The sequence below is a fragment of the Saccopteryx leptura genome, chromosome 13, assembly GCF_036850995.1.
Source record: "Saccopteryx leptura isolate mSacLep1 chromosome 13, mSacLep1_pri_phased_curated, whole genome shotgun sequence".
Taxonomy (NCBI): Eukaryota; Metazoa; Chordata; class Mammalia; order Chiroptera; family Emballonuridae; genus Saccopteryx; species Saccopteryx leptura.
The window spans coordinates 2802623-2873464 of NC_089515.1; the positions used below are offsets into that span (position 1 = coordinate 2802623).

Genomic DNA, 70842 nt, shown 5'->3' on the forward strand with positions numbered 1-70842 from the left:
GATGGTGTCACAGTCATCTGGTTTCCTCTCAGAAGATAAAACAACTGGGGTGAACAGGTACCCCCGACCTAATCTAGTGTTGGGTTGAAGGTGTTGCGGTTGTACACACAGGAAAAAAAAAAATCTGCGACCACATCCCGTAAGGCGCTCTCTAGAAATATATTTCTAATAAATGTAGTTCACATACATGACTCCAATGGCTGCAAGCTCCAGAACATCTTCAGTCAAAATGATTCTTAAACGTGTTTCTAATTGTTTACAGTTCAGCGGGGGGCGGAGAGGATTTGACCTGGAGAGCAGACTGCCCCATTTTTCATCCCCTTCGCAAATTCCCATTTCCTCTCTCTCCCGGCCAGCCAGCCAGCCAGCCTGGGCGGCAGGTACGGCTGTAGAGCCGGATTCCGGCTGTAGGTGGCATCCGCCGCCTCCACAGGCTGGAAGGAGCGTCCTTTGTTGAGTGCTTCCTTTATTCAACCTGGAGGGGACACGGTTGAGACTATACACAGGCTGGTGCCGTCCCTACAGAGAGGCGCTGCTCAGCCGCGCAAGCCCGTGCTTTCTCCCGGACCTGCCAGCCTCTCGGCCCTTGCTCCCACCCTTCTCGCAGTGGTGCATGTGCCTTTGAAGTCCTGGACGGTTTCCCACGGTCTGGACGGTGCCTGAACATGCTGGCGCGGACGGGATGGGGGCGGGGCAGAGCAGGAGGGACTCCGCTTGTTGCCACCGGCGCACACACTTCCACGTGCGCCCTTGACCCCAAGGGCCAGTTCCCCAGCTCCCCGAGCGGTCCGCCCATGTGCAGACTCGGGGTCTCTGTGGATCGACAGCCTTCCCCACCACTCGGGGTGTCCACCTGCAGCTGCATGAACACCCTGGTGTGTGTGCCCCTGTGCACTCTGTCCCAGTCCACTTGGGAGTTAATTTTCTGCTCTTATTTGGAAATCTTGTTTCTCATTTGAGAAATGAAGGGCCCACATGAGCTTGCCTTGGTGGCACAAACAAGAATGCTTGTCAGGGTCAGAAGTAATTCTTAAGAAAGCGAAGAAATTGTCACCGGGTGAGCTCCGTGAGGCTGTGTGGCTCCAACAGCTCCCATCTCAACAAGGAAGCTTCCAGACACTGGTCCCAAGGCACGCTGCCTCGTTTGAGCCCCCGGGCCCTCTGTCCTGCCGACCTGGGCACTCGCAGGCTGCTTTTGCATGGAGACGTCACCTCATGGAGTGGGCATCTGTAGTGTCCAGTGAGCTGGATGAGCAGGGCTGGCCCTTCCGGCCTGTGGAAGGAATTCTGAGTACAGAGGTCTGGGACATCGAGAACACACACACACAGGCCCCTGAGAAACACAGCTCAGCGATAAACCACCGAGTCCCGGGGTCCAAGCTGTGGTCAAGGACAGAGTCAGGCCCTGGTCCTCTCTGACCTGGCAAACACCATCCCAACCCAGAAAGCTAATCGGCTCGACTAGTTAAATCAATGACCACAATATCTGTGCCTGCCACCTTGCTGGAAAAGTACCACCCCTTCACGTTCCTTCTCTGTCTCTGCCCTCTGACAGAAAGCAGTGACATGTCCCTCAGGTGCAGGACAAAGGGACACCCAGTACTTTCTGTAATCATCTGAAATCTGTACTGTTGAGCCACTTCCAGAGCTGCCCCGCCTGGGCTATGGGATGCTGGCCGTACCTGCCTAGTCAGCGGTGGGGCCCCTGTGTCTGGGGTCAGCCACTGCCCCCACTGCAGGAAGGGGGTGACCATAAAATAACCCAGAACAACGCAATGGGTTTAGATTGCTTCAAATCCTGGAAGGACTCCCAATTCAGAGGGTCTCCAAAGGGTCTGCCTCCCTCTGACTGGGATGGCTGGGGTATATCTTCTGTGGAATGATTGCTGACTCATTCCTTCCTGTAGAACCAAACAAAAGAGAGAGAGAAAATGCGAAGCGGTAATTTTTCAACGCTGTGGAGGCCCTGCTTCCCCGTAGGATGTATACAAAATAAACGGGCAGTATTTCACGTTCTCATGATAAAGTCACTAAAGTTTAAAACTCCATGGTTGTGTCCTCTTGTCGATAAAGCAACACTTGCTGGTGTCTCCATTAGTAGCCTGCGTTTAAGTTAGTATCTGTTCCTCACTCATTCCAGTGAAATACGTCCACTGTGATCAGAAGAAATAGCTCGATGCCAACATCACCTTTGGATTTTTCTAAGTGACATATGTTCCTTTTTCAGTTCTGATCTGAACTAAGACATGAATAACAGGTAATAGAGGGGAAAAGGAAAGCCTCCTTCCTATGATAAGGGACAGATGTGCGGGACACTAAAATGGTGGCCCTGAGGGAGGGGGGTTATACCACATCTGGCCCATCTGCAGACGGGACCCCATGGCTCTGTCCAGCACCAGGCTGTCAGTAGTCAGGTGCGGCTGCCCGGAGGAATGCAAATGCTCTCATCCACTTAGAAGAAATGTTTATTTTCTAGTTCCCTACACAAATGCCATCACTGTGTCACCGTGAGAAGTGGCTGGACCCCTCCCCTCAGGAGGCACTTGTCAGTGGACTCCAGCCACCGGGCTTCCTCTCTCCTGAGGCTTCCTCTCATTCCCTACCCAGAACTGAGTAATTATTAGCCATAAATGTATTTACCCTACAGAAATCTGTCCTTTTACGATGGGACATGAATATGAAAGAACGGGAATACCTGGTCACTAACACGCGAGGGAGAAAGCTGGATTGCAGACCAGTCCCAAGGCTCACTCCTATTCTTAAACGAAACATCCTATTTTAGGGCACGGCCATAAAAATCTTTTAACACTATTTAGCAGTCTCCTTGGAGGGGGTTTGTCTCTTACTTGCCAAGAGATATAATACGTGAGTTTGCTGTGTCTTCGCTTTTGTTTTATCATTTCAGATAGAAAATATTGCATTCAGTGGCAATCAATTTATTTTTGATTGATAAAAAAGGGGTTAATAAAACCCCCTTAGACATAAAAACCAGGTGAACAGTGATATATCTGTCACAGTACCTTCTTCGGGCTGTGCATAAAGACAGGAGGCTGTTTACCTTCATCCCAATACGTCTCCCCCATTTCCTATACCTAGTGAGTCATTTATAATCCTTATTATTTGTAACCCACACACTAATGCGACATCCGTCATATTTCCACTTGCAGGGGGTTTTACCGCACTGTGGTGTGAGAGCTGAGAGGCAAAACACCCTATAATTTACAAGAAAATACATGCCAAAAGTGGGTTATCAAACACAACCAATGTGACTTCATACACTTGCAAATAAAAAAATTTTAGGATGAAATATAAAACATGCTAAAATTTAATCTATTGTCGAAACAATGTAGCACAGAGAGTACAGTGTGTGTGACACTTAAACATGGCAGAGAGATAAGCAGGGGTGAGTTCAAATGAGGTGCAATTAATATTTTTATTTATTTACAGCGCCTCTTAAGATAATGCACAGGGACAGATGATAACATCCTTCCTCCATATGTAGTGAGCAAACGTTTACAGGTACATTATGGATAGAGAGGGGCACACACATTGCCCAGTCTCAGGTAAATCTCTCATTGGCATTGGTCAGCATCTGTTCATAGTAAATAATTATCTATTTTTGGTAATCCCTGAAAAGCACATTTACATCAGGAAGTAGTTTAGGGCAGTTGTCCCTAACCCCCGGGCCACGTACCAGTAGCGGTCCGTGGGCCATTTGGTACCGGTCCGCAGAGAAAGAATAAATAACTTACATTATTTCCGTTTTATTTATATTTAAGTCTGAACCATGTTTTATTTTTTAAAAATGACCAGATTCCCTCTGTTACATCCAAGACTCACTCTTGATGCTTGTCTCAGTCATGTGATACATTTATCAGTCCCACCCTAAAGGCCGGTCTGTGAAAATACCGTATTTTCTGACATTTAACCGGTCCGTGGCCCAAAAAAGGTTGGGGACCACTGGTTTAGGGCACTGGCTTAGATCACAAAGGTCTCCTCATAAAGATCATATTTAGAAAGTTCAAAAGCAGTGGTATTTTTTCTTTCTGTTTTTTTTTTTTTCCTTAATGAAGTACATCTAGATCATTATAAGGATGGCATCTAGGAAAATATTACAAAGTTGTACCAAAAAACAAAAAAAAACCTGATCTAAAATGATACTGGAATAAAACCATGACCCCCAGCAAACGAACACGTGCTGACTTTGCAGAGACAGAACATTGTCCAGATCCGGACCCTGCTGGGGTAGACAACCTGTCCCCAGTGAGTGGGCGCGGGCTGCGTCCTGGGCTCCACGCTCACCATTGCACAATCGCGCTGAAAACTGAGAGCGCCCCCTTGTGGCGGGCCCCTTAGCAGAATCCAATTTTATCCAAAAGGGGTGGGGACTATGAGGTGACACCAGCCCGTGGGGAACTGGACCTGGGCCACCTTCCTCCTGAGCCGCTTCAAGGTAGGGTGCAGGATGACAAGAAGTGGTGTATGGATAAACAACTGTTCTTTTAACAGTTAACATCTTTTTCTTTTTTTTTTTGTATTTTTCTGAAGTTGGAAACAGGGAGGCAGTCAGACAGACTCCCGCATGCGCCCGACCAGGATCCACCCGGCATGCCCATCAGGGGGCGATGCTCTGCCCATCTGGGGCGTCGCTCTGCCGCAACCAGAGCCATTCTAGCGCCTGGGGCAGAGGCCAAGGAACCATCCCCAGCGCCCAGGCCAACTTTGCTCCAATGGAGCCCTGGCTGCAGGAGGGGAAGAGAGAGACAGAGAGAAAGGAGAGGGGGAGGGGTGGAGAAGCAGATGGGCACTTCTCCTGTGTGTCCTGGCTGGGAATCGAACCCAGGACTCCCACACGCTCTACCACTGAGCAAACCGGCCAGGGCCCAGTTAACATCTTTACTGTGGTGAAACATACATAAAATAGACCATTTTAACCTTTTTTTTTTTTAGCATACAGCTCAATGGCATTAGCATTCTTTTTGTGTAACCATCACGCCCATATCCACAATTCTTTTCATCTACTAAACTGAAACCCTGTCCCAATTAAATAATAAATCCCCATGCCCTGCTTGTCAGCCCCCCGGAAACCAACATTCCCTCGTCTCCATGAATTTGACTCTTCTAGTACTTCAAATAGTGGAATTCCATTGCATCTGTTCTTTTGTGAGCAGCGTATTTTGTTTAGCACAATGTAGCAGGTGTCAGAATTTCCTTCCTTGTTCAGACTGAACAATGTTCCACTGCATGTATCAACCACGTTTTGGTTTTTTTTGTTTGTTTGTTTGTTTTTTCTGAAGCTGGAAACGGGGAGAGACAGTCATACAGACTCCCGCATGCGCCCGACCGGGATCCACCTGGCTCGCCCACCAGGGGCGAAGCTCTGCCCACCAGGGGGCGATGCTCTGCCCCTCCGGGGCGTCGCTCTGTTGCGACCAGAGCCACTCCAGCGCCTGGGGCAGAGGCCAAGGAGCCATCCCCAGCGCCGGGCCATCTTTGCTCCAATGGAGCCTTGGCTGCGGGAGGGGAAGAGAGAAACAGAGAGGAAGGGGGGGGGGTGGAGAAGCAAATGGGCGCTTCTCCTGTGTGCCCTGGCCGGGAATCAAACCCGGGTCCCCCGCACGCCAGGCTGACGCTCTACCGCTGAGCCAACCGGCCAGGGCCAACCACGTTTTGTTTTATCCATTTATCCATTTATGGACATCTAGCTCATTTCCACCTCTTGGCTATTGTGAATAGTACAGTTTTGAACATAGTACAGTTCAAATCCCTGCTTTCAATGACTGTATACTCAAAGTTGGAACTGCGAAACCACACTATTAATCTTTTGAGGAACAGTTATACTGTTTTTAGTAGTGACTGCACCATGTCACATTCCCACCTGTGGTGCACCAGGGTTCCGAGCCCTTCCCATCCTAACCAACGCTTTTTTGTTGTTAATACAGCCTTCTCATTGGGTACACAGTGGTATCTCGCTGTGGATTTAATTCGCATTTCCTTAAGATCCATGATGTTGAACATCTTCTTTTGTGTTTTATGGGTCATTGGCATATTATCGTTGATGAATCAAAGTTTTAAGTTTTTATATCATCTAACTTAGCTATTTTTCTCTTTTGTTGACTGTTTTGGGCATCATGTGCAAGAATCCGATGTCAGGAAAGTTTCCCGTTTTCTTCCAACGGTTAATCAGTTTAACGTTAAAGCAACAAGCACTTGAACTATCATTTTACAGATGTTTTGTATTACTTTCTAAAGCTTTTAAAAGCTGACGATATTAAGCATTTTAAGTAAACATACTAGGTAAACAGGCCATAGAGTCCCACCTGCCCTTGAAGTCAGAGTTGAGCCCAGTCTCTCTCCCTACTGCAAACTCGAACACCTGTCCTGATGGTCCCCCGAGTGAGGATGTCGGCCTTGCCATTTTTAACAAGTGTCACAAACACCTTTCCTCTAGCACGATGCACAGCAGGTGCATTTAGAGGGACAGTTGACTAACCTCAGTCGTCTGGGCACCTCTGCTCTCCAGGCGCACAGCCGGAGGCCCACTCGGCGAAGCCCGAGGGCCCTGGCAGCGCAGCCCTCAGCCTGCAGAGAAGTGGGGCGCCCCTGGGGCCTCCGGACCACCAGCCGTGCACCGGCCCAAACCAGCCTGGAGACAGCCGCCGAGTGGCCGCACAACCGTCCAGACCCGCTCCTGTCCGAAAGTGAGGCCGCCTCACGGAAACTACAACTCCCAGAGACGCCGCAGCCTCGCCCATGCTGATTGGCTCAAGGCGCCACCTATCAGCCAACCAGCCAGGAAAATGGCCAATGACCAGGGCGAGAAGGCGGGCGCTCCTCCAGCCGATCCGAGGTCGGCTGCCGAGGCGTGGCGGGACCCTTCAAGGGCAGGTCCTTTGAAGCCTGGCGGGCGGCCGCTTCAGCGAAGAGAGTCGCTGAGACAAGCGGGGAAGAGACAGGCGGCTCTCTTTGCAAGACAGCGACTCCTGTAGGACAGACGTGCCCCGCGGCCGGAGGGTTCCGGCGTCCGCTACTCCTGCCTGCGGCGCTCGCCCTGTAGGACTCGCGCGGTCCTGCGGAGCCCCGCCCCCCCTCCTATTGGCTCCCGGGGACACGTGGGGGTGGCCAGGGGCGTGCCCGAGGCGGCGGGGGCGGGGCGAGCGACCTCGGGTGGGGTTAAGCGTCCCCTGGACTCAGGCTTGTGGGTGGCATGGACAGCCTGGCAGCGGGCAGGTGGCGTCGGCGGAGGCCGGAGGAACTGCTGGTTCCGGGGAACGCGGTGAGACACCCGGGCCTGGGCGACAGGAGCGGGAAGGCGGCGTCCTCGGGTGGGTCCGCAGTGGGCTTCGCGTCTTTCGGTGGCCCTGCCCGTGGGGCGGCCTGGCGGGAGCTGCCCGCTCGCACCTATCGGGGCGGACCCGGGGTGGGTGGGGCTACTGGTGGGCGGGGTCTTCCTTCCCCGGCTGCGCCTGCGCAGAAGTGCGGGATTCGGGTGCCTCCAGATCCGTGCGCTCCTAGGTCCTGTAAGGGTGTGCGGGGGTCCCTCCCTGCAAGGCCGGGAGGACTCTATGTCTGGGCCGGGTGGTGGCGTGCCTGCGTCCCGCCTGCACGTGCCGGTGGGGCAGACGTCAGTCCTGCAAGGTGGAGTGCTGTGGCCGGGAGATAGGCGACAGCATGCGACACTGGGCGGGAACACACAGGAGGACGTGGGAAGGCAGCACCCCGTGCTCGTCCACCCCCGCCCACGATCGCGGGCCCCTCTCCACCGCGGTGGCACGCGCCTGCTCTCCCAGAGCAGCAGTCTAACTTTTGAAGAAGTATTCTGTAAATAAGGTGATCAACTAGCTTTTTTACAATGAAAGGAAGGACAAAAATGAATGGAAGAAAACAGTATCGTAAATAAAAGAAACATTTTATTCATTGCAACAATAATCCACTATAATATGATACATACATAATAAAAACATGTAATATTTTATATTGTCATTATGCTTACCTGCCTATTGACTTTTAATAATAATTGTAAGAAAAAAGTACTCATTTAGATACAAACAGGTCTCATCACACGCAGTGGATCGACTCTGAATCGATCAAATACGGACATTTACAGATTAGTCCAACAACATCAAAAAAGAGGACCTGTAGGAGGACACTTTTTGAGGGAGGACGGAACTTACAAAAGAAGACTATCCTCCGTAAAGGTCACCTTACTGTAAAGCAGGTAGCCCTTGTCAGCAAAGCCACTTAAACATACTGCTGGCTTTCACTCCATTTGAGGAACCCTAGGGGGTCTAACTGCTACAGTGAGAAACTCAGAATTCAAATTTCTTTCCCCTCCCTAGGATGTGGGTTTTGTCGCCCAGGATGTGGACCCCGGAGAGAGCCCCTGTTTTGTCTTTCCTGAGGTCGCTCTTCATCCTAAGTAATTGTAGCACACTTCTCAAGAAACCAGTTACTTCATTCTCTCACACATCTTTAATTTTAGAAATAATCTGTTGAGCTATTTTGTGCTGTCTGATCCACTCAGTTTGATTGTACTCAGCCATTCTCCCTTCAGGATAGAAGAAATTTATCAATAGGAAGGAATTCATCGTGGGTTAGAACTAGTCCACGTGTCCACACTGCCGGGTACACTTAGCCTTGACCCCTTCTAGCTTTTGGCTGATTTCTTTTTATATGACACAAAAAGGTCAAAATGAAGTCAATTAGGAGGTAGTTTCCCATGGTTGGGGACTCTTAGATGTGTGTCTCTGGGACTCAGCAGTAACTTAGAAGGACCATGACTTGTCATCTGCTTTTTAATTACCGGGCACCCAGACCCAGCGACGCACACAGTGGGTGTCCAGCAAATGCTTTTTGGTTGATTCATATATGAGGGTGTGCGTGCATACGTGTTTAACTGAAAAGAAGTGTTCTAATGCATAATGGTGGTATTTTCAGAGTACAGTGGCACTTATTCAGGAAAAGTTACCATTTGACCCATAAAGCCCCAGCAGTGTGCCCCTTTGTTACCCGTTAGGACCATGACTGTGGGTCATGTTCTAGAGCTCTCTCTTGCACTTGTCAGCAAAACTGCATCGGCTAGTGTTTTGTTAAGTGTGTGATGAAGTGATTTTTCATTTGTGTGCAGTTGTGCCGTCACCACACCCAGGATTAGAAGGGTTCCATCACCTCAAAAAGATTTCTCCTGCCCACTTGAAATCACTCATTCCCACCTGGTTGCGGGCAGTCACTGGATCTTCTTTCTGTCTCTCTGTGTCATGTACTTGTTGGCCTTTTCTATACATTTGTTGGAAACCCTTTGCCCGTTTAAAAATTATTTGTGTTCTTGTTGAATTGAAAGTCTTTTTTATATATTCTGGGTTCAAATCCTTTATCATATATGATGTGTAAACATTTTCTCCAAGAATGTGGCTTTACTTTTACTTTCTTAATGATTTTTTGAGCCCCCAAACTTTTGATTAAGTATAATTGATCAATTTGTTTCTTTTACAGATCTTGTTTTTGGTATGATATCTAAGAAATCTCTACTTAACCCAAGATCACAGAGATTTTTCTCTTATGTTCTCTACTAAAAAATGTATGCTTTAGCTCTTACATGAGACTTGTGATCCATTTTAAGTTAATTTTTGTTGATGGTGTGTGCTAAGGCCCTGAGGTCCTCCCTTGACATGCCAGTGTTGAACGCGACAGTGCCATTTCCTGTAAAGACTGTTTTTTCTCCATTGAATTGTCTTCATAGCCTTGTCAGAAGTCAGTTGACCATAACTGTAAGGGTTTGTTTCTGATGCTCAGTTCTATGCCATTGATCTGTATATATCCCTAAGCCAGTGCCATACTGGCTTGGTTACTAGAGACATACTAAGTTTATGTTATATTATGCTTTGAAATCTTTTCCCCACATTGTTTACTTTTTAGTGTTTCTCTGTATTGTATTTTTCAGTCCCGTTTCCTGAGTTAGACTGAGAGTACACTGGCCACCCAGCTCTGTCCTTTCAATAGATTACACATGTATGATACTTCAGGCAAGTTAGCTAAGGTTTTTAGATTTCATTTATTCATCTGCAAAATGGAAATAAAATTCCCTACCTTTCCCATGACACAATGCTATTGTGAGAATCAAAGGAGATAAAAATGCAGGTTTGTATGATAGGAAGACATGCTTATTAGCTTCCACCTGATGTAAGCAAATTTGTACACCCACCTCCCTTAGAAGCTTTGATTTTCATCAGGCAGTTAACTTATGGTAGGTTTATAGCAGGGGTCCCCAAACTTTTTACACAGGGGGCCAGTTCACTGTCCCTCAGACCATTGGAGGGCCGGACTATAAAAAAAAAAACTATGAACAAATCCCTATGCACACTGCACATATCTTATTTTAAAGTAAAAAAACAAAACGGGAACAAATACAATATTTAAAATAAAGAACAAGTAAATTTAAATCAACAAACTGACCAGTATTTCAATGGGAACTAGGCTCCTCTCACTGACCACCAATGAAAGAGGTGCCCCTTCCAGAAGTGCGGTGGGGGCCGGATAAATGGCCTCAGGGGGCCGCATGTGGCCTGCAGGCCGTAGTTTGGGGACCCCTGGTTTATAGTGTACTCGGTCAATATTGCAAGCCTAAAATTACTCCCCAATAAAATAAGTCTAGTGTGTGCATTTGTATTTTTTACTTTAATTAGAAGTAAAAGTGGCTATTCTCTGCTGTCTTCTTCTAGATAACCCACTCTCATAGAATTCAGTTGGCACTCAGACTTCTGACCACCTTGCTTGTCTCCTCAGAAGTTGTCTTCTCTTTGCCAAGCTAGACTGGTCAAGCATGAGGGCATGCACAGGAAGTTGAGTGTGGTGTGGACAGGAAGTCGAGGGGTCTTAAGGCGCAGCTGATAGAGCACAGCATGACCATGTTCAGATCCATTTTGGTAAAGACCTCTGTGCCCAGCATGGGAGCTGACAGCGGAGTCCAGCTTTCCACTCTTCTCTGCAGCTCACATGGTGCCAGGTTTCCCTGTGTTGCAGCGAGAACCTCCCAAGTGTGAGGTCATTTTCCAAATGAAAATGTCATCGAGGAGGACTCTTGGCTAGATGGAAACCGTGCTCTCCTTCTAAATGGCAGTCTGTCGGGCCTTATTAACCTTTCTTGTCAGCATTAACAGTTCTGTATTCAGGGCTGATGGATGTCAGCTACTCCATGTCAGCAAAAGTAAACTTTCCTTATAGGGTAGAATTAAAACCAAACTCGGCACTGTTTCTAATAACTAGGACTCAGTTAACCAGCATTACACATGTATAATGCAAATGATCTTAGAATAAAGGCCATTCATTAGTCAGTAAAAGTCCTCAAAATACCTTCAAAGTATAAGGTTAGGTGTGTGTGTGTGTGTGTGCGCACGCGCGCGCACACGTGTAGAGACTTACCATTAATCACATTACTGAGTTCTAATGACTTGTGTTGGTATTCTAATTCATGGTATATAGGCTTAACTCATGTATTAGCGATATACGTTTAATTCAAGGTGTTCGATTTTTAAGGATGTGGCATTTCCGTGGTGCTTTGACTGAAGAGAATACACAGTGCTTTTCTGTCAGTGTTCAAAGAAGTAGGGGTCTTTTTCTTTATTGTCCCCACTCCTCCCCAGTGGAGAGTGGAGAAAGGGAAGTGGTGATGTGCCCGAGGCCAGCCCACAGCACAGCTGGCACCATCTGCCTTACGTGTGTGCCCTGGTCCCTAGTCTGTTCCTTGGCTCCGCAGTGCCCCCAGGTTCATGGGGACAGCGTCCCCAGGCTGCGTGCTAAGGAGGCTCACTCTCAGCAGCCTGGAAGCCGAGGCTTTGAGTTTCATTTCTGCTGGATTGTGAAGCCTTTAACGCCCCTCCCTCTCCTGTGTCCCCCCATCCTGCTCACTGGGCCCCATCACTTCCAGTAAAGGAGCAGGTCCACAGCAACAGGGCACGACGGGCCCCTCTGTGAGGGCAGCCGGTCTCTCACTGAGGCAACAAGATGCACATTTCGTTTTATATTTTAATTTATGTGGCTTATCAGGTGTCTTCTCTTAATCATGCTCCTGTTTCAGTTGTACTCTGGCGAGGTTGCTGTTCGATTGATCTTCTTCAATTATTGTTAAGTGATGGAGTCTTAGTGTAGATGCAGGGTTTTAATTTTGTTTACACAGTGCGAGCATGTTTATAGTCAGGTGGTAAATCTCCATCTGCCTTACGGAGGCTGGCAGAGCCTCTAGCAGGGAGGGGAGGAGTGGGCCGTGGGACTCAGGCTCCCGTGCAATGCCTGTGCAGCCTCCAGTTCCCTTCGGTCCAGGACAACCCACGATCCCTGGACAGTTTGCTGAGCAAGGTGCAGGGCAGCAGTGTCACGCAGCCAGCTCTCAGTCATGCACCGTGAAGAGCAGACAACATGGAGACTTGAGCCCACTCCGCTGACGGAGGCCACCAAGCCAGCTCCCGCACATTCCCTGGGGGAGCCCAGCCTTCACCCAGCGTCTTGGTATCAGCGTGGGTCCTCCTTTAACCTGCCACAGGAAGTGAGGACCTGACCTCCCGGCCACCCAAGCCACTCAAAGAATGTCAGCTTGTCACTGTGGATAATCACAAGTCCGCTGACTCTAGTGTGCCAGTTGTTACGTGACCCCACACAGAGGTAGTTCAGAGTGTTGTTCCGGAGGGCCTTAGATGTCACCGAGCCAGCCGGGCCTGCCCCACACCACCTACCAGGGCCTGTGCTTTCCTTTTCACCAGTCTGGTGTTACTCAGGACCAGGAAGTAATGTGCCTGCTCATAGCCACCGATGTCACTGGTGGGGAAAGCTAGCCTCTGTATAAAATGACATGGGGAATATGCAGTATTTACAGTTTTTCCTTTAAAACAGATTATTGAGAGTGGACTGTAAACCAACTTTAACACAGCATGCCTCTTTTTAAAATTAAATTTATTGGGATAAAACTGACTAATAAATAACATTATATAAATTTCAGGCATACAACTTAATAATACGACGTCTGTATATACTCTATCATGTGCTCACCATCCGAAATCTAGTCGTCTTCCCCACCATGTAGTTGACCTTTTTGTGTCATTTTCACTCTCTTGGTTGTGTCCCTGTCTTTCCCCAGTGTCCCTTATGAACTTCCACTTGAATGCATTCTCCTTGGGCACTTGATAATTTATTCTTCATTTCTGACATCATTTCCTTTTCTCCTTCCATGCTTTCTTGAGTTCATTCAATTCTTTCTTTTTTTCTTCTCTTTCTTTCTTTCTCTCTCTCTCTCTCTCCCCCTCCCTCCCTCCCTCCCTTTTTGCTTTTAATTTTAATTCAAGGTGATTTTCATATCCTCAGATGTTTGCATATGTTTTGTTAGGTTTTTAGACTATCAAACTACAATTTTCTTTTGGTTCCGGGTGGTTTTTAGGAGGGAGTTTTTATGGTATTGGTGGTTCTAAAAGACTGCTCGCTTGATGGCAACTTCTCTGGTCATCGAGCCACGTCCAGGTGCTGCTGCCGCTCTGTGTGTATGCGCCGTGGTGGCCGACAGGAGGGTGTGAGCCTCCTGATATAGGGTCCTCTTGACTTGTAGGACCCCAGACCTTCCCCCTCTTTCTCATTTTCCTCTTGGCCACCCAGTTGCCAGAACGCACCCCACCCATCCTCCCCCTTCTTCCGTCCCCAGAGTGACGAGTTTGGCAGAATGCCTCTCTGGGGTCTGTTCCTTTGGGTTATGTGGACTTTGAAATCCCTTCCCTGAGCGGGGCTCCGGTCCACACAGGTACCATCACGGCTTTCCCGTGTTAGTGGCGGGCTTGCCAGGGGCCGTGTGGCTGGCTCTGTGTCCCTCCTCCGTCCGTCAGTGTCCCCTTCTGCCCTGCTCACCACAGAGCCCGTGTTGGTGGGTGTGGGCCCGGAGCTCAGGGACCCACAGTCGCATTTGGGGCGTTTCTCTTTTTACTAGCTTTATTTTCAGATTTTGGCCTCTCTCCAAATTTTGCTCAGAGTGCGGTTTGGTGTAGAATTTTCAGTTTCTGTGTCTTCAGTTGCCTGTCTTTGGGAAGAACTATAGGAGGTAGGTGACTGAATAGCCACCTTTGTCTTTTGCCACCCAGAGGTGAAGCGCTTACTCCAAGAAAGTTTTCTAAGTGGCTTATTAAGGGGCTCAGAGTTCAGCTTTCTTAAAATTTTAATCTTTAATAAGGTATCTGTTTTACAGCATGTTATAGAACAGTAGAACAAACAGCTTAAATCTATGCTACAAAGTTTCTATACTGAATAAATTCATGAAATAAAAAAGGTGTCAATTTAGAAAATGTTAAGTAACAGTACAGACAATAAATAATTTGTAACAAATCATGATGCTGGTTTGCAAGTGACTGAAGACGTTGCCCGTGTAGTTGCTGGTGTCACAGTGGTAGCTGTCTGGCAGCTGGCCTGCAGGCTGGCCCAGGGGTCAGAGGTGCCGTGGGGGCTGAGCACGCATGGGCATCGTGTGGCAGTGAGGATAGCGTGGCCCTCCGAACACGCAGTGGGCCCTTTCCTGTAGCTTGACAGGATTGCTTTGGGCATTGTCTTAGTTCAAGCAGAGCCCAAATGCTAACGTCCCCAAAGGTTACCAGTTACAGATTGTGCATGCAACTTTTGCAGTAAGATTAATTTGTGTTTATAAGAGAAAGAATTATTCACCTGTTGTGTTAAGTGACAAAGTGAGCTGAAGCAGAGAACTAGTTTCTTGAGTAAAATTTATAGGTTTTATACATTTTCAATATCAATAAACCAGTCACAATAGTTTACGACAAGAGTTTCTGCCCAAATTGTTAAAATGACTATTTTAAATCCATAAACCTAAGTAAATAGCAGACAATTCGGGAAATAATGAGGTTAAATGTAATTGATGATGTAATTCCTGAAGATAAAGTTGAAAGTCTTCTCCTCAAATGTCCTATAAACTTTCCCAGTTCCACAGGGGTCTGTGTCTGCGGCTGAAGTTTTTAGAAAGCAAATGTGATTAGAGTGTTGTGTGCTTTACGAAGGCCGTCTCCAGTGGAATTTCGTTTGTTTCAGAAGCGGGCATGCCGGAGCTCGGAAGCAGCGGGGCTGGAGCGGGGCTGCCCCCAGGGGACAGCCAGCGCCCTGGCTTCTTGGGGCGGCGCAGGGCTGGACACGCAGCCTGGGGGCCACCTCCCTGCACCGAGGGGAGATAGCGGCGAGGGGCTGCCAACTGCGGGGGTAGGTTCCTGTCCCTCCCCCCCCCCCCAGCTGAGAATCCTTTTAAATATTTTAATAAAAAGTGTAAATAGCGATTGTTCTGATAACATCTGTGGCTGTGATTTGTTAACTAGATCCCTCTGAACGGTGGAAGGAGCCCAGCCCAGCCCTGCCCGAGATGTATTGCAGGGGAGTCTGTAAGTGCATTAACCTTCTTGTGGCACATAAAGGATAGACTTGTTCTTAAATATTAGATCCATAAAACAAAGTTCATAAAAATGGCTATTACGGTTCTAAGGAATGAGGGGTGTAAATAATAAGGTGCAGATGGATTTAAGCTTTTCGCAGCGTTCTGCCCGGGTGCGATCTCACTTGTTTCCTGCTTCCGGTTGGAGATAGAAATTATAAATGCATTTAAAATTCTTTTTAAAAACAGGGTTCCGGGAAGGTAACAGGCCACCCGATAGGATGAACCCAGAGATCTTTTGAGGTTATCTGGGCGAAAAGACCTACTACCTTTACTTAGTTAACAAATAGGACCCAGTGCTGTGTTTTCTTATCTCTGTTTGAGTTCTTCTTTCATGTTTCCATAAGGTTTCCATAAACCACAGATTTCAGGAGAAATGCAGTATTCACACCATTAGTTCAAAGTAAAGGGAAGTGTAACACTGTAACACTGCTGGAGTCAGGTCCTTGGTCGCCTGTATCCAGCAGAGTATAGTAAAGCACACATTAGCATAATAATTCCTTTGTTATTAATTTTGAGCTTATTCTAAGAACAAGTTAATATATCTTTGATAACCTCTGTAATTCTTGGGGTTTTTCAATTTAAAATTTGGAATATTAATATTGCGATAAAATAGAATTGTGTTTAATTTCCACACAGAAACCAGGAAAGAGAGACTGTGTGTGTGTGTATGTAAGTGAGTGTGTGCGTGCATGCATGCGCCTGCGCCCACCTGTGCGTGTCCGTGTATTTCTGGTATTGCTCCCTAAAGATTTGCAGAGAAATGTATTGCTGTTTTTGATAAGCAAAAGATTGTATCAACAAATTAGATCTCCACTTGATACATGGCAAGCTACTATGTTTTACAATTGTAGGCAATGATTTAGTTTTAAACAAGAAGGAAACAGTGTCAAGTATTCTCAGCACCATGATCCTGAACCCTGATCATCTTCAGTCATTAGACAGGCAAGACGACAAAGCCTCCTGTCAGATGCACCCTGCCTGGAGGTGTGCTCTTCTTCCTCTCCTGCTCTGTCTTCAGGGCTCCCCGTGGCCGGCCCGTGGTCTGTGCAGCAGGGAGTTGGGGGTCCCGCACAGGACTCACTCTGCTTAGGTCGACTCACATGACTGCCAGACATCCCTGCAATGCAAAGAAGTAATATTTACCTTGAGAAATATGGCCCACCCTGGGCCCAGAGCGTTCCTGCTGCTGACCTTCTGCATTCCCGTCCCCTTGCGGGGGGGGGGGGGGTCCTCTCGTCCCCACCCCGGGCCCAGAGCATTCCTGCTGCTGACCTTCTGCATTCCCGTCCCCTTGCAGGAGGGGGTCCTCTCGTCCCCACCCCGGGCCCAGAGCGTTCCTGCTGCTGACCTTCTGCATTCTCGTCCCCTTGCGGGGGGGGGGGGGGTCCTCTCGTCCCCACACCGGGCCCAGAGCGTTCCTGCTGCTGACCTTCTGCATTCTCGTCCCCTTGCGGGGGGGGGGGGGGTCTCTCGTCCCCACACCGGGCCCAGAGCGTTCCTGCTGCTGACATTCTGCATTCCCGTCCCCTTGCGGGAGGGGGTCCTCTCGTCCCCACCCCGGGCCCAGAGCGTTCCTGCTGCTGACCTTCTGCATTCTTGTCCCCTTGCGGGGGCGGGGGGGGGGTCCTCTCGTCCCCACCCCGGGCCCAGAGCGTTCCTGCTGCTGACCTTCTGCATTCTCGTCCCCTTGCGGGGGCGGGGGGGGGGTCTCTCGTCCCCACCCCGGGCCCAGAGCGTTCCTGCTGCTGACCTTCTGCATTCCCGTCCCCTTGTGGGGGCGGGGGGGGTGTCTCTCGTCCCCACCCCGGGCCCAGAGCGTTCCTGCTGCTGACCTTCTGCATTCCCGTCCCCTTGCGGGGGGGGGGGGGTGTCTCTCGTCCCCACCCCGGGCCCAGAGCGTTCCTGCTGCTGACCTTCTGCATTCTCGTCCCCTTGCGGGGGGGGGGGGGGGTCCTCTCGTCCCCACACCGGGCCCAGAGCGTTCCTGCTGCTGACCTTCTGCATTCCCGTCCCCTTGCGGGGGGGGGGGGGTCCTCTCGTCCCCACCCCGGGCCCAGAGCGTTCCTGCTGCTGACCTTCTGCATTCCCGTCCCCTTGCGGGGGGGGGGGGGTCCTCTCGTCCCCACCCCGGGCCCAGAGCGTTCCTGCTGCTGACCTTCTGCATTCCCGTCCCCTTGCGGGGGGGGGGGGGGTCCTCTCGTCCCCACCCCGGGCCCAGAGCGTTCCTGCTGCTGACCTTCTGCATTCCCGTCCCCTTGCAGGAGGGGGGGGGGTCCTCTCGTCCCCACCCCGGGCCCAGAGCGTTCCTGCTGCTGACCTTCTGCATTCTCGTCCCCTTGCAGGAGGGGGGGGGGGTCCTCTCGTCCCCACCCCGGGCCCAGAGCGTTCCTGCTGCTGACCTTCTGCATTCTCGTCCCCTTGCGGGGGCGGGGGGGGGGTCTCTCGTCCCCACCCCGGGCCCAGAGCGTTCCTGCTGCTGACCTTCTGCATTCCCGTCCCCTTGCGGGGGCGGGGGGGGGTCCTCTCGTCCCCACCCCGGGCCCAGAGCGTTCTTGCTGCTGACCTTCTGCATTCCCGTCCCCTTGCGGGGGGGGGGGGGGTGTCTCTCGTCCCCACCCCGGGCCCAGAGCGTTCCTGCTGCTGACCTTCTGCATTCTCGTCCCCTTGCGGGGGGGGGGGGGTGTCTCTCGTCCCCACACCGGGCCCAGAGCGTTCCTGCTGCTGACCTTCTGCATTCCCGTCCCCTTGCGGGGGGGGGGGGGTCCTCTCGTCCCCACCCCGGGCCCAGAGCGTTCCTGCTGCTGACCTTCTGCATTCTCGTCCCCTTGCAGGAGGGGGGGGGGGTCCTCTCGTCCCCACCCCGGGCCCAGAGCGTTCCTGCTGCTGACCTTCTGCATTCTCGTCCCCTTGCAGGAGGGGGTCCTCTCGTCCCCACCCCGGGCCCAGAGCGTTCCTGCTGCTGACCTTCTGCATTCTCGTCCCCTTGCAGGAGGGGGTCCTCTCGTCCCCACCCCGGGCCCAGAGCGTTCCTGCTGCTGACCTTCTGCATTCCCGTCCCCTTGCAGGAGGGGGGGGGGTCCTCTCGTCCCCACCCCGGGCCCAGAGCGTTCCTGCTGCTGACCTTCTGCATTCTCGTCCCCTTGCAGGAGGGGGGGGGGGTCCTCTCGTCCCCACCCCGGGCCCAGAGCGTTCCTGCTGCTGACCTTCTGCATTCTCGTCCCCTTGCGGGAGGGGGTCCTCTCGTCCCCACCCCGGGCCCAGAGCGTTCCTGCTGCTGACCTTCTGCATTCCCGTCCCCTTGCGGGGGGGGGGGGGTCCTCTCGTCCCCACCCCGGGCCCAGAGCGTTCCTGCTGCTGACCTTCTGCATTCTCGTCCCCTTGCGGGAGGGGGTCCTCTCGTCCCCACCCCGGGCCCAGAGCGTTCCTGCTGCTGACCTTCTGCATTCCCGTCCCCTTGCAGGGGGGGGGGGGGGTCCTCTCGTCCCCACCCCGGGCCCAGAGCGTTCCTGCTGCTGACCTTCTGCATTCTCGTCCCCTTGCGGGGGGGGGGGGGGGTCCTCTCGTCCCCACCCCGGGCCCAGAGCGTTCCTGCTGCTGACCTTCTGCATTCCCGTCCCCTTGCGGGGGGGGGGGGGGGGGGTCCTCTCGTCCCCACCTACAGCGGCACACTCAGAGTGGGCCGTGGGCCAGCGTGCTCCCGGAGCTTGTGCTCTAGCAGGAGTGGCTTAAAGGGAAAATAAATTGGCTCTGGCAACTGATTGGATCATTTTGGCTAATATTCTGTTTAAGCAGCAGCACCTGTTTGATTAGGATTTTCCCTTCCTTTGTAATTCCCCAAGCTTCCCTCTGTACTGTTTCATAGGAAACGAGTCTATGAGCAGAAAACCTATATTGATATGTAAATATATCATTTTTTGTTAATGCTTGATATTCTTTTTCATCTAAATTTCAGAAACTGACTTTAAAAAATCAGTTTCTCTTTATTTGTAGTTATTTTCAATAAAATTTCACCCAGGCTTGGGTGATTTAATATTTACACCCACTATTTCTAAAAGTCTTATGTAAATAGAGATTGAAATGTGAATTTGAAAAGTCACACCTCTTGCTATTTGAACAGACTATCGCCTGCATACATCATACATCTTCTTTTTCTAATAATATGGCTAGTTTCCCTCTTAAGCTTTTAAAATAATAAGAATATTTTTGTATTCTAGAACCTTGAAAGTTCAGTGTTAAATAAAAAGCAAACAGTGTTTTTAGCGATGCGGGATCCCAGGGAGCAGTGCTTAACACAGATCACGGGCAGGCAGGCGCCCACACGCCAACGGCTTCATTAGACACGCGCGCGCGGCTCTGTGCGCAGGGGCCTCCCGCCCGGCCCGGCCCCAGAGCTGACCCGGGGTGGTTTGGGTAGAATTCCGACCAGGAATCCTGCGTGGGATTCTCAGCTTCCTTGGTGCTCTCCCTCTGGAACCCTTCACACCCCAACCCCGGGGCGGGCGTCCGACCCCAGCGGACCTGCAGGCGGTCTGATCAGTCATGCTGGGAATTCTCAGCTCAGTGGCCCAGTCCCGTCCACCCTCTGCTCTGAGCTTCTGGTTTTTATCAGGAGCCGTTCCTCATGCACACGTGGGTCTCTCCGTAGCTGTCCTCAGATTCGTCTGCCAAGTGGCCGTGTCGGTCCGTCTCTGTTCCCTTGCCACTCACTGTGACAGTGGTCACTGCTGCAGGCGTCACTGCTGCAGTTCCTCATCGTAGTCACTGTTCAGGGCCACTTCATAGTACAAGTTATCTGTCAATCAGAACCGTCTCTCAGGCCTGTCACTCTGCTCGTTGCCAACAGTGGGAATGAAACCGTCCTCAGCTCCCGCAGGGGACATGGTATGATGTCATTCGGGGTGTCTGCCCAACCCGGGCTGGGCTGCTGTCTGTGCTGGGTGGCAGCCTGGGGGCGGGGCAGGAGGCTGTGCTGCTGGCCACTGTCCCTGTCAGGCGTCCTTTCTCAGGCCAGCTCTGCCCACAGGTCCAAGGTGTGATGTGGAAATCCTGCCATTGTCCATAAATCCAGGCCTGTTAGATGAGACTTAACAAGGCTGCCAGAGCTCCCCCAAATCATCCAGAAAGGCACAGGCACGGAGGGTGGCAGTACAAGACAGAACTGTGGAGAGAGCCGACGTGGGTGCTGGTGGACGGGAGGTGGTGTGTTCCCAGCACCAGGTTCTCTGAGGGGGGCCTGGTCTCTGACTGTGGTCTCAGCACAGGCATCCCGCAGCGGGGGGCACCCCAGACTGCAGGGTCAGTGGACAGCTGGGCCTGCGTGCTCTCAGCCCCGCCTTCCCTGCGCTGCGGTGTGGTGACGGCCTTTTCAGACTCCCTCGCTCTGGTTTCTGATGCTGGATGCGAGCGTGGGCTGGGGAGGTACCCTGAGCGTCCTCCCTCCCCCTTCCCAGTGGCAGCCCCTCAGCGCCTCCTTCCGGAACCAGCCCTGGGGAGATATCCCCTTCGGTCCCACCTCTTGCTAGTCCTCCAGCCCGAGGGTGGAGCTTCCTGCAGGGGGGGTTGTTGTGTGGCCTCCCCCTCCCCCGTGTGGTTTTTCTCCATCATTTGTGTACTTGAACCCCGTTGAGTTCCCTGGGTTGGAAGCACCTAGACTGGCTTCTGGTTTCTGGTTGGGCCGGACCTGGGCCAGTCAGCTAAGGAATGGGCAGCTCCTCCTGGAGGGAAGAAAAGATTGTGGTCCCCGTGCCACCTCCAGTTAGGCCCTGGGGTCCTGCCCATCGCTGCTGCTCCTTTGCTTTCTTTTGTCTGCTGCCCCTGAGTGTCATCTGCTGCCCCTGGGCGTCGTTGAGCTGCCACCTGAAAACCAGTGTGGAAGCCACGGCTCTGGTGTCGTAGCCCTACACCCCACACCCCTACTTCCCCACAAGCTGACTTGGACAGTGGCCCATTCAGTAGTGTGGAGGCAGAGGGCAGTAGTCTGAGTAAGCCTCCGTGTTACTTTTCAGCATTTAGTTTTGGACAGTAACTCCGTTCCCTGGCAGTGAGGGCAGGGCTCCCGCTGGAGTAGAAACGGAGGGCAGCGGGAGGGGTGGTTTGGCTTGTTTTTGCCCCGTAGGGAGGGCAGGAGAAGCCCAAGTGGGATGGGTCCTCTGATTCTAAATGGACACACAGTTTTTTGCACTTCTTTTTATTTCAAAGGGTGACCCTGGAAATACTTGTTTGATTCGTTTGCCCGTCTGTCTCACTGGCCGCTGCTCCGCACATCTGTAGCACCTGGAAACTGCAGTGGAGCAGGACGGCCCAGGCCCGGGCTGGACCACCTTCCTCCTGTGCTCGATCCCGGAGGCCAGGTGTCCAGCTGGGACAAAGGCCAAGGAGGGAAGTGTGACGTTCTGGCATAGATGAAGGAAGATCGATGTGCAGTGGTTCGCTCGCTCTGTGGGTCTCGTTTCAGCAACAGCTCGTGCTCGTCCGTCCATCCTTCTTCTGTCCTGAGAGGAGGAAGCGCAGTCACAGAGGAGTCAGCGGGCCTCAGTGGTCACTCTGTGAGGATGGAGCTGTTGTCCCTGGGTTTTCCCCCATGGACTGTCAGGGTCCCTAGAGTTTGTGGGTCTGACTCCCGTCAGTGTAGAGCTCAGGGCAGTGAGGTCCGCAGGGGCTGAGTGGTGGGCCCACCACGCTCAGTGTCATGAGGAGGCTGGGCCCCTTGCTCCCCTCCAGGTCTTGGCCGGGGGTGTGTTTACAGCCCGTGCCCCAGCATCCCCCCCCACACACACAGGGCGCAGCGGCCCACTCGGACGCTCCCCGAGAAGTGCCGCAGGGAGACTGTGGGTCTGCGTGGGCCTCGTTCCCAGACACAGTGAGAGTTTCTTGGCTCTGACGCAGGGCTGAGTTATTCACACTGCGAGAGAGTAAGCTGGCCAGGGGAAGCTTTGGCCGCGTCAACATAGCCAGATGTGATCTCCAGACAGATGCACTGAAATGGACTCCGACCGGATGGATCCTCAGACAGCGCTTCTGCGAGCGAATGTTTCCTCTGGAACGTGGATACCAGAAAAGCAGAGTTACCAAGAAAACTAAACTTATTTAGATCATTTCTAGGCTCTGAAGGAAGAGAGCCATCAGGTGATGAGACGAACAAAACAAAACCTCTTGAGAAATAAAATACGTTCCTCTGTGATGGTGAAATGTAATGAAAGTTAACACTAAGAAACATGCAGCTTAGATTTGTTACAAGCATGTTAGACTAAGGTAATGCAAACGTGCCCCCCCCCCCCAGATGACAGCATTAAATATATCGTCCACAACGTCCATCCGTGGAGAGAAAACAAAAGCTGCGTGGTGGGTGCACATCCCTGTGGCTGTCCTTGCGTCTGGGCCTTTGTTAGGTTTGGCCCCGGATTGGGCCTAAGGGCTGGGGGCTGGAATTCTAATTTCCAGAGGTAGAGGTGACTTTGGCCAGTAGAGGTGTGGGAGTTAGAATTTGGACCCTCGCATAAAGTTCAGAGCCTAGAAGATCTGAGTGCACCTTACTCAAGGATTAGAGGTCACACCAGGCCACACATGGGTGTCCGCTCCAATTTCATTCTAGCTTGGCAGTAGGAGGACCAAAAGCCAAAGCATTAACATAAAAATAGATGCAACTGTTGATGTCCATAAGGTCTCTCATAGTGACGCATGCAGAATTATTCTGCAGGCTCCCGCCCCCCAGAGCTCACGGGGTTCAGAGATGAAACCATGGCACTGGGGAGAAGGTGGCAAGAAAAACACCCTACGAACAAATCTCCGTGGTTAGGGGCCGGGGGCCAGGAGAACACGAACCTCCAAGAATCTGAAAGAGTAACTGAAGTTCACTATAAAGGTGTTTTAATTCTTAAAAGTAATTAAAGAAGAAATAGACCTGTAATGAAAGAAGAGAACAGTGTAAAGAAAAAGTAATTGGAAGGTTAAAAAAAAATTCTAAAAATGAATGAATGAAAGTCAATTGGAGTTGAAAGAGAAAACAAACATCAGGTTAGACACAGCTGAAGACAGAATTTGTGAATTAGAAGATAGATCTGGGGAAATTACCCAAAATGTATCAAGAGAAAGAGATGGAAAGGGTGGAAGTGTGACTAGGATTCAGAGAGAAAAGATGGAGAAGGTCTATTAGGAAATCCAGAGTGAAGGAGTTTCAAATGGGAAAGGAAAAAGAAAATGGAAAGATGTGAAAAGAATATGACTTTTCAAAAGATAATGGCTGAGAAGTTCCTAGAATTGAAGAAAGCCAGCTTTGAAGCAGAACAAGGTGAGGGATGTCACCTGTCAGATACCCAGATGTGTGATGGTCAGGATGCTGGGTTATTGGCCCGGGAATCGACCCATGGACCAGAGAGTAAGCTCAAGGGCTGTACACACACACACACACGGCAGCTTGATGCGTTACAGAGAAGATACTACAAACCAGGTAGAAACACAGGGTGGTCTATGAATTTTGCTGGAAGGAAAAATAAAATTAGATCTCTTTCTCACACAGGTCTCACTAAAGACCTGTCTTACAAGCGGAAGCTGCTGCTGTGGGCCTTTGAGGACTTCTGTCAACGGAGCACAGGCCTTGTGGCAGCAAATCTCAGCCCAGAGGGTCACTGTTACAAGTCACACGGATGCTCAGCGAAAGACAGCTGGCCACATGGCAGCGTCCCACGCACTGGTGACCAGGGGTTTTAGCCAAAGGGAGATGGTATGTGGCAGGGCTCTCCCTCGCCCGGTGTGAGTGCATGGAGGTCTCAGCTGGTGTTGATGTGGTTCTGGGGTCGGGTCACTCGCTCCTGGTGTGAGATGAGTCTCTTCTGGCCTTGCCATTCCTGCCAGACCCCAGAGAGGGGAGAGAAGCCCAGGCAGGACGTTGTAAGTAAGATGGGGACTTTTGGAAGAGTTCCGGGCATGTGCCAGCACCCTGTGAGTAGCCATCCCTGTGGGAGGCTGTGCACACAGGGTGGCCATGAGGAAACAGGTGGAGGTCACGGGTCTCGGCAGTGAAAGCAGCTGGAGGCAGGGACCTGGGTCCCTTTTCATCCCAGTATGAGAAACAGAAACTTCCAAAAACACATTTTTCTTGCTTGGTGAAAAAAAAAAAAATTGGAATTGGGTTTTATCAAAAGTGGTATATTTCCCACTATTGAGTATACTTCAAGCCTGACCAGACACTCAGCAAGGCATTTTAATTGTCAGCAGTGAGGCTTACCGTCAAGGCACAACTCACCCTTTCTTCCCTTTTGACTCTCCAATCAGAGACTAGGTGCTAAGACATCTTCTCTCAGACGTGCCCCTGATGGCCGGTCCATGCTATTGGGCGGCTCAGTCCAAGGACTTGAACCCTCACTGCACCATCCTTCGTCTGGATCGGGCGGGCCAGGCTCCTCTTTGGGGGCCACTGTGGCTCTGTGCTTTGAGAGGGACATCGACAAATTGAACCCTCTTGAGAAGTGAACAGGACCACACGGGAATCTGAAGTCCAGTCAGGGGTGGGAGCATTGGGGGAAAGGTTTAATTGAGCAATTTCTGCAGGTTCTTTTGTGTTTAAAATTCCAGATTCTGATCCTCATATTGGTTTGGCTCTGTCTACCTAACTGTTCCCAAGTAGTATTCATCCTGCCTTTAACACGTCTTTAGCTATACCCCATCTATCAGAGGTAAGGGTGGGGCAGCAGTGAGAATCTCAGTAAAGACCTTTTTGAAAAACATTGTGCCCTGGCCAGTTGGCTTAGCAATAGAACGTTGGCCTGGCATGTGGAGGTCTCGGGTTTGATTACCAGTCAGGGCACACAGAAGTGACCATCTGCTTCTCCACCCCTCCCCCATCTCTCTCATTTCCCCTCCCACAGCCATGGCTTGAATGGTTCAAGCAGAGTTGGTCCTGGGCGCTGAAGAGGCTCCATGGCCTCTGTCTCAGGCACTAAAATAGTTCTATTGCTAAGCAACGGAACAATGGCCCAGGCAAGCAGAGCATCACCCCCTAGTGGGCTTTCCAGGTGGATCCCAGTCATGGAGCATGTGGGAGTCTGTCTCTGCCTCCCCACCTCTCACTTAAAAAAAGAATGTGTTATGTTTTGAGTCATGTGGTGGTGATGGTGACAGTGATAATGATAAAATTGATTTAAAAGCATTGTCTGGCCCCCCGCCCACCTCAGTCCCATTGGCTCCTGAAAGGCCCCGTTTTCTTGCCTCCTGACCCCGCCCAGCCCACTCCCTCGCCCCCAGCACCTTGGAGGGAGCTTCCGAGATGCGTGTCTGACCTCCCCTCTACCACTGTGACGCCCAGAGCGACTTCCCCACCGGGGGTCCTGCCGCTGAGGGTCTCCTGACGCGTTTCCTGGCCAGCGGAGTCTGCGAAATGCTGCATCCTTCTGGAGACTTGCTGCGTGTTGGACTTAGAGACATGGAGAGTCACCGTAAAGAAACCTGTTACAGAAGGTCCTGTCGCACAGGGACTTTGACCTCTGAGACTGTTTGTAGCCGGCCCATGAACGAGCTCCGTCCCTGTGTTCGTCCTGCTGTCCGGGGAGAAGCGGGCCCAGCGGGCTCCTCAGGCAGGTCTGTCGTGCCCACGTGTGCCCTTGCGACCAGCAGCTGCTCCAGCTCTGGCACATTCAGACCTCGGGCAGCTCTCGCCACCTCAGACACCCCCTCCTACTCGGACATCCTCTTGCATCTCTGTGTCCTGCCCAGGGCACTGTGTTTGTGTGAGGCCTGCCCCGACCCTCCTCAGGTAGAGTCAGTCTCACACATCTGTGGTGGTCACCAGAAGGGGCCGTCCTGTGAGACGACGGCTGCTGTCAATGAGGCCTGAGTCTCCCCTGCCGGGTCCCCTCCCCCCAGCTGTGGGCAGCACACCACTGTGGACCCAGCACCGGGCACAGCACACTGTCCCTGGCCTCCGCTGGCCCAGGGAGCCCCCGCCGTCACAGTGTGGTCTGCCAGTGGGCCACCAGTAGAGTGGCCACATGTGACAAAGGTTTCTATGTGCCAGAGGAGACCTCTCCATTCCCAGGGACAGTGTCTGTCCACCTGTCCACCACCTGCCAGCTGGCTCCCCTGGTTGTTGCTGCGGGTGAGGTGGAGGTGACGCGAGGCCACTCCCAGGGACAGGGCAGAGGCCCTTGCAAGGTGGTAACGAACCCAGGCCGCATCCATGTCCTGGTCCCTCGAGAGAAGCCGCTCTTGTGCTGAGACTTGATTCTATTTTCGACAACAGCATTTTCAACGTTCCGTGTTGTGAATCTGTAGATACTTTCATTCGCTTCTTTCCTCACAGAGCAGAGGGGAAGTGATGTTGATGGAGAACGTTCTGTGTACCAGGCTCTGCAGGAAGCGCTGTCTTGCCTGTGCCCTTACATGGGCGGGCACACCCGTTTTGTTACACTGGCTCCCCTGTGCGCCCAGTACTGAGTGTTCCACAGACACAGGGCCGGACCCTCCACCGCAGAAAGGTTCCCACCTGCAGAAGGCTCAGAGGATAGTGTTTTTGTCTATAAAGTATTTTTCAACCAAGACATATGCATGTTTCAGGCATAGTGCTATTATTGCACACGTACTAGACAGTAATATAGTGTAAATAACTCCTACACACCAGGAAAGCAACACATTCGAGTGACTCGTTCTGTCACAATAGTCGCTGTCTTGCGCTGTCTCTGAGACCCGCCCTGCGCACTCGGTCAGTACGCACCTGTCTCAGTGAGGGGACCTTGTTCCCGATGCCGCCGTCACTGCGAACTCACGCTGAGCGTCAGCGCACAGACAGCCACGGGAGACAGGTGCGCATGATGGAATGCATTCCCACACATGCTGTTTTATCATTTTAGGGACATTTTAACCATGCTGGGAATCATTAGAAGATGCAGGCCGTAACGGGAGCATTCCAGTTTGGGTTCTGAACCTCCGCGTGATGGTGACTGTAAATCTCTCACGGATGGACGTGGGCGCCCACCTGTCGTCTCAGCCAGGTAACCCGCTGTCCTTCACGACTGAGCCAGGAGGGTCCTGTCACTTCCCGAGCACCTGCTTCTGAAGCCTTCTTCCCATGTGTCTTGGTTGAAGAGATCAATCCCAGCATTTAAAAGTTTTTTAAAATTCAGTACCAAGTTTCCTGTGTGGTTTGAGAGCCCCGTGGCTGAGGAACCGCACGCAGACAGAGCCTCGCCTTCACACTTGCCCATGGCTTTGTGAGTGTGTCCAGGGATGCTTCTGTGTTCTTTTTTAATGAAAAGCTTTATTTTTATACCTAAATGCTCTATAATCTTAGACTGGGTTTTATTTAATGCCAGCATCCAAGCCGTTCTGTCATTTTGCAACTGAAGTTTATCAGGTGTCGGACCCCTTTAATATTAAATGGCGATTTCTCACTTTCTCGTGGGTTTTCAATGTGTCTTCTGGCTGTGGAGACTGGTGTCATCTTATCCGAGTCTGAGGCTCCCGAGGTGTCCCCGTCACTTCCCAGACAAGGTGCTGACAGGTGCACTGGGGTGGGGAGTCGCCCTCAGGCTCTCTGCCTTCCCACACCAGAGCGGGACAGCGCCCCTGGGCTCTGGTGATTTCAGTGTGTCACCCACCTGGGCAGTTCTCTGCCAGCCACTGGCCCTCAGCATTGGCGCCCCAATGGTCCCAACCCACACGCAGTCATGGAGTGTCGTCATGGAGGAAGTTTGTGTTGGAAAGACAGACGGAAGACAAGGAGCTGGGAGACACTGGTTGCTGCCGTCTGTGACATGGGCTGTCCTGAGCCACGGGGAAGAGCCAGTGCGCCTGCCCCGGCCTCTCTCGGGGCCACAGACAGTCAGCCCGGATGCGGTCACAGCTGTGACAGATGTGAGAATGCCTGTCCATGCCCGACGACCATGCCCGAGAGAAAGTGCAGAGCTCTGTGGCCCTCACACACGTTTTTTGTTTTGTTTTGTTTTTTTTGTATTTTTCTGAAGTTGTAAACAGGGAGGCAGTCAGACAGACTCCACATGAGTCCGACCGGGATCCACCTGGCATGCCCACCAGGGGGCGATGCTCTGCCCATCTGGGGCGTTGCTCTGTTGCAACCAGAGCCACTCTAGCGCCTGAGGCAGAGGCCACAGAGCCATCCTCAGCACCCGGGCCAACTTTGCTTCAATGGAGCCTTGGCTGAAGGAGGGGAAGAGAGAGACAGAGAGGAAGGAGAGGGGGATGGGTGGAGAAGCAGATGGGTGCTTCTCCTGTGTGCCCTGGCCGGGAATCGAACCCGGGACTCCTGCACGCCAGGCCGATGCTCTACCACTGAGCCAACCGGCCAGGGCTACCTCACACACGTTTTTAAAAAGAGCTTTAGGCCCTGGCTGGTCAGCTCAGTCAGTGGAGCGTTGTCCTGAAACACGGAGCTTCTATCCCCAGTCAGGGCTCGCGTGGAAGCGTTCAGTGGCACCACTAAGTGGGACAAATGAGGCCTTCCCCCTCCCCCATCTCTCTATCCCTTCTTCCCTCCCTCCCTCCCCTCCCTCCCCCTCCCTCTCTCTTTGTCTCTCTAAAATCAATCAATAAAAAATATTAATAGCTTTAGTTGGCTCCTCACTTTTCAAAATGAAATACACATCTTAATTTTTACAAGAAAAATGAAGCGTCCCATTTTCTCTCTGTGTGGAAGCGCCTCTCTCCCCTGTTCACGGGGAGAGGAGGTGCCCGCGGGTTCACAGCAGGTGCTGGGGCAAGGGCATAGGCACGGACCGGCCAGCTCCGTGTGGGACCTGGAGCTGGTGGGGGAACACGCCCCGTGCAGCCTCCCACCTGGTGGACACTGTCCTGCCGTAGAGCTGGACAGACAGTTGGGTTCAGGTCTCGGCTCCCCCATAGCCAGCGTCCAGCACATAGCTCGGGCATCCTTAGTGCCCTTGTGCATCATTCCCACCTGCGGGATGGGGGTGGTGCCCGCTCGGTGCCCAGCCTCACTGCACCACCCCTCAGGAACCGAAGAGAAGGGACCTGAGAGGTTGTTGCTGTGTGAAAAGGACAGAGCGGGTGGGAGCTGGCCGGAACCGGGGGACTGGCGGTCGTTCATGAATTCCAGTTCTCGGCCTGTGAAGAGAGGACTCCGCACTTGGAAGATGCGACCTCAGCCTTTCCTCGGCTTTTCCATCGGTTCAGCCCAGCTCGGGAAGTGGGTGCCCAGAGATAGGCTCCAGACCGCCTCTGAGCTGCGTGCGCACCTCGCCCGCACTCCCTGCCCCCCCCGCCCTGCCCTCACAGCCTCCACCCCACCTGCCTCCCACTCCCCCACCCACTGGCCTCCTTTTCGGCCCTGCAGCCTGAAACACAAGGGAAAGGAACATTTTGGTAAAAATTTTGTTTTAAGTGACTTTTCTTTTATGGTTACAAAAAGAATACCTGTGAATACCTGTTCATTATAGAAGGTAGAACGTGCAAGAAGGAAAACAGGTGCCACTCACCCCGATTGTCACCGTCGACCAGGTGGACCCTGCCCTCCAGGTGTGACTTGTTTTCGTGTCTCAGGGAGTGTGTCTGCTGGCGGTTTCCGAGTCCCTACAGGGAAACATCCTTTTCTCAGGCTAGTCCCTACTGGGACCGGCCCCTACGTGGACAGTCCTGAGGCTCAGACCCGCTTGGCTGGAAAACGTCAAGTCCGGAGGTGAGTGTGGGAAGTGTCTCTCCCTCTGCAAAGCGCAGGCCAGGCCGGTGTCACTGTGATGGGCAGGGGGAAGGACACGGCACAGACTGTCTGGGGGGACGCACCCAGCCAGCAGTGTTCCCGTCCCTGCCTGCAAACCATCTCTTGCCAGGTGCACCTGCGGCCTGCAGGTGCTACCAGAGACTTACTAGCTCATAGGCAAAACTTGCACAGATTTCACTAAACGGTGTGATGCACCCATGATGAGCATGAAATGGGATAAGCCTGTTAAAGTGTATTTGTTTTCCTGTCAAAAGAGGAGGAAAAGGCCCTGACCGGTTGGATCAGTGGTAGAGCGTTGGCCTGGCATGTGGATGTCCTGGGTTTGATTCCTGGCCAGGGTACACAGGAGAAGCAACCATTTGCTTCTCCACCCTTCCTCCTCCTCTCACTTCTTTCTCCCCCCCCCCCACAGCCATGGCTCAAGTGAGTTGGCCCTCGGCACTGAGAATGGCTCCATGGCCTCCACCTCAGGCACTAAGAAGAGCTTAGTTGCTGAGCAACGGAACAACACCCCAGATGGGCAGAACATCAACCCCTAGTGGACTTGCTGGGTGGATCCCAGTCAGGGCTCTTGTGAGAGTCTCTCTCTGCTCCCCTCCTCTCACTAAATAAATTAAAATTAACATTAAAAAAAGAAGAGAAAAAACATTTTCTTCCACCCAGCAGAAACAAGACTAGTATTTATAGTTCCATCAGAAAAATTTTCAGTTTGTTCTTTATGATCTGTCATTGTTTTTTGTGTAGGGACAGAAATATCAACACGTACCTGTTAGCATTTCACAAAAATAAGTTTATAATGGTTTCTAAACCAACAGATTATAAAACACTCAGAAAACTCACAATCATGGTAAATGGCTAATAAAGTGACATGAACATCACTCAAAATGTTTTGTCTTCTCTCAAAATATAGTTTATTTCCAAGAAGTTTTCAGCATGTTTAAAAATTAGACCTCGGAGAGAGAAGATGGCAGCGGAGTAGGTGGATGCACAGACGCCCAGCTCTCAACACCAAACTGGAATACAAATCAATTTAGAAAAAATCAGCATGAAAAACCAACACTGAACTGCAAGAACAGCTCTCAAAAACCAAGGAGCAAAGAGGAAGCCACAATAATCCTGGTAAGGAGTGCCTGAATCTCCTCTGCTTACAGGAACGGAAGGAGGGGGGTGAGGCTGAGAGCCCAGAGAGGATTTCACAGAGGAAAAAGAGCAGAAACTACTGCTCACAGCCACTCACCTGGCGACCAGGGAGCAAGGTGGGTTGAAAAGACCAACTTATCTCCCAAGTGGAAAAGACAGGGAGAGGGACAGACTGTGAGGGGCTAAGGTATGCAAGAAACGAAATAAAAAAGCTGACTCATTCGTGCTGGAGGCAGCCATAGCTGGGGGAGGGACTGAACCTTTCACAAAACAGAGCTGAAGTGCTTCCGGATCAGAGATCTCCGGACATCTATCCAGCTCCAATCAGCACAACAAGACACAGCTGAAAACAAGAAGTGGGGAGGAGGGGCAGTAACTCAGGTCTCCATGGAGATCTGAGATACACCTCCCCCTACTGAAGCTGAGAAAAAACCCTGCCCCCAGTGAGATTAGTTGGTGGAAGAGACCTTCAGCGTCTCAGGTTACACCCACAGCATTCCTGGATACAGTTTCAAGGAAGCCCCCTGCTGAGATCAGTTAACAAGACTATCACCTGTTAAGAAAACAAACAAATCAAGACTTCAAAGCTGCCCAAATCCGAAAGTGGATTACAAATAATAGCTGATACCAACCCATGAAGACCTAAAAATAACACAACTGAAAACTGGAGGCAGACAACACCAAGCCTAGCCTCAACCAACTCTACAAATAAAAAAAAAAAAAAAAAAAAAAAGATGAGAAGACAAAGGAGTGCAATCCAAGTGAAACCACAAGAGACACCTTCGAGAGATGAACTGAGTGATATGGAAATAATCAAACTTCCAGATGCGGAGTTCAAAATAATGATTGTAAGGATGCTTAGGGATCTTAGAACAACAATGGAGGGACAGTTTGAAAACCTAAATAAAGAAATAGCAAGTATAAAAAAGAATCAGTTGGAGACGACAAATACAATATCAGAAATAAAGACCACAATGGAAGGAATTAAAAACAGGATAGATAGAGCAGAGGATCGAATCAGCGAGTTAGAAGACAACTGGAATGAAGGCATGAAAGCAGAGAAGAAAAGAGAAAAAAGACTCAAAAAGTCAGAGGAAACTCTTAGAGAGCTCTGTGACAACATGAAGAGAAATAACATCCGCATCATAGGGGTTCCTGAAGAAGAAGAAAAAGAACAAGGGATAGAGACTTTGTTCAATCATATCATAGCTGAAAACTTCCCTAAATTAATGCAAGAGAAACTCTCACAAATCCAAGAAGCACAGAGGACTCCATTAAAGAGAAACCCAAAGAAACCTACACCAAGACACATCATAATTAAAATACCAAAGCTAAGCGATAAAGAGAAAATATTAAAAGCTGCAAGAGAAAAAAAAGTTATCACCTACAAAGGAGCCCCCATAAGGATGACATCTGACTTCTCAACAGAAACACTTGAGGCCAGAAGGGAATGGCAAGAAATATTCAAAGTAATGCAGAACAAGAACCTACAACCAAGACTACTTTATCCAGCAAGGCTATCGTTTAAAATTGAAGGAGAAATAAAAAGCTTCCCAGACAAAAAACAACTCAAGGAATTCATTACAACCAAACCAATGCTGCAGGAAATGTTAAGGGGCCTGGTGTAAACAGATAAAGTGGGAAAAGAATACAGAAAAAAAAAAAGAAAAGGAATACACCTTTAAAGAAGAAAATAGCAATAAACAACTACATATCAATAATAACCTTAAATGTAAATGGATTAAATGATCCAATCAAAAGACATAGGGTAGCTGCGTGGATAAGAAAACAGGACCCATACATATGTTGTCTACAAGAGACACACCTTAGAACAAAAGACACACACAGATTGAAGGTAAAAGGATGGAAAAAAACGTTTCATGCAAACGGAAATGAAAAAAAAGCTGGGGTAGCAATACTTATATCAGACAAATTGGACTTTAAAACAAAGGATATAGTAAGAGATAAAGAAGGCCACTACATAATGATAAAGGGAGTAATCCAACAGGAAGATATAACTATTATAAATATCTATGCACCTAATATAGGAGCACCCAAATATATAAAACAGACTTTGATGGATTTAAAGGGCGAGATCAACAGCAATACTATAATAGTAGGGGATTTCAATACCCCACTAACATCACTAGATAGATCCTCAAGAAAGAAAATTAACAAAGAAACAGCAGACTTATTGGAAACACTAGATCAACTCGATTTAATAGATATCTTCAGAACCTTTCACCCTAAAGCAGCAGAATATACATTCTTTTCAAGTGCTCATGGTACATTCTCTAGGATAGACCACATGTTAGGGCACAAAAGGGCTCTCAACAAATTTAAGAAGACTGAAATCATATCAAGCACTTTCTCCGATCACAACGGCATAAAACTAGAAATGAATCACAGCAGAAAAGCTCAAAAATTCTCAAACACATGGAAACTAAATAGCAGGGTGTTAAATAATGAATGGATTAAGAATGAGATCAAAGAAGAAATAAAGAAATTCTTAGAAACGAATGACAATGAGCATACAACAACTCAAAATTTATGGGACACAGCGAAAGCAGTGCTGAGAGGGAAGTTCATAGCACTACAGGCACACTTTCAGAAGCTAGAAAAAGCTCAAATAAACAACTTAACCCTGCATCTAAAAGAATTAGAAAAAGAACAGCAAGTAAAGCCCAAATGTAGTAGAAGGAAGGAAATAATAAAGATCAGAGCAGAAATAAATGACATAGAGGCTAAAGAAACAATACAGAGGATCAATGAAACTAGGAGCTGGTTCTTTGAAAAGGTAAACAAGATTGATGAACCTTTAAGTAGACTCACCAAGAAAAAGAGAGAGAGGACTCAAATAAATAAAATTAGAAATGAGAGAGGAGAAATAACAACTGACACAACAGAAATACAAAATATTGTAAGAAAATACTATGAAGAACTGTATGCCAAAAAACTAGACAACCTAGATGAAATGGACAAATTCCTTGAAACATACAATCTTCCAAAAATCAATCTGGAAGAATCAGAAAACTTAAACAGACCGATTACACCAAAGGAGATCGAAACAGTTATCAAAAAACTCCCAACAAAGAAAAGTCCGGGGCCCGATGGCTTCACAACGGGATTCTACCAAATATTCAAAGAAGAACTAACTCCTATCCTCCTCAAACTATTTCAAAAAATTCAAGAGGAAGGAAGACTTCCAAACTCCTTTTATGAGGCGAGCATAATTCTGATTCCAAAACCAGGCAAAGACAACACAAAGAAAGAAAATTATAGGCCAATATCTCTGATGAATATAGATGCTAAAATCCTCAACAAAATATTAGCAAACCGGATCCAACAATATATGGAAAAAATCATACACCATGATCAAGTGGGATTTATTCTGGGGAGGCAAGGCTGGTACAATATTCGTAAATCAATCAATGTGATTCATCACATAAACAAAAGAAAGGAGAAAAACCATATGATAATTTCAATAGATGCAGAAAAAGCATTTGATAAAATCCAGCACCCATTCATGATCAAAACTCTCAGCAAAGTGGGAATACAGGGAACATACCTCAACATGATAAAAGCCATCTATGAGAAACCCACAGCCAACATCATACTCAATGGGAAAAAATTAAAAGCAATACCCTTAAGATCAGGAACAAGGCAGGGGTGCCCCCTTTCACCACTCTTATTTAACATAGTCCTGGAAGTCCTAGCCACAGCAATCAGACAAGAAGAAGAAATAAAAGGCATTCAAGTTGGAAAAGAAGAAGTAAAACTATCATTATTTGCAGATGATATGATATTGTATATAGAAAACCCTAAAGTCTCAGTCAAAAAACTACTGGACCTGATAAATAAATTCAGCAAAGTGGCAGGATATAAAATCAATACTCAGAAATCAGAAGCATTTTTATACACCAACAATGAACAGTCAGAAAGAGAAATTAAGGAAACAATCCCCTTCACAATTACAACCAAAAAAATAAAGTACCTAGGAGTAAACTTAACCAAGGAGACTAAAGACTTGTACTCGGAAAATTACAAAACATTGATAAAAGAAATCAAGGAAGATACAAACAAGTGGAAGCATATACCATGCTCATGGTTAGGAAGAATAAACATCATTAAAATGTCTATATTACCCAAAGCAATTTATAAATTCAATGCAATACCAATTAAAATACCAATGACATACTTCAAAGATATAGAACACATATTCCAAAAATTTATATGGAACCAAAAAAGGACACGAATAGCCTCAGCAATCTTAAAAAAGAAAAATAAAGTGGGAGGTATCACACTTCCTGATATCAAGTTATACTACAAGGCCGTTGTACTCAAAACAGGCTGGTACTGGCATAAGAACAGACATATAGATCAATGGAATAGAACAGAGAACCCAGAAATAAACCCACAGTTCTATGGACAACTGATATTTGACAAAGGAGGTAAGGAAATACAATGGAGTAAAGACAGCCTCTTTAACAAATGGTGTTGGGAAAATTGGACAGCTACCTGCAAAAAAATGAAACTAGATCACCAGCTTACACCACTCACAAAAATAAACTCAAAATGGATAAAAGACTTGAATGTAGGCCGTGAAACCATAAGCATCTTAGAAGAAAACATAGGCAGTAAGCTCTCCGACATCTCTCGGAGCAATATATTTGCTGATTTATCTCCACGGGGAAGTGAAATAAAAGACAGGATAAACAAATGGGATTATATCAAACTAAAAAGCTTTTGCACAGCTAAAGACAACAAGAACAGAATAAAAAGACAAACTACACAATGGGAGAACATATTTGACAATACGTCTGATAAGGGGTTAATAACCAAAATTTATAAAGAACTTGTAAAACTCAACACCAGGAAGACAAACAACCCAATCCAAAAATGGGCAAAAGAGATGAATAGACACTTCTCCAAAGAGGACATACAGATGGCCAATAGGCATATGAAAAAATGCTCAACATCACTAATCATTAGAGAAATGCAAATTAAAACCACAATGAGATATCACCTTACACCAGTCAGAATGGCGCTTATCAACAAAACAACACAGAATAAGTGCTGGCGAGGATGTGGAGAAAAGGGAACCCTCCTGCACTGCTGGTGGGAATGCAGACTGGTGCAGCCACTGTGGAAAACAGTATGGAGATTCCTCAAAAAACTGAAAATCGAACTGCCTTTTGACCCAGCTATCCCACTTTTAGGAATATACCCCAAGGACACCATAGAACGGCTCGAAAAGGAGAAATGCACCCGCATGTTTGTGGCAGCATTGTTCACAATAGCGAAGATCTGGAAACAGCCCAAGTGTCCGTCAGAGGACGAGTGGATTAAAAAACTTTGGTACATATATACTATGGAATACTACTCAGCCATAAGAAATGATGACATCGGATCATTTACAATAACATGGATGGACCTTGATAACATTATACGGAGTGAAATAAGTAAATCAGAAAAAAAACTGAGATGAACCCATACATAGAAGGGACATAAAAATGAGACTCAGAGACATGAACAAGAAGGTGATGGCAACAGGGGCGGGGGGTTGGGGGAGGGGGGAGGGGGTGAAGAAGGAGAGAGGGGTTAGGGGAGGGGAGGGGCACAAAGAAAACCAGATAGAAGGTGACAGAAGACAATTTAACTTTGCGGGAGGGGTATACAGCACAATCAAATGTCAAAATAATCTAGAGATATTTTCTCTCAACATATGTACCCTGATTTATCAATGTCACTGCATTAAATTTAATAAAATAAAAAAAAAATTAGACCTGAAATCCATGCTTTTTAAAGAAAAACACTTTTAACCCTTTGAGTAGTACGAATGTTCATGGATGTCCTCGTGCCTCCTGACCATCCAGGGTACAATCGTACAAAAACTTTTATTTGAAAAATGTGTAAGGCAACATTAAAAAAGGCAAATGTATGTTCTTCTTGTTTCCATAAATTGGTTATCAAGCAAACGTGATTTTATGTTAATAAAACTGTCACTGGAACTAATTTGCTTTTTTGAAAAAAAAGAAAAAACTCACTCCTGGGGGTCAGCGAGCATGAAAAAAACTCACTACTCAAAGGGTTAATAGTAGATAATGAAGTAAAAATGAACGATAAATATCATTCATTATCCAAGGTAACGGACGTCCGCATTCCAGTGTGCACCGTGATAAAACCTGTGATCACACGCCCAGAAACGTGCACTTCGAGTGGCGGCATCATGTGCCTGTTTTCACGTCAGGAAAATGTACACAGACTATCGTCTTTGATGACGCACGGTGTCCCGCCAACGGGGTCCGCCCAGCTCGCTGTCCCGGCCTCACTGTGTGCTGTCCATCCATCTGTGCCGTTACACAAACTGCTGGATGAACATTCTCACACGTACATTTCTATAAAGTTTCCCACTTCACCAGAGGAAATTCTAGAAGTCCATTCCTGGGTCGAAGGGTATACTCTGGGGGTCCGCCCTCCAGAAAGGTCGTTGCCAAGAGCACACGTCTATTACATTTCACCAACGCTAGGAAGAGCCAGTTCTTTCTTATTTTTTTTTAAATTGTTTTTGCAAAAGCACAAAAGTTGGTAGAACAAAGTAGGAGCCCCATAGTCCTTATCCAGCCCCGACAATGGTCAGCCCTCATCCTGCCCGCCGTGTCCACTGACACCTTCTCCCCGGGCACGAGAAGCTGATCTCAAGCATAAAGTCAGTTCATCAACAATTATTTCGTGCGTTCCTCCCAGAGAGGCGTAAAAGCGTGATCCCAGTGCCTTAGTCACGCCTCAGACACAATTCCCTACAATCCCTTATGAAACCTCTCTAGTCTGATCAAATTTCTGCATGCTTCATCAGTTTCATACGTGGTTTATTTCGGTTGTTTTGTTATGACTTATTTGAATGGGGCCCAAGCCCCATTCAGCGGGCCCGTGTTGCTCGTCTGCAGAAGGAGCAGACGGGGCGCCCACCTCTGCGTACTGAGCAGCAGCGAGGGCAGGGTGGCCGCAGGGCCGCCCGGTGGCCGTTGCAGAGGCGCCCCGTGGGGAGGAGGGTTCCCACCGTCCATCTCACGTGTGGCCTGGGTGGACACGGCTCCCACGGGGTGGGGGGCTGGGTACTGGGACAGGGTTTCACTTGGGAAGGGCGGAAAGTTCTGGAGATGGATGGTGGTGATGGTCGCACAACAATGGGAGCGTGCTGATGCCTGTGAAATGCCCACTTAAAGCTGGTTGGAATACTAGATATTGTGTCATGTATTTACCACAATAAAAGTATCACGTCCAGACCACGGTGGTCACGTCCTTCCCTCTCTCTGAGAAATGGCCACGCTGCTCCTCATCTCCCGTGCGTCCCTGGCCGACTGGTTTTCCACCTCTCCCTCCAGCCACTGAAGACCCGGGCCATTGTGGGGGCTTGGGCAGCATCCCCTGCCCTGGGCCTGTGGACAAATGGTCATGGAGAGCCCACGCCTGGGGACACAGCCCTGGCAGCTGTTTGGGTGGGCTCCGTTCCTGCTGGCCACGCTGCGTTATGCTGGAGTGGACAGCGGTGCCCCTGGGCCTCCTTCCATAACCAGTGGAGGGCAGAGGCCTGGCAGCGATGCAGGTGACGGCTGCTCCTCTAACCAGGCAATGTTGCAGGGGGTGCAGGGGGGTCGTAGGAGCTCCGGCCGGGTGCATGGATGGCAACGCTGAGCAGGAAAATGAGGAACACAACACAATCGGCCATTCAGATGCTGTGAAGACGTTTACCTGAAACTATGGGGAAAATGGAAGAAAGAGATGTCTATTGTGTCAGGAGCACTGAGCTCTGCGGGACGTTCCTGCTCAGAGTCTTTCTCGGCCACCTGTGTCCTTGCACCTTGGACCAGCTGGACCATGCGGCTTCTATCTGGTATAAGTAATGGTCTGTCTCAGTTGGCAGTAATGCCCTCTAGGTGAGCACTGGGCAGGGGCTGGTCTGCATCAGTCACAACATCCAGGTCCTTCGCCTCTGGTCCCTCTGGACAAACAAACAGCCTGGGGTGGCCCCAGGGGGGCAGTGCGGTCTGATCGGTGCCAGCTCCATGCAGCTGGAACGCTGGTCCAGTTGGTTACAAAGAGGCTGCACTCATCCTGTAAGCTGATGACAAGTAACGGGTCAGGGACCGATGGGGACAGAATGCAGAGTGTGGGCTTGTGTCGCCTGGCAGCCCAGCCCTGACCCCTGTCACAGACAACACCACCAGGTCCAGAGAAGCCGTGTCATCAGAGGTCACACCACAGCAGGTCGGTGGCTGCTTCTGAAGCCCACCTGGATGTCAGCAGGGGTCTGGGTCACCGCGGAGCTGGACGTGACAAGGCAGGTGACCACCGTAAACACAGACACGTCCTCCTCACAAGCACCTGGGTGAGACTGTGCCTTCTTTGTCATCGCAACATGGCACTGGTTCCAGTGTGCAGAGCCTGGAAAACAAATGTGCACAGGTGGACACACACAGAGATGCATCTGAGAGGTGATAGTCACTGCCCAGCGCCCCACCCTGGACAGGTGAGGACCCTCCAGCGGGGAGACACAGTGGCCTCCCCAGGGAGGTGGGAAGCCCCACGTGGGCGGAGGGCCAGGATGGAATCTCCTCATGGTTCAAAGCCGGTGCCGGCGGGAAGTGAGTGAGCTGCTGGCCGCCTGGCCACTCCGGAAACACGCCCAGCCTGTCACGGGGCGGCTGCCACCGCGCCAGCGCCAGCACCGCTGTGACTTAGGCGGAGATGGCGGCTTTACATATTTAAAGGAGCATGGCCGGCTTCCTGTCTGAAGTATGTTTCCCCGGAGAGACCACCACCATTTGATCTATTTTTGATTAAAATGTAAAAATTAAAAATTAAATCAAATGGTAGCATATGTCCTTGGGGAAAACACACTTGGGTTATGAAGAATTCCCTGCAGTAACCTTGAGACTCTTACGGCAGCATTGCCTCATCCGTAGGTGGTCTTTTTATGTCACCCGTAATTAAAAAGAATTGCCTGCCTTCCCATGTACGGAGCGGGTCCTGGTGGGGGAGGTGCCAGGTGGAGGGGACAGGTGGGGCTGCCCAGCCCGCCCGGCCCCTTCCCTCTGCCGGGTCCCCTGGTGCGGTCCCCCCAACCCCCCGGCCAGCAGACCAAGGAGCTCACCTCTGCTGCTCAAACAGCCTTAAGTGCATTTCATGTCACGCCACCGAATGACAGATACTGCCCCGGAAACCAAAACAGGTACAATGGGCTTTCATGGAAAATGTGCTTTGTAGAATCTCATCTACAACGTCCGTATCAGACTAGATCAGTCGGCCTTCGGATGGGGGAGAGCGTGCGTTTCATGGGGTCAGAGGACAGCCGTCTCACAAAGGAGACACCAGCATCCGCACCCCACCCCCACCCCCACCCCTCATCCCCACCGACAGGTGCGTGCCACACGGCATGACGGGATGTGCCTTTCTGAGTCGTGACTTCATCTCCGTTCACGTGGAGTGCCATGACTGCCCAGTGACACTCCTGCAGTCACAAGGCCACCAGAAAATGACCGGATTCAAAGGCTTAACCTGGCCACCAGCATCACTGCATGGCATTTCCAAACGAGTGACTGTGTGTGTGGGCGCCAGGCCCAAGGGGCCCCAGCTCCGTCCCCAAGTGCACACACACGGGCCGTGCTGCCTTAGTCACCTGCTGGCACCAGACATCTGACCCGTGCTGTTTCCCTCTGACCCGGAAGGTCCAGGCCCAGGGTCTGGCTCTGGGGGTGGTGTGGGAAGGGAGGGCTGTGATGAGCAGGGCGGGAGCGGCCCCAGCAGAGCCCCAGGCTGTGGAGCACCAGTGCTGGCCCCCACAGCCTGCCCTGCGGGAATCGCAGACCTGGTCCTGCCCCCCGGGACACCCAGCCCCTGGGCAGGGTCCAGAATTTTTCTCAGGGGTGCATTTTGTTCCCTCCTGGAGTACGGGCATTGCTGGGACGCCCCCCCCCCCCCCAGCCCCTTACCCCACCCCCATGGTCCAGTGACTCCTGGAGCCAGTGAGCAGAGGCACTGGAGGGCTGGTGGCTGGGGCCGGCAGAGACAGCAGGCCCTGCCAGACCTCTGGGACTCAGCACTTCCAGCCAAAGCCGACGCCGTGACAGTGGTCGACAGACCTGAGCCGTACCCGGAATGCCCTGCACACAAGGCCCGCAGGGTGTTTCTTTTGCTAACAATTCAGCCTCTCTAGTCCCCCCACCCTTGTCCCATGTGCCACAGGAAGCCCTTCCTGGGGGACAGAGACCCTCTGCGGTGGCCGAGGGCACGTGCCCGGAGGCAGCTGTGACCGCACCAGGCCCACGCTGGTCGGCAGCCACGCTGGAGCCCACCTGGTTGTTGGGGTTGAGAGTTCCCTACTCGACCCGGCCGGCCCCCTGCGTGCACCTGCCACTCAAGCCAGACCAAGCTGTGAGATCCAAAGGCCCGGTCCCCTGAACCAGCCCCTCTGGTCCTGGGCACAGGGAGCCCTGAGCGACACCCTTCTGTGTCCTGACAGCAGTGAGGCCTCCTCCCCTTGGAGGCCACAGCCTGGTGAGGGCTCTCCCTGGCCGCAGGGGTGCAGTGGAGGAGAGGGGAGGGCATGCAGGCCAGGAGGGAGCACACAGCCCGAGCTGGGCAGAGGTGGGGGGCTGTACCTTCTCTCCAGCTCGGGGGGGTCCCCTCCACTCTCCTCCAGCTGCAGGCCCCCCACCCCGGGTTTCTCTATGGAAGCCTCACATCATAGGACCCTGCCTGAGCCCAAGTCCCAGCCTGGCCACCCCACCCAGGCCCAGACTGTCCTCCGGTGTCCTCCCAGCCTCTTTCCCCAGGAAGCTTCTCCTGTGACTGCAGCCTCTGGCTGTTCACCCACACCTGGTCCTCAGAGGGTCCCACAACCACCCCCACCCCCAGCAGTACCTTCCGTCCGGGTGTGGCTAGCGGGTCAGACTGTAGGAAAGCATCCGACCTGTGCCCAAGTCCTCTCTCTCCTGCCCCCGTCTCTCAGTGTGAACGGGGAAGCCGTTGCCCATGACCACTGTCCGCCATCCTGAAATCCTGGGGAACTCATCTGGGGAGGATCCTGACACAGGGCCACTGAGCAGGGATGGCGCCTTCGGTGACATTTGGAGCCACGGGACAAGCCAGCCCTGCAGCCAGCTCTGCCTCTGGCCTTCCTGTGAGATGAGACATTGAGTGGTCACACGTTGCTGTTTGAGTCGAGTATCTGTCACTTGTCACCAGAGCATCCTTACTGCGGCGGGTGTCCCTGAACCCGTGGGCTTCTTCTGCTCCCATGCTGGCCCTCAGACTGATGGCTCGGTGGGCACTCCCCTTGGCGCCAGCTGTCCCCAGTGCCCAGGGAGTGAGGAGCTTTGCTCAGGGCCACCTCCCTCCCACCTGCACCTGAGACCAGGCAGCGTCGTGCTAACAGGCACTTATTATAAAGAGCATTGCTTTTAAATGTGCTTTCCAGCGGTGGATTCCAGTGGTCAGTGTCTGGCAGGGGTTTGAGATTCTTATTCGCGTGTTTTGTATCTGACCAGCCTGATAAACCTTCCAATTAGTTGTTATATTAATAAACGAACTCTCTTGAATTTTCTAGAACTCCAACCTGTTTGTAAATAATGATAATCGATTTTGTTTTGTGTATATTGTCCTCTTGTCTTTCCAACTTATTTTTCACTCCTGGTAAGCATTTCAAAAACACTTACCATTATGGAAAAACTCAGAGCCACTCAGAAGTGGAGGGACTAGGGGTGGGGACTAGGGGTGGCTCCCGCACGCTGCCAGCCTCATTGGGCGCCAACGCTTCACCGGTCTTTCCGCACTCCCTCCTAGGACGTTTTTCCCGAACTGTATTAAGGAAAGCTAAGACTTCATCCTTAAATGCTCTGGTGCGTACCGTGACTCACACCGTATCACAGCGAACACAACGAACAGTGACTCCCCAGTGTCATCTGAGACCCACGTCCAAGTTCAGTGTCCTCCACGGGTGGCATCCCACCTGCCGCCCCAGAACTGCCTTCTGCCCTCTGTTCCCCCTTTCCTGCTCCCTCTCGTGCGCCTTCCGACCATAGCTGCAGGGGCGAAGGCATGCGTCTGAGAGCGCTTACGGCCCGAGGACTGAAGGGTCGTGCAGAATGAAGGGCAGAGAACGGGTGTCATCCGTCGGGGTGACGGGCTGAGGGCGGAGCGCGCGGGGCCTTGCGGGGGGGGCTGGTCCTGGTCAGGGAGGCAGCACCGATCTCCAGGGCTTCCTCCTGAGAGATGCTCTTCAGAGAGCGGAGCGTGAGGCAGGTCACACTGCTGCCTCTGGGAAAGCCCTGGAGTCACCGTGCTTCGTCCTCTGAGTCTGTGACTGTAGCCAGCATGGCTCCCAGGTTCCAGGCTCTTTCCTTGCTCGGTCCGCTTAGCGCCACTGCACCTGTGTCACGTGGGACCCTTCCCACCTGCCTGGGGTCCGGCACACTGTCTGATTTAGCCCGAGCCCTAGCCCAGGCACCCCGAAAATGTGACAGTCACCCTCACCCTGTCTGGCTCCATCTCGTGTCTCCACCAGATGCTAAACCTCTCAAGTTAAAACAATGTAAGTTGAGTCTACATCATGTAACGGTCAAGGTGGCAAGAATACTTTTTAAATGCCGACGCGTAGGCTGATGAGGAGGGTGGGAACGGCACGCGGCCTCTTGGGGGACCGTCGCAGGACTGTGTGGTCCTCGTGGAAGACAGTCTGGCAGGATCCGTGACCCTGTCCGCCGCCCCTGCCCCTTGCTCTGTTCGCCGCCCTCCTAAGAACTGGTTCTGTGCGTGGCTTTCTGACCACAGCTGCCTTCTGAGCCCTGTCCCCGAACCCACTGAAGGGGATGCCGTCTCCTTCCCTTCTGGGGTCGGCGCCGCGGTGGAAGCTGTGACACCCGGCAGCACCCTCGGGCTCCGGGGCTGCAGAGGCACCGGCACCAGGACCCAGGTCCCGGACAGCCAGGCTTGCTGCCGCGCAGACACGGGTGCGGGAGCCTTGTCTCCTGCAACGTGGAGCATGTGTCACAGGCTGTGCCCTTCAGTGGAGGGAAGGAGGCGGTCCCTTTCAGGACACCAGGACACCTGCCCCCACACTGTCACTGTTCCCCCAGCACCCAGAGGCAATGTCTGCAGGAATGCTAACACAGGCTAATGAAGACCCAACCGACACGTGGCTCTGGGGACCGCCCTGACGGGGCGGCAGGAGACACACCCCTGCCACCGCAAAGCAGAGGAGAGGGACAGGGCCAGGTCTCTCCTCCAAACGCACTTCCCCTCCAGGGAGTGCCGGGTGGCCGAAGACATCTTGCTCACAAACAGGTGAGAAGTTCTGAACTGGAAGCTTCAGTCAGAGCCTGGGGCACCCCCATCCTGTGGTCTGGACAGCTCGGCACCTTCACCCTCTCTCCACGCCTGTACCTGCCGGACACACCATCTCTGCGTGCTTCTGTCGAGGAAGAATTAAAGACAACATCGAGGGTAGGAAGCAATTGTGGAGGGTGGAAGTTTCTGGCCAGGCAAATAAATTGGATTTAAGTATATTACAGTCATAATCTTTTTCTGCCTCTCTCCAGACGGTCTCTGTACATGGAAAAAATGAGAATGTATTCACAGACAAAGCGTGACCTGAGGGAGAAGCCTGCCGGAATCTGGATTTTCAATAACATAAGACAATAAAGCTCAGACGTCTAACCTGCTGCAATATGGTCAAAGTATAAAGAGCTTAGCTGCTAATAAAAGGGAAGGGCTTCCCCTCCCACCTGACAATCCGGACCCCCCAGAAGGACACTTCATAAAGATCATAATAGGTTAGCTGGGATCACGCAGACATGAGGCCCCTTGTTGACCGATTGTCTGACACTTGTCACCTATGGATCTGATATTAATAAGTTCTGTGTTGATTTCCTTGGGGTATTTTTGTCCCTGTAATTACACACCTTCCTGTTGTGACCCTACACAGAGCGACGCGGGTGACAGTTACCTGGTGGCGAGATGCACACGCGTCACTCTTTGCCTTCTGGGCTGTGCCCACCGTGGGCCTGCACCTCCCTCCGCAGACAAAGGACAGAGCCAGCGGCCCCTCCCTGTAGGGCCAAGCACCCCGGGCTCCTCTGACAACAGAGGAGAGCTGATGAGATTCAGGGTCCTGAGTCATTTTTCTCTGAATGTGTTTGCTTTTCAAATACTTGGTCGGGGGATGAATGGTTGCCGGACAGTGTCATTGGGGCAGATTGCGTGAAGGTACCTCGGACTGCGCTCACACCAGTACAGCTGGAGAGAGGAGCAGTGTGAGAGTAACCACGGCCCCGGGTGTGTAACGTGCTCCGGGCCAGAGCCTCGCCATGGAGAGCTGATGCCCCGCCCCCGCCCCGTGTCCGCGCCCAGGCTGGGCCATGCTCTTCTCGGTCACCTGCACTTGGAGAGGACATGGAAGCCATGTTTTCTGGAACTTTCCAATTCTGTAATTCCAGTGGTGTTTCATCCCTGGAGCTGCACCACGGAAGAGCCAGGCCCGTTCGTTTCACAGGGACCCGTGTCTGTCACGGTCTGGGTGCTGGTGCCGTCCCCGCTGTGGGGAGGCGAGTGTGGGGCGGCGCGCACTGTGAGCTCTGCTGGACCCTGCATTCTCTGGGGACCCCCCCCCCCACCCAGGTCCACTTGGAGAGGGAGCCAGCTGGCACAGCGGGACATAGGGGAGCGGCCCCCTGCCTCGCAGCCACGTTCCGCTGTAGGGACTCGGAACACTTCCCACCGGGACTCACAACAGGTGCGGAGCCCTGTGCACCTCTCCCTGTGGTTGTCAAGTGCAGACCTTTGAAAGGTGGGTGCTCGCGGCAACCACACCACTGGGAGACAGCTGACGAGGGGGAGAGGGGGAGCCGCTCCTCTCAAGGGGGCGCCAGGCGGGGCTGCTGGAAACATCCAGGTCCTGGTGGTGTCAGGGGGCTTCAGAGCCTCTGAGTCAGGACACGGAGGCTTCCAGGGGTCAATGTGGAGCCATCGACAGCCCACGGAACCCTCCAGCCGAGGTGGAACCCATCCCAGCTGGTGCTTATGATCCTGTGACGGCAGGTCCTGGGGTCTGGGGGTGCGGTCCACACCGGTTGGGATCAGAAGACCAGAGCCCAGGACCAACATGGCTTCTCATCGGAAGGGCCAGTGTGGGAAGTGCCACTGAATGTGGCCGCCGTGTCCTCCACAGCTGCGTCCCCCCAAGCCTCAGCGACCTCCTCAGAATACAGGATGACATGGGTGTCACTGGGTTGACTGAATTAACTGCAGCCTTTTAGGGAAGACAGTTCTCAGCCTCTGAAGGAAAGAGGCATGAGATGACCTGTCCCTGCACCCCCCCCCCATTTTTATGTTACAGTCCCAGCCTCCTGTTCCTCAGAATGTGGTTGTGTTTATAGATACAGTCTTTAAAGGCCAATAAGGTTAAATGAGGTCATGGGTGGGCTCTAATCCCGTAGTGCAGCCATTATCCTAAGAAGAGGAGAATGGGACATGGACACACAGAGGTAACAGCACGTGAAGACAGAGAAGGAAGATGGTCCTCCACATGCCAAAGAGAGAGGCCTCAGAAGAAACCAGACCTGCCAACACTTTGATAGTGAGCTTCTAGCCTCCAGACCCATGAGAAAACAAGTCTCCATTGTTTAAACCACATACTCTGTGGTGTTTTGTTACACAGCCTATGCAGACTGACACAGGCAGGGGTGCCCACGGCTGCCTCTGCACTCATCCTAGAGGGGCAGCCCCTTATCCCTCAGTCTCTCTGAAGCCATTTTTCTCCCTATATTGCATGATCAGAGGCCTTCCCACTTTGTGGCAGGAGAATGAAACTCCTGTGTGGTAGAAACAAGCATAAGAATACAAGCATGAGCCAAGTAAATGCGTGCTGGACCTCTTGCAAATAACACTACAAACTCTGGACAGAAAGAAAAATAATAAACTCTACCCATGTCTCTAGTTGACCCTGAACCACACATGCTCTTACATGGACTTTAAGCAATCTAGCTAAAAGAAAAGATCTGTACAGTGATTTGAGCTGATACTAAGGAGACAGAGTTTCCACCTGAAGTCCAATCAAGTTAATTATCTAATAAAACAAAGAGTCCACACTCTCTGGGAGATTAGAACAGAATGCAAATCTCCACAATGTAACAGTCCCAATAATACATGATATTCCAGGATACAATCTAAATTTGCTTGACATAAGAAAAAAAAAGCAGGAAAATGTGAGCCAGTCTCAAGAAAAAAAAGTCACTCAATTGAGGACAATCCTTAGATGGAGCCCAAGGTATCAGAATTAGAAGATAAAGATTTTAAACATTGTAACTCTACTTGAGGAGGTAAAAGAAATGCTGGCAATGAATGAGGGGATAAAAAAAAATCTCAGTTAAGAAATAAAAATAATGAAAATAAAAACTAAGTGAAATTCTAGAACTAAAAAACATGCAATATCAGAAGTTGAAAATTCAGTGGGTTGACTTACTACCAGAGTGGAAATAATAGTTAAAAGAATCTATGAACAAAAATATAGATGACTTAATTTGAAAAAGAGAGAAAACATGGAAAATAATGGACAGAGCCTTGGGAACATGTGGAACAATATCAAATGGTCTAACATTTGTGCAGTTTGAGCCCCAAGAAGAGAGGAAACAGAGAATGTAACAGAAAAAAGTATTTGAAGATATTGTGATGAAGAAGTGTCCTAAATTTGACAGAACACATAAATGTGAGTTTCAGAAAGCTCAGCAGACCCCAAACAGGATAAGTAGAAATCAACCACAGCTGAACATCATAATCAAATTGCTGAAGATCAAAAGAAAGAGAAGTCTTTAAAACAACCAGAGAAAAATGGTACACATTGTACACAGCAGTATTCTTTGAATGACTTCTGATGTCTCATCAGAAACTATGGAGGCCAGAAGGCAGTGGAACAATGTCTTTAAAGTGTTGAAAGAAAAACCTCTCAACCTAGGATTCTATAATCCTTCAGAAGTGAAAGTATTTTCAGATTAGAGCAGATTTAGAGCATCTGTTGCTGTTTATGAGAAATGCTAAAAGAAGTTTTTTGAAGGGAAATAATACCAGTTGGAAATTTAGAACTCAGGGAAGTCGTGAAGAGTGTCAAGACTGGGAAACATGAGTAAATACAAAATACATAATTTTAAAATCTTAATCTCTTCAGAACACATAATACTGTTTAAAGCTAAACGTTCCAACATTGTCTTGTAGAGTTCATTGCATATGTGGACATAATACTCAGGATAATGACAACATAGAGGACTTGGCAGGAGAGGCACATGGGCCTTTACAGTGATGAGTTTTATACGTTTTTCATATGATGGTACAATATTAACTCTAACGAGAATGAGAAGGTAAGTGTGTGCATCATGTATATTTTGATCCCTAAGCAACCACCAATAGTGTCATGTAAAGGGATATAGTTACAGCTAAAACACAGTAAGTTAATTAAAACAGAACTTTAAGAAATATTCAGGTGATCCAGAAGAAGGCAGAAAAGGAGGAACGCAAAACAGGGACACAAAAAAAGGACACAAGACAGAGGGAACAAACCAAAAACAAATAATAAATTAGCACCCCCAAATCCAACCATCTCAAAAACTACATTCAATGTTCATGAACTGAGACCCTGGCCAGGAGGCTCAGTTGGTTATAGCATCATCTCAGTATGCCAAGGTTGAGGGTTCGATCCCCTGGTCAGGGCACATACAAGAATCAACCAATGAGTGCGTAATTAAGTGGAACAACAAATTGAGGCTTCTCTTTCTCCCTTCCTCTCTAAAATGAACGAATAAATAAATAAATAAATATGTTAAGGAACTGAGTATGCCAGTTAAAAGGCAGAGGTCTTCAGAATGGATTTTAAAAAAGCAAAACCCACACTTCACACTCACTACGATGCTACAATCAACCAACCAGGAGACGGCACGTGTCGGCAAGGATGTAGAGAAGTTGGAACTCTTGGGCGCGGTTGGTGGGAACGGAAAAGGTGTTGCTCCTATGTAGAACAGTGTGACAATGCCTCAAACATTACAATTAGAATTACCATGTGGCCCAGAAATTCCATTTCTGAGTATTGACCCAAAAGAACGGAAAGCAAGGACATGAACAGAGAATCTGTTCATCCGTGTGCAGTAACAGCACTATTCACAGTAGCCGAACTGTGGCAGCAGCCTACCATCCGTCAGCCGAAGAACGGATCAACACAATGTGCTAAATACATGCAATGAAATGTTATTCGGCCTTAGAAAGGAAGGAGAGTCTGACACAGGCTACAACACGGATGAACCTTGGAGACATGATACTGAGTGAAATAAGTCAGCCACAAACAACCAATACTAGAGGAGTCCACTCGTATGAGGCCTCCAGAGCCATCAAATTTAGATTAAATTAGAATGAGGGTTTCAAGGGCCGAAGGGGTGGTGGAAACTGGGGAGTTGTTTCGTGAGTCTCGAGTTTCAGTTTGGCAAGATGAGTAAGTTCTGGAGATGGTTGCACAACAAGGTGAGTGTGCTGGGCACTGCTGACCCGCACACTTGGCGTGGTGAATCACACTGAAGATGGTGATGGGCCTGACCAGGCGGTGGCGCAGTGCGTAGAGCATCAGCCCGGGACGCTGAGGACCCAGTTTGAAACCTCGAGGTCGCTGGCTTGAGCGCAGGGGTGCTGGCTTGAGCATGAGATCATAGACATGACCCCCTGGTCGCTGGCTTGAGCCCAAGGTCGCTGGCTTGAAGCTCAAGGTGACTGGCTTGAAGCTCAAGGTCGCTGGCTTACACAAGGGGTCACTGTCTGCTGTAGCCTCCCCGGTCAAGGCACGTATGAGGAAGCAATCAATGAACAACTAAGGTGCTGCAACTAGGAGTTGATGCTTCTCATCTCTCTTCCTTTCTTCCTGTCTGTCTTTCCCTTTCTCACTCTCCCTAAAATAAAATTAAATTAAAAAGATGGTAATGGTACACTCAAGGTGGTTGATTCTGTGCACTGAGCACTTTTCAAAATTAAAATTAAAAATAGCAAGACCTAGCTGCAATCGTTATTTTAAATATGTTCCTTTAAAATAGTTTATTTAAAAAAATAAAATAAATAAAATAGTTTATTTAAAGATGAGACGGAGAGATGCCGTGTAACAAGGCAGTGTGAGGAAGCTGAGTGGCTGAGTCAGCCCAGGGCAGATGGACCTCAGGACAGAGGCTGGCAGAGGGGGGAAGAGGGACATTTTGGAACAAAAGAGTCCATTCATCAGAAAAACTTAGTGACTGTAAATGCTTGCACACATAACAAGGGAAGAAATACATAACTTAGAGATTTTAACTGCCATCCCTCAGGGATTGATACAATAACTGGAGAGAAATCTAGTTAAAACCCTGGTGACAGGAAGCCGGGACCCACCCTCTCAACCTGACCGGTGCTTGCACAGTGCACACACCCCGTTCCGAGCACATGCTCTTTCCCAGCATGTGTGGGGCATTCTGCATGATGGTGACACCATGCTGGGCCCCATGACAAAGTTTGATCAGTTAAAGGATGGAATTCATGGGGAAGATGTAATCTGACAAGGACGAAATCAAGTTGGGAGTCAGGAACACAAAGATGCCTACGACAACCCCTGTGGTAGACAGGCTCAGGTATGAAGCCCACCCAGGGTGTCCCGTCCTCGTCCCTGGACCCTGAGGATACGTCAGGTTATGCGGCGGTGGGAGGAATTGCAGATGGAGCTACGGCCACTCTTCACTGACCTCGAGACAGGAAGACCGTCCTGCGTTATCCCAGCAGGCCCCGTGTCCTTGCAAGTGCGAGGGGGGGGGAGGGGCAAGAGGGGAGTCCAAGCGGGGTGAGTGGAAAGGACCGGCCCCGCCCGCTCTGAGCACGGAGGAAGCCACTGCCCAGGAGTGCGTCCTTCAGAAGCCTGGGAAGGCAAAAGCATGGGTTCTCCCCTTGGGCCTGCAGATGTGCCTCTGCCCTCCCCTCTGCGGCGAAGGCAAAAGCATGGGTTCTCCCCTTGGGCCTGCAGATGTGCCTCTGCCCTCCCCTCTGCGGCAAAGGCAAAAGCATGGGTTCTCCCCTTGGGCCTGCAGATGTGCCTCTGTCCTCCCCTCTGCGATCCCCGGGTCAGGCAGGGCCGAGGCCGCCCTTCCAGCATCCAGGGAGACATCCGTAGCTGACCCGACTCCGGCCGGGCAGTGGGCCTGGGAGGGGTGGGCGATGCTGCCAGTGAGACTGGGCCCTGCCCTTGGGCTCAGCTGACTAGCCTGCTGCCCGGGGTCCCAGGCTGCAATGCAGAGTGGAGGCCCGGGAGGGCCATGTGGCAGCTTCCCAGAGCCCTGGAGATAAGGGTCCGGGCCAGGTCCACTGAGAGGCAGGGCGGGGCAGGACGAAGCGAGAGCCCCAGGCCTCGGTCTGGGGTCATTGTTCTTTCTGGTTGTCGCCAGGCACACAACCCCACCTGAGAAGTGGACAGCGCCCGGCAGGTCTGGCCCTCGGGAGGCTGCAGCTGTTCCACATCGCAGAGGTACCTGCGCTCAGGACTCGGTCCACTCAGCCCTGCGGGCCACTCGCACCGTGGGGTGGCCTTGGTCTCCTCACCGCCTTCACTGTGACCCCTGATTGCTGAGGTCGGGCTGGGCTTCTCCAGGAGGACTTAACAGGAGGCGTTTGTTTGCAAGTGGCTGAGACCAAGGGGGTATGGGTTAGGCAGGAAGGGGCTTATTGAAAGAACCGGAGATGTCGCCAAGAGCCGGTAAACCACCGGAGAAGCAAGAACGAGCCAGACCCGGACAGGAGACCCGGCACCAGAGATGCCCGCGGGTCCCTTCCTGCTCCTCACTCGCGTCACTTGGCATTTCGGCCACCAGCTTCCTTCTCTCTCACTGTAAACCCGCTTTCTCCCTGAGGCCGCCAGCAGCCCCCAGGCAGGTCTGCCTCAGCCCACAGGGAGCTCCAACTCCCAGACCCTCAGGGCAGCCACTGGGTGGAGGCCAGTGGGGGTGCGGAATCGCCCGTGGAAGGCAAGTGGAAGGCGAGGGGCTGACGAGCAAACCCGGGGAGACTGGCTGCGATGCCGCGATGCTGCCGTTAGGTGAGGGTCTCTGGGCTCCAGCAACAGTGTTTGGAAGCCTCTGGGCTAATGTTTGTCGTTTGGAAATCATTTCCTTTGCAGGGCTGGGCAAGTGCCTCTTCTGGAGCTAAACTCAGATGGGGGATGCACCGTGCTGTGCTAGTGAGAGATGCTTGGGGTCTGGGTCCCCCAGCTCCTCCTGACGAGGCTCAGGGGCCAAGGAGATGGGGAGGGAGCGGATGCTCTTCTGCAGACCCTGAGAGCCTGTGCACTTGGACAGCCTGTGCACTCGCTTCCTTGAGCGAGCTTGAAAACTCATCTACTCCCCAGGTTGGGGGTCCAAGTACAGCAGTGGCCATGCTGGCTCTCACAGACGTCTCCCTCTCATTCCTGCCTGCTTCTCAGGCGCAGGAGAGCCCAGCCCACACCTCCGAGAAGAGACACAGAGAGAGCACAGGAGTGGGAGGGGCCAGAGCCGAGCTGCCCTGAGGACCACTGGACCACAGCACTCACGAGCAGCCTTCTCGGGAGGAACCGGACCTAGCGCCCTCCATGGGGCAGGAGCTCCAGACGGTAGCTTGTCTTAACCAGGAATGTTTGATGACTGCGTAGCAAACTGACACACGGGTTCGCTGGCTTGAACTGGGGAGTCTAGAGATTGTTGATGGCTTCAGGCACCGAATGACCAGGGTCAGGGCCTGGCAAACTCACTGTCATACGTGTTTGGGGAAACAGCTGCAGACGTGTGTGTCTGCTCCCATGTGACAGTGGCAGAGTTGGGTGCCAGTGCCCCAGACCATGGGCGGGCAAAGCCTATAATACGTCCTCTGCGGCCCTTGACAGAGGCTTGGCAACCCTGGCTCTAGGCTGTGCCATCCAGCACAGGGCCAGCAGCCCCATGGCCCATACCATGGGCCTAGTCAGAGTTAGGAAGGACGGGAAGGGTGAACTGCATACGATCTCAAAGACCTAGTGGGGAAAGAGGGCCAACAAGCCCTTTAGGGTGTGTGTGTGTGTGTGTGTGTGTGTGTGTGTGTGTGTGTGTGTGAGTGTGAGTGTGTATTGCATGTTAAGATGGTATTTTGAATGCGTTAGGTTAAATCAGTTACAGGATTAAAATTACTTTTCCTGCGTGTCCTCACACTTTTCACGTGGCTCCCTGGGCTGCTGCTGTGAGACCGACGGACAGCACTGACCTCCAGGCTTGAGCCCTCCCCCTCTGCTGCCTCTGGGGGCTCCCTGTCCCCACCTGGTGGTGCTCTCAAGCTGAAGGTCAAGAAAATGCTGACAGGGAGGTGCACACCTAGATGAGCATTGGTTTGCATAACCCGTTTCAGTTATGCATTTTTCATCTCCTCTGAGCGCCGTAAGCTGTAAGGTGTTCTGTGATTTTATGGACAACCAGGGAAGAGAATGCACAGCCACCTAAACCGTGATGTGGGGCATCCAATGACAGGCATCTGAACGGCCACAATCGCCTGACCTGGCGGTGGCACATTGGATGATAGAGCATTGACCTGGGACGCAGAAGACCCAGGTTTGAAACTCCGAGGTTACCGGCTTGAGTACAGAGTCACTGGCTTGAGCGTGGGATCATAGACATGACCCTATGGTTGGTTGCTGGCTTGAGCCCAAAGGTCGCTGGCTTGAGGAAGGAGTCACTGGCTTGACTGGAGCCCCCCAGTCAAGGCACATACAAGAAAGCAGTCAATGAACAACTAAGAAGCCGCAACAAAGAATTGATGTTTCTCATCTCTTTCCCTTCCTGTCTGTCTATCCCTGTCTCACATGCTCGCACGCTTAAAAAAACAACAACAAAAAAACAAAAAAAACCCAGCCTGACCAGGTGGTGGCACAGTGGATAGAGCGTCGCACTGGGATACAGAGGACCCAGGTTCGAGACCCCAAGGTCGCCAGCTTGAGTGCGGGCTCATCTGGTTTGAGCAAAAGCTCACCAGCTTGGACCCAAGGTCGCTGGGTCCAACAAGGGGTTACTCAGTCTGCTGAAGGCCTGCAGTCAAGGCACATATGAAAAAGCAATCAATGAACAACTAAGGTGTTGCAACATGCAATGAAAAATTAATGATTGATGCTTCTCATCCCTCTCCGTTCCTGTCTGTCTGTCCCTGTCTATGCCTCTCTCTGACTCACTCTCTGTCTCTGTAATAAATAAAAAAAATAAAAAAATAAAAAAACCCAAAAACAACAATAACAAAACAAAACAAAAAACTGGCCAGAACCGCCCGGCAGCCTCTTGGTGCCTTGTGTCCATCTGTTCCTGGCTGTGCCCACACCGCTGGGGGCACCACGGGTCTCCTTCACCAGACACGCCAGCTTCATCCGCTCTGGGCCCCCCCTTCCCAAGGCTCGCAAAGCACCAGGTGGCTGTTTGGAAAACCGCGTGACCTCGCGGTCATCCTCCCAGGGATGAGGGTTTGCCTCCTGACGTTGAATTCAGTATTTGGTGCCTCACCTGAGTTGGCTGCCCTGCTCTGGCTCCTTCCTGCACGCTCCCAATCCTTTTGTTCAAGGCTGAACCATGCCGGCTCTCTTTGAAGACATCTGGACTGACATGGATTTCAGCCCCGACGATACCTGTCAGATGGACAACTCCGGTGCCGTAAGGAGGGCCCGGGCAGCTCTCACCAGCTCGGTGGTGCCTTCGGTTGTCAGACAGGGCGCATTTCAGAGATGCGAAGGGGTGGAGAAGTGTGCGGGGGAGTCCGAGCCTTCTGCAGGGGCGCCAATGGGCAGCCATGGCCGGGAGCCGAGGCCACCTCCCCACACCACGCGGGTCCACACAGGGAAGGGGAAGGGCAGACAGGCAGCAGCTGGGGACACAGGGCCAGGTGGTCGGCCACCTGGATTTTGTCTCCGCTCCTTGCCCACCTGGGCCGGACCGTGGGTGGGACCCATGCGCCTACGTGAACTCACAGGCCGTGCGTGGGTGCGCATTTGTTCTTTTGGGGGTTCGGGGGAATATTTATCGAGCATCTACCACAAGCAAGGCACAGGCTCGCGCCAGAGGTGAGAAGGGCAGCTTTGGGCGTGGGGAAAGCCAGAACCCCAGAACAATTTATTTGAATGTCAATCCCTGTAACCGGAGACATCAGCCTGACTCGCCAACATCACTGAGGTCGAGTCGGGGAGAACGTTGCGTGTCGAGGCAACGGAGTCAGTAACAATCCCAGCATGTGATCCACGTGATGAAAGACACGCCGTGGCCCCAGGCCCTGGCTGAGCAGCCTCAGCCCACCGGGCACACAGACCCGGCCACTCCTGCCCCGGCCCACGGTGCTCCTCCGGCCCCTGCCCGGGGCACCTGATGAGTACGTGGAGGCTGGAGCCGGCCGCAGGCCTGGCCGCCTGCAGGACAGACCCGCCGTCCTGGTGCCCGCTGCTGGCCTCGCAGAGCAGCTGTGTGGCCGAGCAGCAGTGGAGGCAGAGGTCGGGTGAACGGCCACCTGCAGAGGTCAGGAGGCTCAGCGGGCGGCCTCCCTCGTGTCCTGTCGGTGCTGCTGACACTGAAGGGCCCAGCCCAGCCAATCTGGAGTCGCCGATGACCTCTCGCTTCCTAGCTGAGTGGCCTTGGGCAGATTTCTCAGGGACGCCATGCCTCAGTTTCCTCTTCCATAAAACTCGGATATCACGACGGGGACCGCTGTGGGGTCACGTGTGATAATGCGGGGGTTCTTCGAGGGCCACAAGCCACACGCGGGCACTTGCTGTAGTCACCAGCCTCATCCCGGGTGACCTGCCGTCTCCCCGGGCCTCTGCATCCTCAGAAAGAGGACAATGATGCTGATAAGACATTGTAAGGAGAAGTTCACACGCTGATGAACTGCAAGGTGGACACCTGCCCCCAGGTGACGTTTGGGGGGGCCAGGCCTGTCCGGGCGTCTGTGCTGGAGACCCTACCACCCTGCGGAAACCCTCCCCCGCAAACTCCCGCACCCCCACCCCCTCCCCTCGCTCACGGCCCAGCCTGTGGCTCCTTGGCCCGGAGAGAGGCTGTGGCCGCAGCCTGGGCGTCAAGGCTCGTTTGCACAATGGCAGTGCGTGTCCTAACCCCGTTTGTCATGAGAGGTGCTCACGGGACAGTGCGTGGCCTGGTCCAGAGGAGAGACTGAGACCGGACAGGGAGAAATCAGCTACACTGACCTACCCATCAGACGACGTCCGGGCCGAGGACGCATGGTGCTGAGAGCTGAGAGTGTCGGTGTGGCTTCCCAGGTGCCGCGGTACCAGCGCCTCGCACTCGCGACGGCCCATTGCTCTCTGTCCTGAGAACAGTCTTGTCCTGAATTCTGCCTGTCCCACCTTTGCGGAGCCTGCCCGGGAAGGAAAGCTACGGCCGGACCTCGACGGGCCGACTCGAGGCTCAGCCAGAGAGCGGCAGACGCGTGGGGAGGGGCCGGTGCCTTCAGACGGGGCCTCCTCACCGAAGCTGCTGACTGCGTCCCAGCCTCCGGTCCGGGGCGTGACACGGTCCCGGACACCAGCACCGGGCTGCAAGCCCACGTCTACCTGTCGGGCCTCTCGGGTCCATGACAGGCCGGTGTCCATGGCCTCCTCCTGCTCCCTCCACCCTCGTGCTGCTCTGGTGGCCGTTTCGTGGGGGACACTCACAGTGGTCACCAGAGCAGGGGCGACATGCCCATGGAGAGAGGGGCACAGGTGTCAGGCCGATGGGCCAGGTGTCCCACGTCCTCTGTGAGTGGGACGCTTGACCGAGGGTGCTGGAGGGGCAGAGGGGTGGCTGGGGGGGAACAACAGGAGCAGCCCCCAAACCCACCGGCCTCTCAGTGCCTGGCCAATGTCGCCGTGGTCCCGGCACACCCTGGAGAGTGCCCCAAACTGGGCACCTGGGCTAAAGAACTCCCCGAGGAAGGAACGCAGAGGTGCCCTGACGACCCCCTAAAGCCACGTCCTCATTCTCCTCTGAGGACACAGCACCTTACGGGGAAAGCATGAAACTGGGTATCAAACTGGGTATAAAATGTAAGCTTTCGATGAACCATTGAGTTTAAGTGCAGAATAATCATCCTTAGGGGAAGCAGCGCAGGACGGTGGCTGGAGTGTAGCTTCTCACTGCATGCTGGGCAGCGGCTTAGCCAGTGTGCATGTCGGTTCTTCACCTTTGAGACAGGGAAGACCCCCTCTGCCCCCACCCCACAGAGGGGTGCATTGCAGCCCCTGGCAGGGCCTGGCTCCGGGTCAGCGAGCCCTGGCCGTTATTTATGCAGTGATGTTTAACCCACATGGCAGGAGGGGACAGCATGACTGGCCAGCAGCCAGAGCCTTGTGGCAGCGGGGTGATGGATAGGACCACCACCACAGCTGGCACTGCCCAAACTCACTCCTGGACACTTCGTCTCCCCTTTTCAGAGGACATCGCCTGGAGCTGCAGCACAGACGGAGGGGCCTTGGAAGCCTGATTTCTGGGGTTCTGTCAGGCCGTGCCAGCTCACCCAAGTGAAATCTCAAGAAGAGAACAACAAAAAGATGTCAGCACAAAGAAGCCAGGCAGGGCCAGGGCACACAGGAGAAGTGCCCATCTGCTTCTCCACCCCTCCCCCTCTCCTTCCTCTCTGTCTCTCTCTTCCCCTCCTGCAGCCAAGGCTCCATTGGAGCAAAGTTGGCCTGGGTGCTGAGGATGGCTCCATGGCCTCTGCCTCAGGCGCTAGAGTGGCTCTGGTTGCAACAGAGCAACGCCCCAGATGGGCAGAGCACTGCCCCCTGGTGGGCGTGCCGGGTGGATCCCGGTCGGGCGCATGCGGGAGTCTGTCTCTCTGCTTCCTCGTTTCTTACTTTGAAAAAATATTTTCAAAAGCAAGCCTGGCAGCTTCGCTGTTCTTTCTGACTGTGTAGCTCCGGGCAGCGCCTTCCCCGTCTCCTCTAGCTGCCCAGTTTCAGGAATAACTACAAGGGACCACGGGCACAGAAGCAGCCCTCAGACGGTGGGCTGGGAGTGACTCCCCAGCCAGGAAGGCTCAGCAGGACCTGCGTGCGAGGTCCCGTCCCACCAGCGTCCAGCTTCACGTCCCCAGTGAGCTCCTCAGTGTTGGTGAGCCTGGCAACCTCCTCGTCACAGGGGCAGAGTGACACCCGCCCGTGTCTGCTCCCCATGTTCCCAGAAACAAGCCAGCACAGACCTCCTCTATGTCATTCTCTATTAGATCAGTAGGAACGTATTCTGTCGCAGTGCTGGAGGTTAGGGGCTCCAGGGCAAGGTTTCGCGGGCCCTGCTCCCTCTGGGACTCCAGGGGAGGGTCCTTCCTGAAGATTCTCCCACAGGTCCCGGGGGGCTGCAGGCTCCTGGGGTGGCCCTGGAGTGTGGCCGCCTCACTCTGGCCCCCGCCTCCTCCTTGCGCGTCCCTCTCTGCACACCTGTACCCGGTCTTCCCGGAGCCCACGTGGTGGCATGGAGGGCCCACCGCTGATCCAGAAGGAGCTCCTCCTCTCAAGAGCTGTCACGTAATGGCATCTTTTGCCAACAAAGTCATTGTCACTCATCTGCCATGAAAGACACGTTCACAGGATCTGGAGGTCAGGATGGGGACGTACTTTGGGGGCCACCAGTCTGCACTCTCCACTATCTATCTCTCACAGCCGAGTGGGGATTAAACGAGATGTCACCTGGTTACCATTCAGCCACCAGGAAGTAGCCACTCTGTGCGCCCTCAGCCCATGGTGTTGGGCACCAGGCAGCGGCTCTCAGGGTCCCCATCTGTCACCACAGGGGCTGCAGTCTCAGCCACGTCACCCGCCCACAGCAGCTGTGTGACAGACACATGGCTCAGAGGCACAGGGGTGCCATTGTGATTTGACTACTCCTCTCCTGGTCGGTGTTCAGATGGACTAAGTAATAACAAACCACTCCCAGTACCGAGTGACTAGGACAGCTCAGCTCCTGCCTGGGGCCCAGGCCGGCCGCCTCCTTCCAATGCTAGCTCCTTGGCCACACAAAGCTGGAAGCGAGTGGTACTTGATGTCAGACGGAGGCAGTGACGAGTGCCACAGGGGCCTCACACGGCTTGTCAGAGGGCAAAGGCAGGTGCCCACTACTGAGCCTGAAAGGTTGGCAGAGGGACGCCTGGGACTCCCCCTGGGGACCAGCAGGGCTGTGGTGACACCTGACATGTCATCCTCGGTGCCCCCGATTAGACAGCCAGGCTGCCCTTTGTTTTGTATTTCTTGCCAGAGCTGCGAGGAGTGTGCCACCTTCTACATGTGGCATCGGGCTCCTTTGTGGCCTGGTTCTGAAGGAGAAAACCGGAGTCAGGGTGTTTGCGGTGTGCTGCGCACCCTCGGGGCCTTGCTCTGTCTGCAACGATGATTCTATGCGCACTCGCGGCACTGAGCCAGGAAGCCTCGCCCTCCCAGGACCCAACACCTTGCTTGCCAGGTGCTGTCCACGGGCCACATCATTTCACAGCCCCCTCCCAGGCCGCAGTGGGGGAGGGGAGCTACTGCCGATCCTTCTCCCATCTCCCGACCTGGAAGAAACCCCGGTGAATTCCAGCAGGGAGGCAGCAGCCAGCAGAGGTGCCATCCACGGGCCTCTTGCCACCAGGGCGAAGAGGACGGAGCTGAGGGACCCGCACAAACATCGCAGAGCCGCCGCTGAGCAGACAGAGCAGCTGGCTCTCACCTCCCTCGGCCCACGGCCCTGAGACAGTGACATTGGCGGTGGCTGCTGCCTCAGACCCAGGATGGACCCCACACAGGAGGCGGTCTGACGGGCTGGGTGCTGGCCGCCCTGGTCTGGCCCGAGACTGTCAGTCCATCTTTGGGCTGTTGGCCAAGGACATTAGTTTCCTAGGACGCATCACCAGGCACCATAAGCAGGTGGCTTATAATAGCAATGAACTCTCTCACAGTCCTGGGGGCTAGGAGTCCAAAATCAAGGTGTTGACAAAGCCATACTCCCTCTGAAGGCTCTGGGGGAGGGTCCTTCTGGCCTCTCGCAGCTCCTGGTGGCCCCAGTGTCCCTGGTGGCCTTCGGCTCCTGGCCACATCACTCCAGTCTCTGCCTCCGAAACACGGCTTCTTCCTCCCCTTGTGTGTGCTATGCCTCCGTTTTCTCCTTGCACTGGATTTGGATACATCTTCACACATGTAACCAGTTATTTGCTCAGCCTAAATATGTAAGTGAGACCGATCATGTTCAACTTTTTTTGTTGTTGTTGTTTTCTGAAGTGAGAAGCGGGGAAACAGACAGACAGACTCCCACATGCGCCCGACCGGGATCCACCCGGCATGCCCACCAGGGGGCGATGCTCTGCCCATCTGGGGCGTGGCTCTGTTGCAACCGGAGCCGTTCTAGCGCCTGAGGCAGAGGCCATGGAGCCACCCTCAGTGCCCGGGGCCAACTTTGCTCCAATGGAGCCTTGGCTAAGGGAGGAGAAGAGAGAGACAGAGAGGAAGGAGAGGGGGAGGGGTGGAGAAGCAGATGGGCGCTTCTCCTGTGTGCCCTGGCCAGGAATTGAACCCAGGACTTCCACATGCCGGGCTGACGCTCTACTGGTGAACCAGCTGGCCAGGGCCCATGTTCAGCTTTTGATCATGTTGTCCAGTCAGCCCGTGGAAGCTCCGGGCCAGGCTCCCTGGGCCCCCACCCCGTCATGATGAGCTGTCCCTCCCCTCCACATCCTCCCTTCCTCCTCCCCCTCCATCAGCTTCCCCAGGCAGAGAGGTAAAAATGTTAATTTGCTATTTTATTTTACTGCTCTTTATTTCTTCTTTGGTGAGATACTTTTTTAGCCTTTATCCTTTTTTTTTCCTTTCTATTCAGGCATTTAGGAATTTTTTCTTTGTAATTTGAGAAAGTTTTTCTATTTAAGAATGTCAACCGCTTTTGTCCTTTATATCTGTTGGAGATATATTTTTCCCCAGTTGAGACAAACCTTTTGTCAAGTAAGAAATTCTAGGAGACATAATGAACACGAATGTGTTTTATCGCAGTTTTCATACAATATAGACATATTCTTCAGATGGCCATTTCTTGTATTGACCCTCTATAAAGTCTGGTGGCAAAAGGCTAAATCATATATAAGTGGGGACATTTTTACACGAAACAAAGACATTGAAGTCTGTGGACATGGCTTTTTCTCCACATTTTTTAAACTTATAAAAGTAATACACACAAAGTAAAAAATATTAAAGCAGGGTAGATTGACATGAAATGAAAAGTAAAAGTTTCCAGCCCCCTTCTCACGCTCAAGACAGAACCGGTCTCACAGTTTATGGTTTCAGATCTTGGGGTCACCACCATAATTCCAGATAAAATGTTCTCCCTTCTGTTTCTGCATTTGTCAATTTTAAGCGATTTTTATGGGACTTCTCAGTATGAAGGAGAAGTTTCCGTCATTCCCACTCCCTCCATTCGCTCCCTGGTTTCACGATATTATTTTTAGTGCTGCCATTTTTCATGAACAGCTTGGAGTCACGTGCACAGATGCCCATTTCTGTGACCAGTCTTGGAGGCAATCCCACTACTCCCATCTGGTGTCAGGAAAGGAAGGGAGGGCACCTCTGCTCTGTGCTGTCCCCTCCACACCATCCAGTGTCGGGGACACTCTTCCATTTACATCTTTCCCTTCTCCACAAAAAAAGGAGTGAGTACCTGCCAAAATGTTGATACTGCTGTGGGCAGCAAACAATCACCTCAGAGAGCTCACTATGGAGTTTGAGGGAGCCTGCCAACAAGCAAAATCAGTAAGGAAAATCTACATTGTATCATCAGGTGGTAATAAGAACCACAGAGAAAACTAAAGCAAGGAAAAAAATGAAAAGCGTTGGAAGGGTTACAGTGTTGTTGAATGGCCAGGGAAGAAGGGATAACATTTATTGTCTGTTTTGAATCTGTGACTATGTCTCCCTTATAATCACGCCAATATGTTGTGTCTATAATTCTAGAGTTACTCAACACATACAATGATTCCATAAAGATTATAAACTGCTTCTATGCTCAACCCTGGAGCAGTGGCCCCTGAGCTTCACTCCAGAGCAGGCTGCCGGGCACTAACCACTAGCCAGCAGCCCAGAGCTCTCCTGGGCAGAGCTGGCTTGGGCCTTAGCCTGACCCTGGCAGCCGGCCGCTAAGACCTGGGATTTCGCTTTTGCTGCTCTCTGTCTTCTGCCATTGCTCCCTCCATCTGGGGGACAGGGCAGTGCCTGGCTGCTTGCTCCCAGGATCAAGGTGCCGGCCGGACACATGGCCTCATCATGGAAAGCCTACGCTCCCAGCTTGGCAGAAAGGCAGATGAGGAAATTCTTGCACACTTTAGTGCAGGGAGGACCGTGCCCGGACCCATCTTCCAGGCAGCTGGGCCGACTGGCTCAGGGCTGCCCACTGCAGGTGTCTGGAGGCCAAACTGGCCTCAGAATGCAGCCTGGGCAAGAGAGTCTGTGCCAGGGGCTGGCAGTGCTAGGCTGGCTGGATGCCTTCCCTCCACCGGCCTCTTCGTCATGGAGGGCACAAGTGTCCACCTCGCAGCCGGGCATGGGCTCCTGGGCAGGTGGGCACCCACGGGGCCCAGAGACGTGCCCAAGTGAAGGCATTTCCAAGCAGGGTCCCAGGGAGGGGCAGGCCTGCAGCCACAGGGCAGCCAGCCCAGGCCAGGGAGAGAGAGCCACAGGCTCAGGGTTTCAGGAACCACAGGTGTCACCATGTCTCCTCCACCGTCCATGAAAAGTATTCGGCAGGGTGTGTGTCTGTGGGACACCCAACACCTGTCCGTTCAAAGTGAAATGAATTTCTGCATCTTCCCAAGGGCGAGGGCCGTGCGAGCACTGGCTCGGGAGGGCTGGCGGCCTGAGCTGAGGCTGTGGCGCTGAGGATGGGTGAGAAGTAGAGAGGAAAGGGAGCAGTCAGGTTGAGTCAGAGTCCACGCCCAGCCACCAAAGAGACAAAGTGCCAACCCGCACTACAATGGGGGTGAACCCCGACAGCACGGGGCAGCAGGAAGGAGCCGGACACAGGCAGCCACGTACCGTCTGGTCTCGTTGATATGAAATGTCCAGAAGACCAAACCCATAGAGACAGGAAGCGGATTGGCGATGACCAGGAGCCCGGTGGGAGTGAGTGATAAAAGATAAACTGAGGCACGTTACAACTTTTCAAAAATATTGGGGGGAACACTTCATAAAGTATACGATTGTCTAACCATGATGCTGTATGCCTGAAACCAATACAAAATAATGCTGAATGTCAACTGTCATTGCCAGTTGAAAAAGAAACCAAACTTTTCAAGAGTTCATTTGACCATATACATCTATTACAGCTGGGCAATGCCAAACCAAAGGTGGCACTGGCAATAGGAGCTTGGGGAGACGTTTTTATAGAGAACACATGGCAGTAAAGCAAAAAAAAAAAAAGAAAAATGGCCACAGTTTCAGGAGCTGGCTTTAAGGGGACAGCCTTGTTTGGCTATGAAGCTGCTACAGACAGGAGTGGACAGATCCTCGTGGGAGCATGTGCCCCCTCTACTTGCACGGGCTAATGCCCGAGGGCACCGTTGCCGGGCTGTATAGTGGTTGCACGTTCAGTTTCTGTAGGAATCCCCGTTTCCCAAGGGTGGCTGCACCCTTTCCGTTCACCGGGAATGTGCAGGGCAGGGGGGTGTCATCTTCTCCACAGCCTTGTCAGGGGCTGGCAGTCACTGTGGTTCATTTCAGCCATTGGATGGGTGTGTAAGGGTACCTCCTAGTGATTTTTAACCTGCCCGTCCCTAATGACTGCTGGTGTGTCACATCTCGTCCCAGATGAACTGCCCTCGGTAGACCCTTGGTGGTGAAATGTTTCTTCACGTCTTCAGCCAATCTTCTAATGAGATTATTATTATCATTATTACTATTTTTACTGTTGCGATTTGAGAGTTCCTTATGTATTCTAGATACTCGTCCTTTGTCAGACATGTGATGTGCGACTATCTTCTGCTCGTCGGTAGCATGTCTTCTCATATTCTCATCAGGGTCGTTGGCAGAGCAGCCAACTGTTGCAACATTTTGGCTAAGACAGCAGCGCCTGTTGCCTACCGTCAGGAGTTGCGATCTGAGCACGGCCGTGCTCGGCGTCAGGTATTGGAGTCGCCAGGAAAAATGCTCTACCGTCCAGCAGGACAACGCTGGCTAGAACAACACAGCGAAGAGGCAGCACATGGTCGGCTTTCGCAGTGGCGCTGACGCCCCCACAGCCAGCAGGCCCCGCCCCCGCAGCCAGCGCACAGTCATTGGCCTTGCGCCACAGCAGAAAGACCCAGTTCCCTCCCTGTAGGGGACAGGTGCAGTAGTGGGATCAGCCAGGTGCCCTATGACACACCCACATATTGAGGCTGAAACAGGAAAAGACAGATAGCCTTCCTAGGGTGACAAGGCCAGCATGGGTGGGCTGTGTGGGCTCCTTGTCTCCTGGTGAGGAAGTGGCTGGGGGAGGGTCGAAAGACTACATGCACAAGACTACCTGTCCCAGCATATTTTGATTAAACTCAACTTATCCATTTTTCCTTTCATGGATTATGCTTCTGTGTCATGTCTAAGAACTCTTTGGCTAGCCCTAGTCTTCCAAGATTTTCTCCTATGTTTTCTTCTAAAAGTTTTGTACTTTTACATTAAGTCCGTGATTTATTTTGAATCAATTTTTGTATGAGCCATGAGGCTGCAGTGGAGGTGCATGTGTTGGCCTGTGCATGTCCACTTGGTCCACCATGCTTTCTAATGTATGAATTTTAATGTTACACATTGTCCTCCCAGCGCTGCTTTAGCTGGATCCAACGCTTCATGATGTGAAGTCTTTTCATCTTCATTCAGTTTAATGCATTTCTTTTTAAAATTTCACTCGAGACTTCTTTGCCTCATGGGATTATTTAGAAGTGCCTTGTTTACAGAGTGGCTCTGTAAACCAAGACTCCCCCCTGGGGCTGTCTTTACACAAACCGTGATGCTCAAGTCCCTGTAGAAAATGGCCTAGATCAATGCAGACAGTTGGCCCTTAGTGTGTGCAGACTCCCAACCTCAGACTGAAAAGAGTACAGGTGTTTATTGAAAGAAGTCAGCATATAAATGGACCCACACGGTTCAAACCCATGTTCAATAGTCAGCTGTCATCTGTTTCCCTGCAAGACAGGAAGCAGCGTGTGAGGACGATGCAGAATGGTCTTCCCAGTCCATCGGCTTTGGGTGTGACACTCCACAGTAGAAAGTCTTCGAAAGTGAGTCACATCTGCATGAATTCAACATGGATTTGCCTCTAGAGCCCCACGCTGTGCCCAGCTCTGTGCCGAGAAGTAAAAGCCAGGTGAAGAGAGTAGGTGGATCCTGATGGGGGTCACCACCGGGAAAATTCACTTGGGACGCATCTCACGCTGGAATGAGACACCTACCGGTAAAAGCCGCTCAAACCATTTGTGCTCAGAAAATGCCCAGGACTAAGTTTTGACTTCTGGGTTAGGAAACCGAGTCCCACCTCTGCCAGGCTTCTGTGATGGCCTCCCCTTGTCCTTCTGCACCCTTGCACTGGCCTTTGCCATTTGGGCACTGTTTTATCCTCACCTCGTCCCACACTAACACTGCTGGCTGCTCAGTGGTGCCTACCAGGCTCATTGCTCATTAGGAATAGAGAGATGAAGGTAAACACTGAGGCAGGTTTGAATAGTGATGTCTGTGAATTTACATTTCTAGGTACAGTGGCCAGTGACCAAGTGTACATATGTGGACCAGGACAGGTGAACCTTGATTGTTATGGGCCTGAGAGAACTGGGCAGAGCCTGCCAGACCTCTCGAAGCCTTTCCCCGTGCAAACTTCACAGAGCTGGCTCCCGTGCCTCTCGTGTCTTGCTCTTATACCAAACTTCAAGCTCCACAAGGGCCGTGCCTTGCTCACCACTGTGCATGCAGCCCAGCCCAGTCTGAGTGAGCATTCAGGGGAGGCAGCAGGGGCACTGAGCCCTGTCTCCAGGAAGTGAGGACAGAGAAAGGAATTATTCCTTTCCGTGGAGGATACCTCTGTGCTGGTATTTGTGTATAAAGGGAAGGCCAAGCTCTCGGAGTTTTTCTCTCCCGTAGGTGATGGTCTTTCTGAACCAGCCCTGTGTGATCCAGTTGTTGACTTCATGCACCCACTCGACCAACATTGTTCCTCCCAGGCACCCTGACTCCACTCGTCATTACCCACCTGGCTAAATGTTCCTTATCCCTTCCTCATTCCTGCAGAAGAAAACAGTCTTTGAGGCCCCAGCCGGGTAGCTCAGGTGGTTAGAGCTTCTTCTCCATACGCCAAGGATGTGCCTTGTCAGGGCCCCCACCATACAAGAATCAACAAATGAATGCATAAATAAATGGAACAGTAAATCAATCTCTCCTCTCTCTCTCTCTCTCTCTAAAACAATAATTTAAAAAAGTTCTTAAGAACCTACCAAGGCTAAGACTTGGGCTCTGTTCTCAAGGAACAACCCAGGAAAGGAGGTTTGGGCAGGTGCCTCGTGGGTGGCAAAGGCTGAGGGTGTATTCCAAGGAGGGAGGCCCAGCAGCCAGGGCCTTTTGAGGGCAGGGGGAGACAGACACGACTGTGTGGAGGAGGTGGATGGGACCCTGGGGTGAACCAGCGAGGGGGAAGGTGGACAGTTACCATCAGAGGGATCAACCCCGTCCCCTTAGCCTCCTCCCTGTTACCCTACACCCAACCTGGTCAAACTGATGGAGCAAACATCATTTCAAGGCTCCACGCGTACAAAGGGATTTCAAGACACTGAAATCCTCGCCTCTTTGCCTCTGAAGCCATACGTGGCCGGGCCATGAAAAAACAGTTACAGAGCTCTGGAGTTCAGCAACCGGGGTTGGAGTCCCAGCTTCCTGGCGGAGTGACCACAACATGTCCTTTAACTTTTCCAGGCCCATGCCCACCTCATGTGCCTGGCAGAGAGCATTTAATATACACATGTGCGGCTATTAAAAAACATGGGCAATTTTACATCTTAAAATATGGCATAGTGCTTAAATGGTTTCATGCTGGTTCACATTAAAAATGATTCCCAAGTGAAGATGACAAAGGGGAAATATTCGTTACTTAGTTCTTTTCTTACATTAAGCTATCATAATAAAGTATATTTCTGGGCTGCATTCTCTAGAGTGCTTTTTACTAAATAAATGGCCAAAAATAACTTTACCTTCCAGTAAGATTTCATGATTCAGCACATTCAACTTTCACGATAAAAGGTGGAAATAACGAGTAGGAAAAAAAAACAACACCAAAACTGTATCTGGGAGCAAGAAACAGGCAAGAAAAAGCAGTAAGCGGCCAGTGGCGCGTGAGGGTCACGTGTGGACACACTGGTGCTCTCCGTGTTCGGAGACAAACCTCAGCAATGTGAAAATTGTATTTATTCAGCTATTTACACTGCACTTAGATTTCAGAGAGCACATAGGTGAGAATTAAAAGATAATCCAGGTTCCTGGTAAACGGGTATATTAGAGAAAAAAAAAAAAGCATTTACGAGGTTAAGGCACAGAACCTGGGCCTTGGTTCTATGTCAGTTACTTCCCCCGCAGGGTCCAGTGGCCAGCCTGCCCAGCAGACCCCTTTTCTTCCCTACAGCACCGCCTCCATGTGTTTATGGCGAAGTCCCATACCTGGTCATTTGCTGGGTGACACCAAAGACAGGGAATGGGTGGTCAGGGCTGGCTGGCCTCCTTCTCCCCTAGTAGCTGGAGAACTTCAGCTGTCCTTGCCTTCAACGCAGAACCGGCCTGGAGCAGGACAGGTATTTCTTTTGCGGTGGCTCCCCCCCCCCCCCCCCAGGAGAATCCTGACCTCTCTTTTCTTGCAGGAGATTGCTTGCCTCCCCCATTTCAAATTTTCCCCGGCAGTCAAGTGCTTCCCACGAGATTATTGGCAGCATCCATTCAGACACCCCGGACGTTGTCCTCTCACCCTATATTACCAAAAAAGACCCCGAGTATCCATTCTCAGGCTTGGGGGAATGCATGAGCGTCTACACCGAGGGCTTCAGGCCTCCTGGGCCTGGGACCTGCTTCCGGACAGGTGTTCACGGACCGGCGCCGCACGGCACCGCACCAGGGCTTGGAGCGCCCTCTTGGCCGAAGTTAGGAACGCCCTCCGGTTCCCAAGGTAAGAATGGGGTTCTTTTGGTGCTTGTGAAAGGCCCTCAGCGGAAGGGCCCCGCGCCCACCCAGGGGGCTCCCGGAGGTCCCTCGCATGCCCCCCACCCCCAACCTCGTTGGTTAGGGTTGGGCGGAGCTGCAGCTTCAGGGCACAGCGGCGGGCGGGCCTCGAGGCTGCCTGCGGGCACCTCCTTGCGCCCCCGCCCGGCCCCAGTCCACCGCACCGCCGTCTCTCGCGGTGGAAGGCAGCCTGGCGCGTGCGCAATGGCGCGCTCGCGGCCCGGCCCGTGGGCTCTCCGGGGAGGGCGGGAGGTGGGAACGTGGGCTAGCGCTGGGCCTCACACCCTCCCGGCCCGCCGCTGGCGTCGCCGACACCGCGCGGCTGATGCGCTCCGGGACGCCCGTCGAATGAGAGGCGCAGGTAAGCGCGCGGGGGCTGCTCGTATCCCGTCGGGGGCTCTTCGCCCATCCCGCCGCCCCCCAGAGGCCACGGGCCAGCAAAGTTGAACTTGGCTCATTAAGGACCGGGGGCTGGGCGTGGGCTGCGCGACTACGGGGCCCCGAGGGCCCGGTGCGCTCTCTTGGCTGGCGGGAGCGCGGGCGGGGCTGCGGTGGGGGCGGGCGGCTGGGGCTGGGGACGCCGGACCCCTGATCGTGGGCGGAGCTCCGACCTGGCCTCGCAGTGAACTTTTGCGCCACGCTGTGGCAGCGTCCTGGTGGCCGGTGAGCACGAACTGAGTGTCCTCGTGGGCTCCGGGTGGCTTCTCCTCGTGGCCTCCCCCGCGGGGCCACGGGAGAGGAGAGCGTGTGCCGCGAGCCCTCGGCGCGGGGAAGGTGCGCAGGGGCAGGGGCGCAGGGAGTGATCGGGGGTCCCCCGGATTGAGTTGAAGGGATTTTTCAGTTTCCGCCCCTCCCCCAACACAAAAGTGACACCCTCAGAGGGAGGACGGGAAAGGTCCAAGCGCTGAGGTGCCTGGACAGGAACGCAGGAAGCAATTAAAACTCCTCCTTTCGGATTAACAACCAAAAATTGATCGATGTGTCAGGAATACCGCTGATTTATGAAAGGTGCTTATTTCTCTGGTATGGAGAATTTTATGTTCTCCAGGTGAAACCGAGTTCACCCAGCTCCAGCGCAGATTGATGTTTTAATAAAAATAAATAAAGGGGGAAAGCTCGCCCGGTCTTTGGGGACATCAAGTCTCAAATCGCAGAGTTAGACTAACAAATCAAATTGCATTATCTTTACATTTTGTATCTTTTGAATCGTGTGACTTAAAGATCACCAGCAGGAGAGACCTTTGCTTCGAAAGTTTTTAATCTAGTGCTTAAAAGTTCGCATGACTAAGCAATCCATGTTTCATAAGCAAAAGAGCACGGGGAGCCTTGGGTCACTGTGACAAGTGGCAGGCTCGGCGGCGCGGGCGCGGGCGAGCGAGGGCGGCGGCGCGGAGGGAGGAGGAACCGGGTCTGGACCGGAGGGAGGCGGCAGCGGCGGCCGGAGCCGCGCGGTGCCTGTAGATGGCGCCCTGGTCCCACGCTAGACTCGGAGCCGCGCTCCGCCGGGGCGCGCGCGGGCGGGGGCGCGGGAGCCGAGCGCGGGGCTCCGCTCTTGCAGTTGACTTGGACCAGGTCAGCCTGCCTTTGGCAGGGGCAATAAATAAATAAATAAATAAACAAACAAACAAATAAATAAATAAATCGACCTTATTACTGATATCTTAAATTTTAAGTTGTTGGGGGCGGATGGGGGGCGGTGAGTCCGGGTCGTTCCTGGGAGCCGAGTGGTTTCCCCTGGAGAGTCCCCCCCCCCCCCCGACGCTAGCCACCTGGCTGCGGCTCGGGCCTGGTTGCAACAGTGCAGCCACATTCCACGCTCTCAGGGCGCGCGGCCCGGGCGGAGGCACTGGAGTGGAGACGCGAGTGGGTGCGGGTGAGGGTCGGAGGTGCGGCGGCAAGGACGCCAAGTTCAAAGCTGCCCAGAGATCACCCTCGAGGGCGGTGGGGACCGCCTAGAGGCCGCCCCCGCCCGCGCGGGGCTCGCCGCCTGAACCCACGCCAGCCCTGCCTCCGCGGCTGTCGGCGCGCGCCGCTTTGCAATGTAAATTTCAGCGGGACAAATTGCTTATTAATAGTCTAGAAGAGAAGCGGGTCTCTTTCTTTCTTCTTTTCTTTATCTGTTTTTATTTCTGCATGGCCCCTAGCTATGCCCTGGGCAGCCGCGCCACCCAGCAGTTTTCATTTCAATATCCTAAAGAAAATGCAAATTTCCACAGTGTGGCCTTTTTAAAAAGTTAAATTAGCAACAGCTTTAAGTGACTCCATTAG

At 52.0% G+C, this 70842-nt stretch overlaps 1 protein-coding gene across 3 annotated transcripts; it reads left to right on the top strand.

Annotated features, from left to right (window-relative positions):
* Positions 1–7128: 7128 nt before the first annotated feature.
* Positions 7129–28358, top strand: C13H10orf143 (chromosome 13 C10orf143 homolog). 3 transcript variants are annotated; one of them, XM_066355799.1, is made up of 4 exons: positions 7129–7276; positions 15064–15228; positions 15342–15404; positions 27298–28358. In XM_066355799.1, the coding sequence occupies exons 1-4, from the start codon at positions 7208–7210 to the stop codon at positions 27325–27327; spliced, it is 327 nt and encodes a 108-aa protein (XP_066211896.1). In that variant the 5' UTR covers positions 7129–7207; the 3' UTR covers positions 27328–28358. The 3 variants fall into 3 exon arrangements, with proteins under 3 accessions (XP_066211896.1, XP_066211898.1, XP_066211897.1); XM_066355801.1 differs by lacking the exon at positions 27298–28358 and adding an exon at positions 25924–25947; XM_066355800.1 differs by lacking the exon at positions 27298–28358 and adding an exon at positions 16309–16356.
* The last annotated feature ends 42484 nt before the right edge of the window (positions 28359–70842 follow it).

Coding starts and splice junctions, on each gene's coding strand:
- C13H10orf143 (XM_066355799.1), top strand. CDS start 7,208: ATGGACAGCCTGGCAGCGGGCAGGTGGCGTCGGCGGAGGCCGGAGGAA. Junction 15,229..15,341: donor AGGGGCTGCCAACTGCGGGG/GTAGGTTCCTGT, acceptor TTTGTTAACTAG/ATCCCTCTGAACGGTGGAAG. Junction 15,405..27,297: donor GATGTATTGCAGGGGAGTCT/GTAAGTGCATTA, acceptor TTATCATTTTAG/GGACATTTTAACCATGCTGG.